The sequence below is a fragment of the Gobius niger genome, assembly GCF_951799975.1.
Source record: "Gobius niger genome assembly, chromosome: 1".
Lineage (NCBI taxonomy): Eukaryota > Metazoa > Chordata > Actinopteri > Gobiiformes > Gobiidae > Gobius > Gobius niger.
This window is the reverse complement of record NC_136852.1, coordinates 26,213,796-26,274,743: the sequence shown is the minus strand read 5'-3', so window position 1 is coordinate 26,274,743 and position 60,948 is coordinate 26,213,796. Positions and strand designations below refer to the sequence as shown.

The following is a 60,948-nucleotide window of genomic DNA, read 5'->3' as shown; positions in this document are numbered from 1 at the left end:
TGTTGCATTTTTATCCTTTGTTTTCATCTGTTGTTTTGTGCTCTTTTGACTTTCAGATTTGGGTAAAGCCAAACTGGAGAAAATGTGCTCGGCTCAGGTGGGGGTTAAGAGAGGTTTCAGGACTGCCAAAAACAAACTGTAGAGTTTGGGAACCCCTGGTCACAGATTGCCTCACAAATCTTACCCAGCTTTCCAACTTTCTAACAACTCCACACACCACTGGCCGTGTTCCCCACCCACTAACAGGTGCCACGACGAACAGAGAAAAGCCCTTGTGGGCATAATGTTCTGGCTGATTGCTGAAAGCGTTTGTACACAGTGTTATAAATACTTTTGTACAGAATGTGAAAAGTCTTGTACAGTGCAGAGTCTATCAGATGTTATGGGTGTACAGTGATTCCAATGAGATGCATGTTCTCCTGACGTTGCCGCACACTTTTCTCTCACTCTCACACGCTGCTCTGTCCTCGCCGTTGGTCAGTGGATAATGTCACAAATAAATACAACAGATCACTGTGTCCACTTGCTTTGACTTTAATTTAGCATTAATTTTAAACTGTGTTAATCCTGGTTAGTGCTTTAAGAAAGGCGGTCAAGGGACAGGTTTTAATACTTCTGAAAATATGACTTATTTAGAAGGAGAACATCAGTTCCAAGTTCATCAGTTGCATAATTATCATTTATTTCAGTGAAGCAATAATTTTAGTGAAGAATGTTGGGCAGAAAAGTGTTTTTTATTTGAATGAGCTGAATTAAGCTGCTGACAGGAAGTGACATAGATAAAGGTAGTAATAATAGCAGTAATAATAAAAATGCATTGGTTTTATATAGCACTTTTCTAGACACTCAAAGATGCTTTACATTGCACTATTCATTCACTCCATACTCTAAGGTGGTAAGCTACTATTGTAGCCACAGCTGCCCTGGGGTAGACTGACGGAAGCGAGGCAACCAGTCGCGCCATCGGCCCCTCCGACCACCACCAACCACTCACTCACTCCATTCACCAGGCTTCCTGATGTTCCCACACGGTCTCCCATCCAAGTACCGATCAGGCCCTTCCCTGCTTAGCTTCTAAGGTCTGACAGGGTCGGGCATAGTAAAGGTGGCATAGCCAGTTTGACTCATTTCCCATTGACTTAACATGGTCGGCATGACAACTGTTTAAAATTGTTTATGTCACTTCCTGTCGGTGTCCAATAAGGAAGTGAAACTGTAAACATCACAAACTAAAGTAAGCTGGGAACAATCTTTGGCAAAATCTTTCAAATAATTGCGTTAACAATGTTTTAGCAAAACTTGTGTCTAATGTGTCAAATGCACTTTAATTCCCTTAAATCTACACTATCCCGGGTTCATCCCACTGCTCTGTTGAATTCAAACAGTCAGACTGTGTTTTTGTAGCAGCTCTTTCAGTGCATTTAAACCCACACAAAACCCCTTGGAATAAGACTTGCTTTTATTTTCATCCGAGTGTTGCATTAGAATTGTAATAGTTTCTCCAAATGGTATAGAATTGACAGGAAACCCATGAGCGACCTGTCCTGTACCTACCTGTCACTATCCTTCCTTCCCAATGACTCTCCAACACAAGATCAGATTAAATCAGAGACAAAAAATACACATATCGAAACATCTTTTTGCTCATGTGTTGGACAACCTTCAACAAACTTTTTAACAAACTTCTCCTTGATCGCTCTCCTGGCCTGTCCTCGTGGAATAAGCACACAAACATTTTCATAAACACATAATGAACTTTTATAATGAACTTGTCACTGTTTATTAATTCCAAAACTTGTTCAGAGCAAATACAAAAAAACAACAACAACACAACAATAACAGCCCCATAAGCCTGTTTACTGTTGCAGAACCGGACTGGATTCAGAGCATCAGCATTTACAATAGACTTGAAAGTTACTTAACAGCCCACAGTGTCCTTTGTTTCCTGAATCATCAAAAAAAAAAAACATCAAGCCAGTCAGTAATTTACACAATTTATTTACTCAAGCATTATTTTTTTTACTTCCAGCTCTCTCACAATGCCAAGTTCACCGCTTATAGAGCAGGCCGTGCGTCTGTGCATTAAAACGTCGGGCTGTGTTTGTACAAAAGCCAGATCATTTAAAAACTTGGCCCGCGGCTGGGAAGAAGCTGCCGTCTCCTTTTGGCTCAGACTTTGCAGGGAAATTGTTTATGAAGTAAAACACAGCTCCGTACTCCGCAATATTCAAGCATATTCAAATTTATTCAAGCACAAGCCTGAGCTCAAAACACACACACACAGTATTTTTGATGACAGGCTGTGGAAGTACATTTCCGGTGGCTGTGTGGGAATAAAATAAAGCAAGCCTTCTTCTACTTATGCATTTATTTCTATTTATATCCCACAGATTAAATCCCCCCATAACTAACCAAAATGACAGCCTAATTATAATTTCCCTGTTGCTTATTTTCATTGTGTTTATGTGGAGCTGTCATGGCGTGTCCGAAACCTGTCGCTTTCACGCCCTCTGGTGGCCGGTGCCTGCAGCGCTTAGCTTTCACTTTCAGTTTTGCTGAAGTGAAAAACAAAGTGTCAGGGTCCGCATCCACGCCTGCTTTAAAGTTCACACTCGCAGACTAGAGTTAAAAGACCCAAACAACTCCTCGATGGGGGACGAGGAGGAGACGCGCGTCTGCGGTCGCTGGTAAGGACAATTTGTGTTGAAATGAAGAATATCTTTGAAGTGAAGTCGCGTGATTTAAAAGGCACAGTGATAGTGAAACTGAGTCACTTAAGTTTAGATGATACCCGAGAACGAGCAAATCTACTTTTGTTTTTAATCAGGCCAAGTTTTAGTGGGAAAGTTTGGAAGCAAGTGGGACGGGGTGTTGTAGGTTTGAGGCGACAGGATCAAGTTACTGTTACACTCAGGGACATTCATATTTTCTGACACTATAGAAAATATTATAGGGGGGCAGTAGGCAAAAAAACAACAACCAAACAAACAAACAAACAAACAAAACAAAATGCGATTAGGAATATGTCCAAACCAGAAAGCAACAAAACAAAAACAAAACACATTTAACCTGAGTGCATTACACAAGAAAATCACCCAGTGCCTGAAGGAGCGCAAGTTGTATCACCAGCGGAACGAGTTTGAGAAGCTCTGATATGGAAATCCTGCGTTTCTGTGTTAAGACAACTCCAGTGTTTGATTTGATAATAATAAGCACTGTCAACAACCTGACATAAGGGAGTGCAGTCAAAACATGTTCAGGTTTTGGGCCAATATGTTTCTATTAACAGTAACACTTTATTTTACAGTATCTTGATACATTGAACCTTATTGAACCCATTGAACTTAATAGGTAGCGACATCACGACATTCTAAAGAGCCTATAATACTTTAACATTGAGGTGGAGGGCAACTGACGGTAACTATGGTAACTGTGGTAACTGACAAAATGCATATTCTTATGTCTTTGTTTTTTGGCTCATATCTCACTCATTACTGGAGGAATCCACATGAAACAAAAACTGTCACAAAGTTCATCGTCTCCTCTGTCGGCACATATGAACTAATGTCCAATTATTATTAACATCAAAAAGTGGTGACAATATGCGAAAAGATGAGTGTGATGTTGTCCAAAAGACAGGACTTTCATAAAAATAATATCACAGGTTTGTGGATCCAATAACGATCAAAAACTGATGAGGAAAAACATTTGTAATTTTTTGTTTTGGAGAAGTTTTCTTACAAAATCTGCATTTCTCCCATAGAGTTGCATTGGCCCTGCCCTCCATCTAACATTATGACAACATCACATTCTAAATTGTGAACGCCACCTATTTAGCACAAATGTAATGTGCTCTGTAACAGTGTGTAATAACTTGTACCTATGGGTTAGATACACATTGGAATAATATGTATTAGTACTTTGTAGGTACATAATGTAAAAAAGACATAACTCACCCTAACCATAAGCCCTAATCCTAAGGGTCTTGTGCCCTATTACATTATATACCTAAGTAAGTATAAGTACAAGTTATTACAGATTGTTGCAGAGCACATTACATTGTACTGAATTTAGTTAGGTACAATGTATCAAGGTAGTGTAAAATAAAGTGATACTCTCTCACACATGAACTTTCTTGTCATGATACGTCTTTTGTTCACCTGTTTTTGTATGTGTTCATGTTTTTGGTTTAGTCCTGTGTTTTATTTTGACATGTGTTCTGTCCTTGTGATTTAGCTTTACCTCCCTGTTACTTGCCTGCCCCGCCCTGATGTGTTTCACCTGTGCCCCGTTTCCTCTTGTATTTATACCCCTGTGTTTCCCTTGTCCTTTGTCATTGTCAGCCCCGTTTTTTGGTTTTCTCTGGACTTTGTTAGTTTGGTTTTCGTCCTTCGTTAAACATCACCAGTTTTGTTGCAGTCCTGCATTTTGGGTTTTTCTTTTCTTCACACCACCTCCAACCGTGACATTTCTCCTGGAACGAAATACCTAATGTTGACAATAACGCGTTTAATTATAGCACTGACTCAAAGTTTCTCCATAGGTTCACTTCTGAAAATGCATTTTTTTCACATTGTGCCGACAGTATTTCCACATTCGCTCCAGCAGAATTAAAACTTTCCAGTCTTGGACTTACTATTTTTTGAGAGGAATTTTCTAATATCTAATTCCTATGCTGATTTATTGAGTTTTGAATTTTTACAGATTATTCCACCAAAAGCAGCTTATTTTAAAACTAAGCAAGATCCAAAATCCTTCTGAAAAAGGGGGGACAAATATATCATAAAACATTTATTTGTCCATTGTTCCCTTCTGGAACCGCCACCTTAATGTTGTGGAGGGTTTGAGCACCTGAAGGATCCTGGGGGCTCTGTTGTCGGGGGCTTCGAGCCCCTGGTAGGGTCTCCCATGGCAAACAGGTCCTAGGTGACGGGTCAGACAAAGAGCGGTTCAGGAGCCCCTTATGAGAGACCAACAGGCCCGGTTAGAACCATGAGGCCGTCCTTCTGTGGACCCACCACCTGCAAGAGGAACCATAGGGGCTGTTTACTATATGAATTAGGAAGATTGACTGACTAACCCTTTCACTTCTGTGTAGGGCTAGACTTGCAGTTATTTATATTTTCTACTTGTACTCCAGCAAAAAGGAGGTCGCAGAGGCCAACTTTGCCCTTCACGAGTCCCACTGCAGGCGCTTCCTGGTGCTCTGCCCCGACTGTGACGAGAACGTGCCCCGCTCTGAGCTGGAGACGCACAGGGAGGAGCAGCACGCACGGGTAAGCTGCCTGAAAACACCAAAGAACGAAAAAAGAAGAATCAACGTTATCTCCAAAATATTACAAATGTGTTGCAGGTGAGATGCCCCAAGTGTCAGAAAAAGATGGAAAAACGCCTCCTCGCTGAGCATGAGGTAAGACACTTCCTTATGAGTCCTTACAAGGCCCTACCAGTTTAAAACCTCTTGTGTTTCTCAGGAGGAGCAGTGCCCGGCCCGCGTGGAGGCGTGTACGTACTGTGACCTGGAGATGCCGTGGAGCGAGCTGCAGGCGCACACCGTGGTCTGCGGCAGTCGCACAGAGCGGTGCGTAGACTGCGGACGATATGTGAAACTCTCCGACAGAGCTGAGCACGACAAAACCTGCTCGGACCAGGACCTGTACAGCGACGAGCCCAGTCCCACACGACGAGGGGCGCATGGGCCAGTGAAGACAGCCACACGTAAGGAGAACTGTCGCGCGGGACTCGTATCTTAAACATGATCTTTTTTTATGTATGTATTTGTTTGTATTTTCCTCCCAGGAAACATTGAAGTGCTGTGTAAAACCTGCATGATCATGTTTCCTGCCGAAGAGATCAAGAAACATGAGGTATGAACGACCAGTGAAGTCAGCCCTGTGTTTGAGAATAGTGTTTAGGATGTTCCTCTCCACAAGATGCATATACTAGAACCTGCACCCCCAGAGAGGGGCAGTACGGGGTGAAAGACCAGGTCTATTCAAGATATTAAGCCAGAGGGTTATGGTAGACTTTATAGTTCTTATAATTCTTTTATTATGATCAAATTAGAAATGTCTTGAGAATGTTTTACTTAACGTCATGGATGTACACTTTATTGTGCTTAGATCGATGACATCTAAAGCCTGTTGGGAGAAGACAGCAGTAGCTCAGTGTGTAGAGAGTCGGGGTAAATGTGTGTTGTCGTCCATTCAAAGATCACAAGTCCCCACTTTCTCACAGGAATTGAATTGAAAGTAGTTTTAAACTTAAATGTGTTTTACTAAAAAAACTAAATTGAAATTGAAATTGCAATTGCAGAGAGCACTGCTGCCGACAGAAGACTGACACAGCTCAGGGATTTAGCTGTAAAGAGGACTAACTCATTCACTCATCCCTTTGCTCATTTTTCTTTCCATCCCATGGGCCTCATCTAAAAGGCCTGTTTGAAGGGGCACTACGAGCCACCTTTTAGCCCCACTCAGCCTTAAAGCTCCTTACATACGAGACTGTTTGCTTTGTGAAATCTGTCTTTTTCAGTTTTACTGGCACGGTGCGTCCTCCGCTATTTATATTTCTGTCTTCTTAAAGATGAGGTGCACTGCTGCCCCCAGGTGGAATTATGAGGATTCATCATCGGATGATGATGAAAATGTCAGCGGAGCAAATTTTCTCAGCCCTCGCCTCAGAAACCTCCTCCTGGACCAGCCCCAGACTAACAAGCCAAATGGAGGAGCGTCCTGGCACCAAACAAAGGACCCCTATGAACTTGGCACCTGCCCCCACTGTCAGCTACTCCTGCCCCAAACCACGCTGCACTGGCATGAGGTAATCCATACTACACACAACAGAAGCCACCATCACAATTCAACACAACTTCTAAATAAACTGTTGTGTAATTTCAGGGGAAGTGTAAACTGTACAAAAACCTGAAACACAGAGAAGACGCTGCTGCAAATGTCGTCTGATAATCACAAATGAAACAAACTGGCCTGTGGCCACGCAATTGATCAAAAACAGTTAAAAGTTGTTGCAGAATGTTGAATTTGTTTGATCAGTTTACATAATTTTACATAAGCTCAGAGACTATAGTATATATAGTGTGTATATGTACATTTTTCTTGCTCTGTAAAAGATAAAAGTGGAGAGAAATAAACCAAACACATGACTTAAATTTGTATTTATTTTTGCAAATACAGCAACTGCATTAGCTTTGTGATAAATAAGGTGACTCTTAAAAACAGAACGGAAACAGAGCAATAATGTACTTCTTTTTGCAAAGCTGGTTAACACAGCTTTGCAAAAAGAAGTACATTATTGCTCTGTACCTTTTACAGATAATGCATTAGATCAATAATGTGACTCTGAGCAACATTTGCCGAGCATCTTAAATATGAAGAACATGGACTTTAACTGTTGCTTCATAGAAAAGGTACTGTGTTACAAACTGCACACATTTTGATTAACATACGGCACATGTATTCAGGTGCATATTAATAAATGAGAAAGGGTTTTTATGTCTTGTCGTCCAAGTCGAAAAGTTAAATCAAATTTATTACAACGGAACATTTTCAATGACATCTAAAAAATATATTAATCTTTTCTGTGTGTAAGGGAACATAAGAGCCAATGCATCCTGTCAATGTCGGAATAAAACACATTTGATAAAATCTTCAATATTTCACTGTCCTGAATCTTTAGTATCGACATGCACCAGAGCGCAGTATAAAGCCATGTTCAAGGCACTTCTCAACCTGTTTTCAAATTTGTCAGAGTCACATACTGTATATCTAGAAACTCCTTTACAATATATATTTTTAACAAACACTTTGTATTACAGTGGTTTGGTCCAGAAGCGTCCAGTAGCTGCAGTTGGTTTCTGTTTTCGGGCCGTCTTGAGAAATAACAAAGGATTCACTCATTGCACTAAAACAGTGATATCTAAATGCATTACCACTCAAGGTCAAAGCAGGGTATACCAGGCAAAAAAAGCCCTAAACAAATATGAAGTGCTCTCAAAAAACAACCTACACCTGTAAATTAGGTTATATAAAATCCGACAATACAAACAAGTTGATCCAGCAACAACAAACTGGGTGAATGTGTGGTGTTTTCCAGAAGAGAAATTCATACAAACAAAAAATAAACTCATTTGTTTTTTAACTTAAAATGTAGCAATTATGGAAGTTAGTGGGGCAACTGCAAATCCTGTCAAAGAACGGACAAGTGCATTGGTATTGTAGTCCACTCCATATTCAGAATGATGAATGCACATTTTAGCCACTTCTGAATGGTAACAATAGCACTGTAAGACTTGGATCCGGGATAGTAAATACAAGAGTCCATGTGATCGAGGAAACTGGACCTTATTTGACAAAGACGGTATTTGGAAATGTTGAAATTTCGAAATACCCGAGTGTATTGTATTGTCACTCAGGTATGGTTATTAAAGTAACCAATAAACTCAATTTCCCTTTTCCTATTTTATGATTTGTAGCAGCTCATATATTTCACAGGGCAAATGGATGTGTTTAGGTCACCCAGATACAACCAACAGTACTTTTACTGTACAGTACTTTTCTTTCCAGCAATTCAAATATGACAGTAACTACATATTTAAATATTAATATATATTTTAAAAAGGGCCTCCATTGTCACAACATTCTGTAACATTCTTCACTTTCAGAGTAATTCAGTCATGTCCTACTTCACACATATGGAGCTCCCAGGTCAGTCAAAACTCCAAAGCTTCATAACCTTTGTCTTCAGTGTGATCTCCTCTTCTGGTCTCACGGGTCACTTCCAAAACTCATCAGACACAATTTGATCGAGTCCATTGAGTTTTTCAGGCATCAGTCCCTCCTCTAAAGCCACTTTAGATTCATAAACCTACATGACAGAAGAATATGGCCATTAACAGACACAACAGCTTACATTACAGTTTACATCTGAGCTACTGCACAGACTGCAGAGCGTCTGAATCAATTCATGTTGACAATCAGGATGTGGGGGAGGGATTGTGAGTGAGTTTAACATCCAGTGCCTCCTCCGTTTATTGTAAAAACGCTTTGAAGTGTGAGTTTTGTTGCACCTTATTTTTCATAAAACACTTGCATCGATTACAAAGTACTTAACTCATTAACTGCCAATGACGTCTATAGACGTCAATTAGGTTTTTCAATGGGAACAGCTGCAGCAAAGCCTTGAGCATGTCTGGTGTTAAAATCTTAGTTGTAGTTTTTTATTGAGTCACTAGGTGGCATTGCTCTTTGGATGCGATCAGTCACTGTTTTGCTTGATTAAAAAAAAAATGTTTTCTCAGCTTTTTGGTCAGAAACCAGCATTTTGGGTGATTTCACCTATTTTCTATGGACGATCACTAAAGAATGGAAAGAGGTACAAACAAACTTTATTTTTAGATGAAAGAAGAGAGTCTAATCTTTCTTTTGGTGGGTTTCATGTTGACATAGACCTACATTTTCTGTGAGTCTTGAAAAAACAGTCAAAATCCTGGCAGTCAATGAGTTAAAGGCCCTGTACCTGTTTTTTTTTTTCTTGTTGTGGAATCAAATAGGTTTTAGCCTTATGTACAAGAAAAGCTGACATTTAAGGAAATAAGACCTTTGCACCTGTGCATTTAATCAGTGCCTTTCCCGTGATAGTGTTGTGCCCCGAAAGTTGTGAAAATCTTCTTAACTTATTTCTCTGAAGAACTGGGATGTTAAAAATGCATAAAGAAAGTTAGGGATGAGTTTGGATCACAAGTAACACATTTAAACTTACATTTATTTTGTTTTTAAAGTGATATTTTACCAATAACTACCATTTTTACTTTCACTTTGGTATTTGGTTCACTAAATGGCACATAATCTACCAGATTAAAATTACTTTAAAACATTTCTTGTACTTGAGAAAATATTGTGACGGCTACACCCATCTCAAATATTTACCCCCCTCTTCAGCTTTGGACCACACATCATGATCATAAATAATTAACCATTATGTCAAAAGTTGAATCTCACATCAACATAAACAACTCCTCACCTTGAATGGTTCACTGATCCCTATAATGCTCTGTAATGCACTGGAGTAATAACAGAGCACACAGTCCCCTCCGCGGACTGGGATCTCCTCTTTACTGATGAACACCTTACACACAAAATATATTGAGTCAATATGTGAATACAGCTGCATGATATGAGGAAAAAATTACAATAACTGATAAATGTATATAGCAATAACAATAACCATTTCAACACAGTGTTATATTCCAATTATAGAAAGCCTTTTTTTTTTTAAATCAAAAATCAAAAATATGAAATGTGAACCAAAACAAGGCTGAAATTGAAATAAATAAAACTATGGCTTGGTTTCTTGTGATATGGAATATAATATAATATGCGTATGCTAATATTGTGGTAATGACAATTTGGCGATATACTGAGATAAATGGTTAATTTCTTTCTTCATTTTGTAATGTTTATGGGGTCTAGAAGCCTAAGTGTCTCTACCTGCATGAGCTCATCGTTGAAAGCCGCTTCGTTGTCTTTGACCCACGTGTAAGTGATGTAGTCGCTTACGCTGCTAAAGCCAACCTGTGAAACACAACAATAAATCCCACTTGAAAATGTGTTTTTACTTCGTCATTGCAGTTTAGTTTAGGTTGTTTATCTTTGTAAACATAGTGGCAGAGCATCATTGATGGGAAACAGGAAGTGCAATGGTCATGTAGTGATAAGCTTCAGACACGTGACCCTCTCTGTCATCTGCTTATATTTGACCGTTTTTCTTACCCTCTTTTTGCGCTAAGGCATCGTCTGTAAGTATTTATCATTGTGTATCATTAGTTTATCACTTAATTTTGATTTGTGTAACATTATTGAGACATATAACAAGCTGATGGGTTTGTGCCTTTGGCTCGTTTGTGTTTTATCATATAAGCTGCATTATATGTTTAGATACTGGATTTTCTATGTTTGATTAACCTCTTAACCCCCACCTGAACCGCCCACATTATCTCCGGTTTGGCTTTAACCAAATCTAAAAGCTTCTTGAAAAACGCATCAAAAACAGTGACAAAAACGCAGCAAAAAAAAAGTGATGCAAAAAAAGTGGCAAAAAAGTGACAAAAAATGTGACAAAAAAGCCACAAAAGACCAACAAAAAAGCGCCAAAAAAACGATGACAAAAAAAGTGAGGAAAAAAAGAGGAAAAAGATATGTTTAAATCAATTTTGTCGTTTTCAAATGAGGTGTTACTCTGGCCTATGGGCTGTAAACTCCAATCGAGACGTTTTTAGATTTGGGTGAAACTGAACTGGAGAAAAGGCACTCAGTGAAGTCGTTGGCTACGAGGTTATTAATATAAACATTGTGTGTACTGTGTTACAGTTTTACAAGATTCCCAGAAAAACTTTATGGAATTAAATCTGCTGTGTCCTGGAGTTTCTCGGGAGTGGTTAAGCTGAATGAACACAGTCTTGACAATAAATGACGTATTCAAATGTTTTAAGACTTTCTATTGATTGACTGTTATTTGAGCCTTCTGGTTTGGATCTTGAATGGAGAAATATTGAAATACCTACATGCTTCAGTTCACTGATTATTTATCTAACTTGGAGAAGTGCACTGTAATAAATAGAGTACACATTTAGACATGCAGGTGTAAAGGAAGTACACAGATACAAAATAAAGATCCATTGCTAGCCCACTGCGAGCCCACCTTGTAGAGGCCTATCCAGTCCCAGGAGCTGGAGGGGAAGGGCTGCTGTGGGCTGTAGAGGACTATGGAATCGATGTCAGCGCTCCAATCTCCTTCTGGCTGCAAACGCACCAGCGGCGTTTCGTACATTTTCCTCAACTGCAATGATGCCGAAACAAATGACAGGCGAGTAGCAGCAAATGAATGCTTCTCTATGTATTTAATCTTAACATTCATATCCATTCCTTTAAACAGAGGAAAGATGGAAAATGGCTGGTGCAAAGTCAAACAATGTCGATTTAACCCAGGACCTGAGCGTGTCTCACCTCCAGACTGAAGACCCCAATGACGGGTTTGTGGTCGCTGATGCCGTACTCCATGTGGCTGGTGTAGAGCTCCTGCGTGATCTTCAGCGGGAACTCCGTCAACTTTTCCAGCTCCTTCAGAAGCGCAGAGCCCAGTTTGACCCCATTATCGCTGCCCTCGTCCTCGGGAGGAGAGGGTTTGGGACGCATCCGCCACAGAATCCGGTCCGTCCAGGCTGGCTTCCTCTTCTTACCGCTGAATGACAAAGGAGTCGCCGTTATATTGATGCTAAAGATCAGAATGCTGTTGATTTAGTGGCATAACATTTACAGACGGTAAATACATGAGCATGGATCTTTTCTGAAAGGGGTGAGCATATGTAAAGTAAATTGCCTAGGTTAATTTTGGTTAAGTCAGAAAAACTCCTAATACTGTACAATAAAGGTGACCAGAGGAGACACAAATGTTAGTGCATGAATACTTTTGTTTTCTATCTAAGTCTATGAGGTCTGTAATGCTATTTTTTTCAAGCACTAACGTTTTTGCCTGGAAACCACCAAACGGAAAATCCAAATTCTTTTTGTTTACATACCCTGGCCGAATGATTGGACTATTTTTCGGAGAACATGAACGATAACACAAAAAGGTTTTTTTCACTCATAAATAGTTGTTTTGCGAAGCCATTTATGGTGAAACAACTGAGTTCACTCTTTTTAAATCATAATGACAAAAGAAAAAAATGACCCTGATCAAACGTTTACATGCCTTGGTGAAAATAGTTGACACAAACGGGTTCGAATGGCTACTAAAGGTTATAAGGAGGCACTTGCCACAAAGTATCCCCTTACAATATGCCAAACAGCACAGAGACAAGCCCCGAAATTTCTGAAACAATGTCATTTGGAATTATGGAACTTTTTAGCCATAACCATAAACGTTACATTTGGAGGAGTCAACAAGGCCTGTGATGAACAGTGCACCATTCCTGCAGTGAAACACGGAGGTGGATCACTGATGTTTTGGGAATGCATGAGCTACAGGGGACCTGGTCAATATTGATTACAGGATGAATGCAGCATGTTATTAAAGAATACTGGAGGAAAAGTGTCACTCATCAGTCTGGGAGCTGCATATGGGACGTATTTGGATGTTCCAACATGACAACGATCCAAAGCACAAGGCCATGTCGACCTCTCATTGGCTACAGCAGAATAAAGTGAAGGTTCTGGACTGGCCATGTCACTCTCCTGACCTCAGTATCATTGAGACACCCAGGGGTGATCTGTTCATGCAAGACAGCCCAGGAATTTACAGGAACTGGAGGCTTTTTGCAAAAAAAAAAAAGGCCAGTTTTACCATCTGAGTAAATAAAGAGGCCCATCCACAACAACCACAAAATAATCCAAGCTGTCATTGATGTTAAAGGAGCAATACACGGTATTAAGAACTCGGGAATGTAAACTTGTGATCAGGGTCATTTTGATTGTTTCTTTTGTCAGTATGATTTAAAAAAAAAAAAAAAAGTAAACTCAGTTGTTTCACCATAAATGGATTCACAAGTTCAGTGAGAGTGTGTAAACCTTTGAGCACAACTGTATTGGTACTTGGGCTTCTTCAGATGGTACTCATGTCATTTATGCTTTAGTAATGTAGTATGCTTTAGTTAAGTCAGATGTTTATCGTGTTTACTTTTCAGAAGGTCAAATCTTGTCTGAGACTAATGGCTGTGCACTTTTGAACTTATTTTCTCAACACAGTCTGTGATAACTGTACAGCAACTATGTTTTAAATCCATTTTGGTGGAAAAAGGCGAAAAGATCCATCACATCAGGCTTCAAATAAATACCTATGTGCAGGCAGTATTAATTACAGTGTTACTGACAAACGTTAGTGATATTAAGTTAGTTTGACTTGTCTTTCTTACTTAAAGAAAAACCATGTCCTGTCGCTCCTGTGAAAGTCAAATAAAGCAGTACGTTTTGTTTTATTTACTTGAGGAATAATTGAAAGCGCTGAAATGTGTGAAATGAGATGCATAAGAGAAGTTACCTGCTGTCGTAAGTATCAGAGTTGAGGTCAAATTTGTACGTGGGCTGGAAGTCTAGAGGCCCTTCTTCGAACTCCTGCAGTGCTTCAACTTTCTTCTTCATCATCATCAACTATAATAAAAATTATAGAAGTGAATTTGAGGCACAGCTGGAGATGTTGAGTTTATCTTTGCATGGATATGGATAGAATTAGACTTGAGAGTGTTGGATGTGTTCAGACTGTGATGACCAGAGAGGAGGCTAAAGGTAGAAAGAGATGGGCCCATACACTTGACAAAACAAAATGGAGAGAAAAAAAGTGCACTTTATAACCTGATCGTTGCTCCAGAGTAAGTTGTACGTCTGACTATTGATGCAGGAGCGGACAAAGTGCATGCCGTGGTCCTGAATGCGGAAGTTGAGGTCACCAAACCAAAAGACTAACCTGCAACAAAAAGAGAAAGTGATGTAAGAGTGTGTTTTATAGAAACCACTTCTTATTATTTGTTATTGGAAGTCGGAACCTCTGTGTACCTCACGATTCACGATACATGGCTCACGATAACAATAACCTCACTATACGCCAATACTGCGATAATCAATATATTGGGTAACACTTTAGATTACAGCCTGCGTGTTCCAAGTGTAAGTACAAGTAACTGGAAGGTAATTACACATGTAAGTACTGGTAATTACACATTAAAGTGCAAGGTTTAAAAACTATATTCAAAGAGTAATAAAGGTCTACAACATAAAGCCGTCCGTGCAACAAAGGGGTGCAAGGTGTAATAAAGAGGTACATAGGGTCTCACTTTGGATTATGGCCCGCGCTCATATGAAGTTTCATTGAAAAGCATTAAATTGTGTCAAAATTAAGGCCTTGCATGTCTTCAAGCATTAAATTGGATTCAAACTGGCATGAAATCTAAATTGCTCGGAAAATGATTTGACTCAACTACCGTATAAATTCAAAAAACAAAAACTATGGGTTAAAACATACCCGGCTACAGTTTTGGCTGACATTGACATTTTCTTTTTGTTAAATTTTCTTGTCTCTATTTGATTAAATGTTTGCAAATCTTAAGAAGCTAAATATGCGCCGATTTTTTTGTGTTGTTAAAATGTATTGTTTGGGCATTAAAAAGCCACGTACACCTTTGTTACACCTTGTATACAGTTGTTACACTTTGGACACCTTTATTAAACCTACTAACATGTGCAATTACTTTCATGTTCCCTGTACCTACACATGGAACTCGCGGCTTGTAATCTAAAGTGTTACCATAAAGTATTGCACAAAACTGCACAACGATATATTGTGATTATAAAAAAACATATGCATTTTTTAACATTGTTACTTGTAACAACTACATGCCCCTACATTATTTATATGATTAAGATGTTTTTGAGCTTTAATGATGCCAAATGAAAAGGATGAACTGTTAAGCGTTTGTTTACCGGTGGTCGAGGACACTGGGGTCCTTCTCACATTCGAACGTCTGCGTATCCATGATGTACTCGAACTCGTTGACTCGCGCTGTGGCGTACTTCATGTGCGCCGCCAAATGGCAGTTGAGGAAACACAGTGTGTGGCCATAGAAGGACAGACGAACCGACACGGCACCTTTGTTACCCTGAAACAGAGAACAATCATTTTAGCCTTGATTCAGGCTTTTGCAACTACGTCATACACCCCAGCGTCGATAGTTTCCTTCTTTTGTACACGGAAAGCTAAAATTACAACGTGCAAAGGAAACAAAGCACCACTTTAGGGAGGTTTTTGATAAGGGTTTAACATTATAACTTCAAACAGGGTGATCTTGTGACACTGACCTAGTATACAGACGACATTGCATTGAAATAACACACTCTGCCAGCCTTACCCAGTAACCAAACATGCCCGTCCTTGTGTATGTGGTGCGGACGTCTCGGATGAACGGGACGTGCCGCAGTTTGGAGAAGAACAGCAGCAAAAGGCCCTGCATCCGGACAGAGGCGACCTGCAACACACAACAACTGTTTGTAAGTGATGTTTCCCTGTTTTCCCATTGACCTCTTAACTCCCCACCTGAACCGAGCACACTATCTTCAATTTGGCTTTACTCAAATCTAAAAGCTTCTTGGAAAAAAAGTGTCCTAATGGCACCAAAAAAATGATACGAAAACGAGGGTGAAAATGCAAGAAAGAACGCATCAAAAAAGCAACCGAAGAAAAACAGAAAAGTGACAAAAAATGATGAGAAATGTGACAAAAAAGTGACCAAAAAAAACAGAAAATTGACAAAAAACGATGAAAAAACTATGAAAAAACAATGAAAAAATGACAAAAAATGATGAGAAAGTGACAAAAAATTATAAAAAAGTGACAAAAAAATAACACAAATACCAAACGACGCATACGAAATGCAACCAAAATGTCACAAAAGAGCAACAAAAAAGTGACCAAAAAGCAGGGAAAAAGTAACAGGAAAGTGACCAATAAACAACTAAAAAGCTGCAAATTGGCAACAAAAGAGTGACAGAAATGCAATAGAAAAGAAATGTCAAAAAAGTGACGGCAACTATGCGAGGAAAAAGATCTGTTTAGATGCGTTTTGTAGGTCTTAACTTTCAAAAGAGTTGTTACACTGGCCTATAGGAAGTAACCTTTCAGATTTCTGCAAAGCTAAAATGGAGAAAATGCACTTGGTTAAGGCAGGGGTTAAAGGTCATACATAAACAACATGGAATAAGCAAACATATACTGCATATGTGGGGCAGTACCTTGACATATTCTCGCGAGGCCAGCGTGGACATGAGGAGGTGGCTCCATGGATCGTCAAACACAGAGTCGGACATGAATCGGAGCGGGCCAGAGTACACCTCCTGCAGACTGACACATCGTGCATTATTAACCAGCTGCTACTGAATCCAATTACTCAGCGCTAATTACATAACAGTGTTTTCTGTTTGCAAGAGGTGTCGCTTTCAAGGCCATTATCTGGTAATCGCTTCTTCATAAAGGGAAAAAAAGAAAAGGGGTTTTGGATGGGCCTTAATTGTTATGGCAAAGAGACAAAAACAGCACAATTCTCTCACATAACAGCATGTAATAACTTTGTAACAAATGCATTACAGCCCAACCCAAGCCAAACTGTGCACACTACCCTGCAGGAAAATCCTCCACATATACACCATTGACTAAGATTCTGGTTGGATATCGCGGGGAAGGGCTTTCAGTGCCGACTGCTCCGGACAGGTTGCCCTGAAGCAGTGGGGGGAGGAGAGAGCAAAAGCAGAGCACACATTTCCTAGCAAGGCACAACGAAATGTTTTTTTAGAGATGTATAATGTCCAAAAAAAAAATTCCAGTTCAACGGGAGCACTTTTGGGCCACCAGATTTCTTTTTCTTTTTATTAATGACAGACTCGCACAATTGGGATATTAAAGGCCTATAGGCATTTCACTGGGCTGCAGAAGTAGTCTGGGCTGATGTTTATGATAGCTGAGACAAAAGTTTCTTCTTCCCACTCCCTTTTTAGGCAGAATTGTTATGTTTACAAGTGGACTGTTGTCTGCCTTGTATTCTTTGTGCCGCTGCCTAAAACTATTGAACTATTGGTTTGCTGCAGGGGGGATAGATTTGACGTTTTGTCACCCCTCAGAAACAGCTCAAAGTGGTCAAAACGGACAAGGAGGGGCTGAAAAAGAAAGGTGTAAAAAAGTGGGAAAAGAATTTACATTTAACTTGTATAACGGTCTGATGAGAAGATAAAGGTTGCGATCTTACAGAGCCTGAAGCAAAGGTGCAAGTAAGCTAAACCTCTGACTATTAAATGCGCCTGTCCATAGTATAAAATTATTCAAAATGTACTGGTGAAAATGACAATGCAATATCGTTGTGGTATAACAGCAAACCATCTGTCTTTGCCTGGTCATTCTCTATATTCAAACATTGCAGCAAACGCATCATCGTTACTCTCCGTAGAAGTCATGATGGCCTACCCAATAACATAGAGGTCTGGGCTCTTTGGGGAATTCAAATGGAGAAGTGAAGACACATCGTCGGGGGGGTCGGCTGTGGCCACGTTCCACGTCACCATGTGAAGCCTGCAGGCACAACGACACACAAACGCACTCAATGTTAGATTAGCAAGCGTGACTCCTGGAGACACACCGGAGGCAGTTTAGCCAACAGAACTCTTGGTATTCACAAACAACACGAAAGCCATTCCCTTTACACTAAAACGAATCGCATTAATCATTGGAGGCTTGTGAAATAATACAACTTTTGACGTGAAATAACAGGCTCTTTCACGAAGAGCAATAAAGCCCATTACGCCGTGACAAAGCAGCAAAATCATCCTTCACAGCCCAAGAAAAGCAGTCAGTTAAGGATGAAGGCATCAATTGTGTGCCTCACAACGGACAGAGAAACATTTTGTGACCAATTACGAGAAACATTTGCACATTTGGTCAACAGCAGAGTAAAACAAAACACTGCTAACTCACCCAATTTCCAAATTTAAGATGAATGCCAACTACAGCTGCACGATATGAGAAAAAACAGCGATATTAAAGAACAATAATTGCACTATATTATTAAAACCATCCAGTCAAATGCTAAATGACGTTGTTGGAATCTCTCCTACCGCATCAGAACCAAAACAATTCCTACCACCACTTAGCGCTACCTGAAGCTGGCCTTTTTGGGCTTGTTGGCTCTTTTGCCGCAGACCAAAAAGGCGTTATCCAAAGTCTTGGCCACCTTCTCGTGGAGCTCGTCTCTGGGGCTGAGGTCCTCCACGCAGGTGAGGAGCTGGTTCAGCCTCTGCCTCAGCACCAGCCTGCTGCCGGTCGACTGCGTGGCATCGCTGGCCATGCTGTCGGACCGAACGCGCCCCATATTTCCCAAAAGGCGATTAATTTCATCCATTGTTAAAGGCCGTCGCTTCTTTCCAGTACAACCAAAACTAACTCTTTGTGGAAAAAAATTAAAAAGCTGGGGTGCAGAAGGACAACAGACTGATGTTTCGGAGCCCGAGAAGAAATCGACTCAAAGCAAAGCCGTGCAGTACGAGTGGGATTTGTAATTAGCCAACCCAGTGAGTTAGAGAATTGGTTAATGTGTCTCTATGTGTGAAACAATCCCCTAATCCTATTGTTAAAATGTCTCAACAGAAAGAAAGAAAGAAAACAAAAAAAAAAAACATTGAGAAATCGCGGTGCCCGGGGTCCGGTCCACGCAAAAGAAAAACCCAGTGGCACAATATCATTTCAATCCGTATAAGGAGGTCTTTGTTGAGAAATCTAATCCTGCCGCCAGAATAGAGACTGCTTTGGAGACTGGCAAACGATGATGAAGATGTCACAATCGCCAGTTATGCCCCTAATATTATGTAAAATGTGCCGAATGGAGTTGGGCACACAGTTTGTTAGATTGCATAGATCTGGGATACATGCACAATCTAATCAATTGAATCTTTGTTATTAAAATGTTAGGCACATTTAATTACACCTCGCCCACCAGTCACCAAGTAAAATACGGCACCTCCATATTCACCTGCTCAGCTCTGTCGCTTTGAGGATCTTACTGCTACACAAGGCACATTAGTCATTAAAATTCCCACCATTCATGAATCAAAAGGGACCAACGAGGAGATGGTGATAGACTGTGGAGGGAGCTGTGCAGGAGGAAGAGGAAGGACGAGGTGGAGCTGACCAGTGCAGGACACCACGCTCTGAGACGGGGACAAGCCCAGGAGGCGGTGCACCGTTTCAGATGATCAGAGGAGACAGAGGGCAGCTCCAGTTTCTCCATCCTCCAAGGTCATGCGGGTGGAGTGGCTGAAGGACAACGAGATCATCGAAACGGCCGAGGACAGGAACTTCTACATCACCGTGGACCACAACCTGATCATCAAGCAGGCGCGTCTGTCCGACACGGCCAACCACCGCCGGATTTCGGATTTCCCATCAACCAGTGCTCCTCCTGTGACCAAAACAGTGAAGATGGCGGCCGCGACACAACGATCTTTCACCAAAGAAAAAAAAGAGTGGAAAAAGAGTGGTGCGCACTGAATGGGTGCTGCTGCCGGATGCTCTCTCATCGAATGCAATTTCTCCATCTGTGAGATCAATAAAGTATCATCTTATCTTATCAGCAGCAGGAACAACAGTGGACTTCCATGTAACTAGTCACTGTAATGGCAGCAATAATAACAACAACAACAGTAGGAGCTGTAATAAAAGGAGTCGCAAAATAATAGACCAAAAAAAAAAAAAAAAAAATGCAAATGAAGTCTAACCTGAACGTGTCAGCTCCATGATTCTCCTTTGCTGAAGTGTCATCTGCCTGTTCCTCTGTCTCCTCCATCATGGCACCTGGAAAATACAACCATCCTGTAAAAAAGGGGAAGTCTTTGCTACCACATAAATTCCACGGGTGGGGAAAAAAATCAGCTATTTTACGCTGTTTGGCTGTTTTTACAAGGCGACCGTAGCAGGAAATAATTCAAAGCGTGGACAAGCCTGACAATACGGAACTATTGAAACAAGTGGACATTACCAAACGGTGATGATGTCCATGCGAAAATACACGTTCTTCCAGTTCACGCATAGGGCGACTGTAATAACGACATTTTTACTTTGGTCATCGAATAATTGTTTTATGTTTTAGACAGATCTTTAAACATATTAGCTCATCACCAGGTAACATTATCTCACTGAACTTTTCTGATGTTTACAGTTCATCTCATGCGGCTAACTCAACCATAAAGCTTGAATCTGCGAGCCCCAGTGCTGTCGTAATTGTACCTTGTAACAGGTGTGATCGTGGATGTGCAGCTCGTTTGATCGATCCCTTTTTGTGGTAAACAAATGTATAATAAAAACACAGGCTGCAGATGCGTAGGCGGAGCGGGCGGAGCTCCTCTCTCAAGAGACGGATGTTGTTCTTCCCCCGGAAACAGGGGATGTTTCAAAATAAAAGCACCACTTTCAAATTAAAGGTCAGGACCCATCAAAACAAAACACACACACACGGAACATGCTTTATAAGGTGAAGTAGTCTACATAAGAAGCTATAATTTAACCCCTTAAACCCCGCCTTAACCGAGCGCATTTGCACCAGTTCGGCTTTACCCAAATCTAAAAGTATCTGGACTAGAACTTACAGCCTATAGCCTAGGGTATCGCCTCATGTCAAAACTAAGACAAAACTGATCTAAGCTATTTTCTCGTTTTTGTTACTTTTTTGTTATGTTTTTTTTTTACATGTGTTGGTCACATTATGTGGCTTCATCGCTGTTACATTACACCTACTCTAAAAACGAAATGCGGCCAAATCTCAACAAGAGAAGCAAATGAATATGCGACAAAAACGCAACAAAACCATCACAAAAGTAAAAAAAAAATCTGGCAAAAACGCAACAAAAATGACTAGAGCTGAAAAAAAAAAAAAAGGAAAAGGCTTGGATGAGTTTTGTTGGTTTTAGCTTTCAAACGAGGCATAGGCCAGGATACAATGTTAGTTTGACAAATTCTGCAGCCCCATGCAAGCAGTTTTCCATCAAAACAAAACACATTCTTCGTATAATAAAAGCACTTAGGGTTTTATTTTTCAAGGCTAACATTGTGTTGACAATGACAAATTGTTCGAACACAGAGTTTGTGAGACACAGTTCACTGGCTCAAACACAACCATTTCATTTAGAGAGGTATGCATACTCACACACAACATTACATGAATACATTACACATTATTGCAACTGTGCACAATCAGACCATCAGAATGCAATCAAATACAAACAAAAGTACAAAGTCTTTGAAGTGTTTGCATTTTTCTACAATTATCACCTCTCGATCTTACAAGACAAACTCTTAGTTGTTGTTAAATAATTGGTGTCAATCAAAATGCCTCATAGTTACAAGTATCATTCTTACAGACACTGCCCCGTGTTGTAAACTTAGAACATCAGAAATAAACTCGAGAAAAAGACAATAAAAAACTAAATATAATTTTTAGATTTAAACTGACATGGACTCCCTGATCTCAAATGCCAAAGACCACGGCCAGTACACGGATAATGACAGCAACTTGATCAACTGTATTTGTATGTTGTGCAAAAATACACCACTATGTTCAAAGGCCAACTTTTCTTTAAAATAAAAGTGGCAGTGTGGTATGGAGAGCAGTGCATATCGGTTGACTGGTCCGATGACGGTTGAGAGGAGAGCGGGTGGGGGGAGGGGTCTGAAAAGTAAAGAAAAAGAAAAGAAAAGACGAGACAAAGTCTTAATAAACATAATACATTATAAAAATTCTGTAAACAAACTTGGTAATGAATATTTACTTATTTGTCATCTTTTGTGCCTTTGGCTTCTCCTTTTGTCCTCATCTGTAAGGTTATAATAGTTAAAAGGTGGTTAAACAGCTTTTTATTAGAAAAGTATTTAGGCTTAATACTACCAGTTTTACATAAGAGAAAACTAAGCCTAATCGAGAACTGACCTCATCAAGCTCCTTCTGGGTCTCTGCCTCCATCTTTCTGATGTCTTCCATGGTCATGTCACACCACTCGTCCATAGAGCAGAAGAGCTTTCTATGGAAGTTAGTGAACAGCCTCTTCTCCGCCTGAAATGGCAAACAAGCACATAATGAGACCACAAAAAAACATCAATCATAACGGAAAAAACGTAACATCAAAAACCATGATGAGACTTTAATCAAGCTTTGCAATTTCTGCATTTACATTTTATAATTGATGATGGTGATGAAGCGGGTATGGGAACACTATGTGAGCGCTAATGCGAAGACAGCTGGGTTTGTGTCTGTCGCCCTCTCGTGGAAGCTTTAGGAGGCGCAAAGAACAGAAGCAGAGCTATTTTGCATTGCTGGTTGATCACTTCATAATGAAGGCAATTTTAGAGCCGACATGATCGGAATCCACGATGCAAATAACAATTAGTATTGCTCTGCTTTTAATCAAAAGATTAATACAGTGAAATAAAGAGTAATAATTCACAGTGCAATAACCACCTGTTGCTCCATTGGGGTTCAAAAATATTACATTTAATAAATAACTTTGTCTATAATTTTACTTTAAATGTGTATATACACTCGCACGCACGTCTCTGCTGAGACTGCTGGCCCCACGACCGGGCCCGGATAAAGCCGAAGAAAATGGATGGATGGATGTGTATATACAAATATACACATATAAAATTTGAGCATACTTATATAGTATATATCTTAATGTTACTCCATTTGCTTTTAACTCAGTAAAGTAAAAAAAAAAAAGTTCAAAGATTTTATTTATTATTGACGTGACTAAGCATTTTTTCTACTGGATCAACTTAGTTTGTCTAAGTCTAAGACATTTCAAATCAAGAAAAGGCACCTCTTGAATGTAGTTCTCGACTTTCCCTTGAATCATCTTCCACTTGAACTCGGCCCTCACTAGTTTGTAGCAGCACATGTGGGGTGTCTTCGTGTCAGTCATCAGTTTTTCCTGCCAGCCCTTTTCCAGCGGGCCTCTGCCTGTTTTCTTTGACTTAAACTTTGCTGGATCTTCATCTTCTTTGTAGTCCTGAAAAAAAAAAAAGAAATCGGATGATAAATGTTTCAAGATCTCAAAAATAATAAGAATGTTCAAACATCAAAGTTAATTTTACCTTTGGTTCGACTAAAACTTCAATGTCAATATCAACGACTTTACGTTTTTGTTTTTCTGCCTCCTCTAAACAGTGAACCTGTAAAAAGAAATCCAGTGCAGTTGTTTGTTTGTTTGTTTGTTTGTCAAAATCACTGCTGATTAGAGGTATTTTATAATAAAAAATTTGAACCGTTGGTGACTCACGTTATCCTCTGTGCCAAAGTCAGGCTTGTGCCATGTGATGATTTCAATAGTGAATTTGTCCTTCATGTATGCATTCTGAAACGAGGAAAAGGACAAGTTAAATTGGCAACAAACTACCAGTAGATGGATGGATAGATGATTTTTGCATCTCTGACTCTAACCTGCCTACTTAAGAAGTACTTACCGTGAGGACTGAAATGGTTTACAAGAGCAAGGGTGGTCGCATAAAAAGAAATGGGGAAAATAAACATAATAAGCGTATGTTTTAATAATGTAGAATGCGTAAAAAGTATGTTGTGTGTCTCACCTGTTTTACAATAAGGATACGCATTCCAGGCCTTTTCGTGGATCTCTAAAGATCCTTTTGGTGCAAATGTCCTTATCCAACCAGGGACCTTACTGCAAATAAAAAGATAGTTAGAAAATGATATTCACTTGCAGAAGCAACGCTGATTGTGGTCAAATGGCACTGTGTTACATAGAGAACATACTGATATCCTCAGGTTTTTTATACTTTTGGAGAGCTTTGTATTTAAAACAAAGTGTTGTAGGCATCTAGTGGAGCATTATGGTTGTAAACATGGATGTGTGCCTGTGTGTGACCTCTGCTGGCCAGTGTGGGAAGTGAACCATGTTGAAAAGGCAAAGAGGAGCTAGTTTTCTCAACAAAACACAAGCAACAATGTTTCATTTGTCACTTGGTTTATGGAATCTTGTGCACTGCAGGCTTTTGGTTCCTTTATCCAGTAATATGTATGAAACTCACTTCGCAACAAATAAAGTTACATGACTCTAATGTTTAATGCCATTATTTCACACACTAAAATTACATGAACAATAACACACAATACATATGTTACCAACTGAACATAAGAGAGTATTTAATAAAATACAACCATTTGACTCTCACAGCATGTCTACAAAGAAAGAACCTTACACTACCAAACTTGAAATCTACGTCTGTAGTGAACGATGTGCAAACCTTTTCTCCTACTCTTACAGCGAGTGCACATCGTATCATTTCACTGCCGGGCTCTGACCTGGGCGCCGTTACCTCTGTAGGTGGTAGATCTTGTGGGTGTACTGTCCCTTCTCTTCTCCGTTCTCGTAGGGCTCATTGACCAGGACCTCCACTCCATCTCCACCCCCTGTCTCTCCTTTACTGGCCTCTGCTACAGCATACAGCTGCGCTACCTGGTACTGTAGGAACAAACAAACATTTAGAACATTATATCACGTGGAAGACGGCAGCATGCTATTGTAATGACTCATTTGGTTGTTGATTAAATTGTCCAGAATACAAATCTACTACTTGTACTGCACATGTGGATAAAAATGTAGATAATTCCTGACTGACCAACGGGCACAGTCCACTCTAGCAGTGGCTGAGTCAGCGCTTCTGGGAGGGTTTCCTTTTTTCCTCTGACACCGGAAAAAGTGACTTGAAAAAGTCCAGAAGTGTGTCATACTAATAACGTTGCTCTCAAGTTTAGTTTTAACAGAAGTTATACAAGTAAACACCACACTAGAAGTTTTAGTGATATAAAAGGGGCACACAAGGCTTTGAAATGTGTTTCTTCAATACCTTAAAGCTTTATTTATCTTTCAATACAGACGTGTTGTTGAACCCAATCCTTGAGAAGGTGACAGTCACCAGTAAACCTGCTCTTATTTGTAAAGGCTCAGTTTTGAGAGTGAGCTTGAACCCAGGAATGTGGCTCTCCAGGTTTGTCCTGTGCATCCTGTCAAAGTCTGTCGAGGTACAAGTGGCTTTGAACAACAAGCAAAAACAGAGGAAATACAGGCCGAGTTGGCCACTGATTATGGACATAACATGTTGAGGCAAACTGCTCGTTCACTCAAGAGAAAAAGGCATGTCAAGGTGTGGTATGGACGAGACGAAGAACTGACATTCCCAAAGTAGGGAGCGTCGTGTCCCTCTCAAGGTTTCAAAGATTCCCTTGTGACACCCTAACAATGAGACACTCTTATTGAACAATATGTCATGTTCAGACATTTATACCATACACACAAACGTATGATATTTGCTAAAACACAAATTAAGCCAATTAGGACTAAATGCTATATATTTGAGGCTCCACAGGCGGCACCTGCACTTCGAGAGGGAGGGATCAGAACACCTAACCCTTCAGACCGGTCTTCTCAGCTCTGGTAAAAATATTTAGCAAAAAACTCCCATTGTGCCTTTGCTTTTTCAGACAAGCCTAACCCATCGTTAACTCATAATTGTCTTAGTCCATGTCAGCATCACTGAGTACAAAAATAAAAGGGCTGGGTTCATAAGACACGCCTATTATAGTTTCAGTTATTTTCCTCCCAAATGACGTGCATTGAAATTGCTCCACGTCTGAAGGGATCACAGGAAAAGCCGGTCACACAGCTAACGGTTTAGCGGGGTTTAGAGAATGGTTTAGCAATGGCCTGGACAAAGGGGCCAGTGTAGCACACGAGACTAACTAAAGCTGCAGAAATTAATCAGGAAGTAAAGCATGTTGTTGGGGACCAGTGGGAGAAATCAGGGGAAAGGGCAGAGAGCGGGACCCATTCTGTATATTGCGATTTGGCAAACAGCGTTATATTCAGATAAGCTCAGAGCCAAAGCAAGGTCATCTGAAGGAGGACTCAGCAGAGGGTATTGTAGTTCAATGGCATCTACATGGTCATTAGGAGCATGTTTTGTATTGTTGGCAACAGTATAAGCCAAAATGTTACCCAGTGTGCCTTTAACCTCTTACCCCCACCTTAAGCAAACTGTACATTTTCTCCAGTTCCGCTCAACACAAATCTAAACGCTTCTTGACTGGAGCTCACAGCATACAGGCCATTGTAGCTCCTCATTTGAAAGCTAAGACCTACAAAGCAGAGCTAATTTTTACCCTTGCGTTGTTGTCACTTTTTTTGTCGCTTGCTTTGGTCACATTTTAGTTGCGTTCCGGTGGCCAAAATTGCCTATATTTTCAGAGACCCAGTCTAAATAATGGAAAGACCCAGATTTAAATGTATAGTTTTATCTTATTGACATATGAATGACAAAGATTTTTTCAGAGGGATCTTGTTTTGTCCTTGTGAGACACAGTTCACTGGCTCAAACACAACCATTTCATTTAGAGAGGTATGCATACTCACACACAACATTACATGAATACATTACACATTATTGCAACTGTGCACAATCAGACCATCAGAATGCAATCAAATACAAACAAAAGTACAAAGTCTTTGAAGTGTTTGCATTTTTCTACAATTATCACCTCTCGAAAGATTTTTTCAGAGGGATCTTGTTTTGTCCTTGTGTTATTTCAGCACAAGGATTCTTTGTTTGAGAGCAATTGATTGACGGAGGGTGACTCTGCGTGAAAATGGCAATAGATCTCAGTGATGTTCATCCAAAACGAGCTAAAATAATATATTAGCGGGAGAGTCATTGTAGTTTTGCATATGGCTCATCATTTTTGGAGTGTGTCATGACAACATGCTGGGAAAGGTCTTACCTCCTCCACTGAAATGGGCAGGACGATCCGGCTGGACGAAAAAAAGAGAAAACAATTTTAGCAAAAAGGAAACACAAGCAGCTGACCGCCAGGAAGGGGAAGTGTGTGTTAGTTCCCCCAGAGACGAGAGCAGCTTCAAAATCCTGAAAATATAACATTAGTACACGGAGAAAGATTACAAAGTCTATAATAACTTCAGATAATAACCGTTTTTTGATTTGAGGTTCATGGTTTGGCCCCAGTTAAATCTAGTTGTGGTCTGCATTGGTTAGTGGTTTCAACTCTTTGTGCATCTTTATCTCAATAGATCACTTTCTGTTGAACGTTGTAGAGAAAACCCTTGTGGCTCACATATACTTTTCATACGTGTTCATGTATTCAGATATTGACATTAGACATATTGAACCTTTTATTTTTAGATGTTCCTTTTCGTTCAAAAGGATCTCCGAGTACTAGCACGTTAATTGATTACGACAAATGTAATGTTTGCTTATTGCTTACTAATACAAACTGTTCGGCCAAGTATGACACTAGACGCTCTGAAAAGTGGTTCGGTAATTTGAACATTTGAGACTTGCAGTCGGTGAATCCACATTAACCTGCTTTTAAAATATAATATCCTGTTACAATCTGCAACAATGGCTTTGGGGATGCCCATCTTGAATAACTAAGTAGTCTATATTACTGCCTATACGACTCTGAGCGTATAGTCTGGACACATTATTAAACATTTTGTGTGTGTGTGCGTGTGTGCGTGTGCGTGTGCATGTGTGTGTTCTGTGTGACATTTTACAATAGCCAATTAATTGCCACCTGTCGCCAGCGCAGCCAGACCTAAATATTTAATAAGAACTGGCTGGAAGAAGAGACAACCAAGAACTTTAACCAATACAGAAATCATGCCATTATCAGGTTTACTTTGGATTCAATAAAGCTGCACAATGAATTATTATATTGAAACATGATTGAAAGTAACTGAATTATCCTCTTAGCCTTAACAGGGGCCACTCTGGTAAGCATGTGTACTTTGGCCTGTGGTCAGGTGACACTGATGCTGGAGAGGCAGAGATGTGCATATGACAGCTAACTTGTAAAAGGAGCTTTTGTGGGAAAACTGGTAACAAAATAAGGCTACTTTTAGGAGCCAAGTCACCAGCATTGCAGATGATCGCTGATGCGTTTGAATTTCTCATTAATTAAATCAGTGGTTTGTTGTGTAAAGAAAAAGTTTGCCTTGTTTCTGTTTTGGTTTCTGTTGTATTCTATGGCCTCATTCAGTATTCATTCATCACAATACACATGAATATAAACAATGTAAAAACGTTTAAAGCCGAGTTCAACTCCTAGGGGTCATATGTGCTCTTTTAGGAGGACACTCACCCATTCAAAACTTCAAAGTTCAACAACAGTGAACTTTTGCGCTGAGCTAATTTAAGTTTCTAAAAGATGTAAGAGTGAGTAGATAAAGTTAGGACTCAGGCTCTTCGCTTCGGTTCACAAGGGAAGCTATTTTCACCCTTTTTTTTTCCTGTGCGCTCGGTGTTGCGGTTTGAAGTTACCATGACGCGATCTTTCCATTCAAAACTTGCCCAATGCATCGTTTATCACTACATGTACGGTACTTACAATTCATGAATGAGCATATCGACTGCGGATCCGTCCAAAAAAGCAGCATAAAACGGAAGAAAAGTCCGTGAAAGCGGGTCTAAAGAAGTACGATGTAGTGCGTCCGCCGCCTGACACCGCTCCTTTGAGGCTCGTCTTCCTGGAAGATGCAGGGGGCGGGACTTACGGAGGGAAGGGGCGGAGACTGACACCTTTACGTTGCAGGTAGCGTCAGGTGACTTTCAATAAGAGCAAGTTTAGCAAACCACACTGTAGTTTTGAATCTTCTCAGGAAGACTGACTTTGGACAGTTAAAAGTGAGTACATTACCCCGCGGGCCTGGTCAATCCCTGCGGCTGTCTGACGTCACAGTGGCTTTTTTGTCACGCTATTTTCTTTCATAGGTTGTTCCCTCCTGTGTCATCATGGTGTCATGCAAATCCTGAAAGACTTGAAATTTTGAGACTACTTTTTAGACAAGCAAATTATATAAGCCTGCAACAAACACGTTTTTTTCATTGGAACTCATAATGATGATAATGCCACTAGGCTACTTACTATTACGAATGATGATGATGATGATGATGATGATGATGATGATGATGATGATGATGATGATGATGATGATGATAATAATAATAATAATAATAATAATAATAATAATAATAATAATAATACCTAAAAATAATATCGAAAAAAGATTTCAACATGCTTACCGACCACAGACTAAGATGTTTTTTTTTGTCTCTGAAATAGAACAACCATCACTCTTTTGCTGTCCCGGGACACCAAATAGAAAACACAAGCATTTTAAAGAAAATCCATCCATCTTCTTCCACTTGTCTGTTTCCAGGTCGTGAAAATCACAATGCACCAAATCACAATTGCACCAGCCCCTTATGGCTCCTCCTGCAGGTGGTGGGTCCACGGGCGGATGGCCTCACGATTTAGCGGGCCTGTTGGTCTCTCATAAGGGGCTTCTGAACCGCTCTTTGTCTGACCCGTCACTTCGGACCTGTTTGCCATGGGAGATCCTACCAGGGGCACAAAGCCCCCGACAACAGAGCTCCTAAGATCATTCGGGCGCTCAATCCCCTCCACCACGTTATGGTGGCGGTTCCAGGAGGGGTTTTAAAGAAAAATAATAATAATAGCAATTATAGTAATAGTAGTAATAGTAATGACAATGATAATGATTATGATAATGATAATGATAATGATAATAATAAATAAATAATAATGCAAATGATGATGATGGCCTCAAAGTGCAGTGAATCACATAATAGTTTATTCTTCCAGCCTATAAATATACTTTCAAAGGAGAATATACAAAACTGTTGGCCCAAAATTGCTTGCTACTGCACCCACTTTGACCACTGCTCTGTCACATATTTTAGAAGTGCATCCTTCACTTTTATCCCGCGTCAGTTACAGGAAAGGTCTTTCTTTACAAGTCAAAAGCTTTGAGGAGGGAGAGACGTGGAGGTTGTTTTTATTTCGTCTCGGAGAGGCCTTAGGGAGGGTGTGGCAGGACTCTCTTCTCTGATCTAGACCCGGTCTGGCTGGTCTCGGGAGAAGCCTTCAGCTCTCGTTCAACTTGTTTGTGAGACAAAAGATAAGACACTGAAGTTGCAACATGTCTCGCTCTCAAAACACCCGTGGCTAAGTTTGAGTGTTTGCAACGAGTGTAGGGTCCCCTTTTGACATAGTGTGCATTTTTTTGTGTCATTTGATGTTACTAGCAGTCGCACTGCAGTAGTAGAAGAAAGTAATTGTGGATAGTGGTTGTAATAGCAGTGGTTATTATCATGGTGGTTGTCAGCTTTGTTTTTGTTTTACTCTATGGTGACCCAAATTATTACCCTCATTCCCATGGCCCAAAAAGTTGTGTCATTGATGACTCACTAGACTAGACACACAAACACAACTGGTTGGACTGGTTGTATATCCTTATAATAGTCCCTATATAAAGTAGTCCACTTGTTACTTCACACTCATTACTGGCTCACTCAAAGTAGCAAAGTAGAAACATGCACATACTCACGTACTTTGAAAGCCAGAAACACCCAAAGTACAATCAATCATACAAATCATCAAGTTTATTTTTTTTTCTTCCAAATATCGATCTTTTTTTTTTTTCAACAAAGCAAAACATCAATGACTATATCGTGGTACGAGACAATACAAAAACACAATAAAAGTACAATAAAAAAAAAAATATTCCAAAAGTAACAGCTTCAAATAGAGACGAAAGTGTAACACAGTAAAAAAAAAAAAAAAAAAAAAAAAGCCAACGCCTCCAACACATTTCTTTCCTTAAAACAATTGCCTATAAAATAGTCACTCAATATGAAGTCTATATGTGAATGTTTATATCGCAGGAGGCGCAATCAGGCCATGGGAGCGTAAGTGTAAGGTTCACCAGTGAAGGAAAGTGCTGCTTTAACTGTTCATAGTAAATCATTCATTCGGATCTTTGTGATAAGATGAGAGAAGTCTGTGGTTTGGAGAAGAAAAGCAGTAATTGTGTTTTTTTTTAATAAAAGACAAGGATTAGTTATTTTACAAACCACCCTGTATCAAATGACGAGACTAAGACAAGTAGTATTTCAAATTCAGAAGTAATATTTGGTATCGATTTGGAGTACTCCTTTCGCTGGCAAAAATACATAATATATCGAAAGTCTTTGCTCATATTAAAACTGAAACACAATTACTGCATGCACTTCAGTCAACTTCTTACACTGAGAGACAGGCCTGTACGGTTTACTCTATACATAAAGGCCATACAGTGAACACGTGGAGCGTCTGTCGATATATATATATATAAAAATAACTGCGTTTTCCTAACAAAGCTCAAATATAGTTTTACTTAACATTCTTTGCAACATGCACCACTTGGAGAAAGCAGCCATGCACACCGCGTCTGTGACATACATGACGGAGGTCCTTATAACAGTGGGCTAAAGTGCGTTTTGTGCCATTCGTTTCTCACTAACTCGTACGTCGGCTGCTGGTAGAGGCCTGTCTCTCGGGTGTAAGGCAAAAAATCAAGTCACGGTCGAGCAAAAAATCAGAGCCACTGTCGAGCAAAAAATGGGATAGCGATAACAAAAGTAGTAGTAGTTGTAGTGGGATGAGTGGAGAGACTGGGGGTCACTGTATGTCAGAGGTCGTGGGTGGTAGCACTTTTTAATACTTGGGGAGCAGTTATCCTCTCGGCTGTTAAGTTCAATACACAAAGGCTATCGCTGTATATCTCACTGAAAAAAATCTTTGACATGGAAAGTAAAAGGTTTAAGGGGCTACTTCCAAGCCGAGTCGGGCAGTAATCAGTCGTATGTTTACTTGATTCACATTTTAAAGTAACTGTACTCCGCAGAGTAGATTTACAACAGTACTTTTTACTTTTGCTTGAAGCCACACCATGTAACATTTCACCCAATGAACAAAATAAAATACAAGCATTTATTTGATTACATATATTGTTTAAATACCTAAAATGAATAAACAATTCTGTTGTTGCCGCTGTGGCTCAGCTCTCCTCAGACCTGACTTTAACTTGACTTGGAGCGGGTACGTCTCCAGCTCGTCTCCATGGAGATGTTGACTAAAAGCAGCCGATTCTGCTTTTAAAATAAGCTATGTCCTCATCCAAATCCAATCTTTGAATACCCACTGCGAACAACAGACTTTTCTGTGTCTAGCTGCTCATTTCTCATTTGGGGCATGTTTTGTATAGGCAACAGTAGAATCCAAAATGTTACGCAGTGTGCCTTTAAGAAACAAACCATATTGGAGTAAATAGCTTGCCAACTGCACTCTCCTCTCTGCTTCGGAGCAATAAATATGATTGATGAAGTTTTGAGGCAGCAGTTTGTAGTTTCCACATTTTCTTTGTACTAATGTAAATTCCCCTCTTTTAGGAATACACTATAGTAAATGTAGCCGTAAAAAAAAGTGTTTTCATCCCACAGCCTCTGAGCGCCCACCAGCCGTTCTCGTCGAAATGTGATTGTGTATCTTTGAAATGAAACTAAAATGAAGACCCACGCTTAAAAAAAAACCTAATAAGCAGCGGTCTGCCTTTTGAACTAAATATTATGTCTGTCACTCAAGTAGCACCTTTGTCGTAGAAAAAAAAACACTTATTGCTACAACGGGTTTTCAAATCAATCCAGCTACAATAGATCTCGCTCCGCCTACTCAGTCCATAATGAAAAAGAAAACGAAATACATACGAGAAAGTATCGCAAGTACAACACAAAGTAAGAAATATTTCCTGGCGAGGTGAGCATTAGTCGTTTGGCTAGCTTTTGTCTGGCGTCATGCATTGTACTACTTGCAAGCACACATGCAGATATAAGCTGCAGTGTCCAATTTCTGAGTTTGAAATGCCTGAGAGGGAAACTAATGCCGTACTGTTTGTGCGTGCTTTCTGCAGTCTGTTGTGTGTCCAGTGTGAAAATAGCTGGTAAAAAATTGTGCACGATATTGAGCACTGGAGGTGGAATTCAGGGAAACGACTCTGCGTCCACACTAATGTCTTTGAATTCGGTAAAAAGAGGCGAGATGTTGATTGTGCTCACGAACTAGGGCAATGTCAAAGCTAGGGAAAGACATTGCTTTGAATATTTTTCGTACAGCCGCAGCAAAGCAAATGGATCTAAAACGTATCAATATAGCACCTCTTGCTGGACTAACAAGTTCACTACAACGAACACCATTATTTTTGTCTGCATTTGTCAGACTAGTTCTTATCAAAGTGATTTAGTTTGCAAAAAAAACTAGACGATTAAGTTGGATATTAGTGTGAACGCAGTAGCACCTTTCCATAGTGAAATCAATCAACCATTAACAGAATCAAACATTTAAAAAAAAAGAGGAGTGAAACGAAAACCGTCTTGTTTGGGAGTTTTTTTCCTCCTCAAAAGCAATAATATTCTGGTACTGCTCCTGACTTGGGAACGTAGGCAGAGCGTCACAGTGTCGTCAGTATCTGGGACCGTGAAACAAGAATCCTGCAGTGCTGTGGTGAGGACTGGACGGGAAATCGCAAAGGGCTGTTTGACACTTGTGGGTGACGACGGGCAGTTCAAAAGTTTGTGTCATTTTTTTGTTGTTGTTGAGAAGAGTGGATCCCGGTTCTCGATTCACCGTCTCTTGTCAACAGTGTCTTTCGACGTGAGCTCTCTCCGTGCAGCCGTCAGTCATTGTCTTTGTCCCGAGTGTGATTTAAATGAAGGCCTCGGGTTTTTCCCCGTTCATCTTGACGTAGATTTTGGGGTCGGCGTCTTGTTCGTCGCGGAGGCGCTGCAGGTAACGGCTGTGGCAGAGCAGGTACACGGGCAGACAGAAACCCAGCATGGTCACAGCCAACAGGCCCACGTTCACCTAAACAAGGGACACTCATGTTATTCAATGGCCCATTACAGCAGCGCTTTTATCGTTGGTGGACATTTGTAAGCTCTGCATTCAACAGACAGGCGTGCACAGGATCAGTCACCCTTTAGAACTAATAAGACACTGATATAAACAATCATATCTTCTTACCCATAGGGGGTCTCCATCCAGGGGACCAACCATGGCCAAGAAAAGGGGCTGCTGGAGAAGTGCAAACAGTGCGCTGATCAGAGACTGCATCCCAGTCAGACTGCCGAACTGAGAGGACGGGTACCTGCAAGGGACAACATATAATTAATAGAAAGAATATGATGTTTCACAAAAATATTACCCAAAAAGGTTTAACCTCCTAAACCCCACCTGAACCCAGCACATTTTCTCCAGTTATTATCCAGGTAACCAGGAATTACCCAAATCTAAAGGCGCAATTTACGGCCAAAAAAGCGATGAAAACGGAACAAAAATGTGACAAAAAAAGCAACAAAAAAGTTATGGCACCATGGCAACAACGCAAGGAAAAAGATCTGTTTAGATACACTGGCCCATAGGCAAGCAGCTTTTAGATTTGGGTAAAACTGGAGAAAATGTGCTCGGGTAATGGGTCTCAGACTACATTATTATTTGTATCTGTACCAGGTAATATTGTCAATTTATTTATTTATTGTACTTACACAGCAGCATAAAGTCCTCCAACAGCAGAGTGAATGAAGCCTCTGACAATCGTGTGCAAAATGAATGACAGAATCTGCAACAACAACAAAAAAAACATTTTTTTTAATAAAAGGTCTGAGTGAACAGAACTGCTAGCCTGGCCCACCATACTATTCTCTGTTTATTATAAACTGGAGATTATTCACTTTCTTTCCAATGAACTGTATTTCAAATCTAAAGAGAATTTGACGTCATTCCACTTCTGTCCAGTAGGTGTCAGCACAGCACCAGAGAAAACAGCTAAAGATCTGCAGTGCCATGTGAATGCTGTGCCTGCCTCTCTGCAGAGAACTTTATCTGGCCACAGCGGCACATGTCTGAGCCTGCAGCCCCGTGTGATATTTTAGCCCTGTGTTTACATCCGTAGAGACACGTCATGAAGGGTTTTTGTAAGATCATATTTTATTACCTGGAGAGGGAGATTGGGGACGAGGCAGGTGACCCCGAAGCCGACCAGCAGCAGGTTTGTGAAGATGAAGGCTCTCGTGGCGTTTACAATCTTCTGGATCTTTTTGCCCGGACGGCGTGGCTCTCCAGGCACCCTTTTATAAACACAGTGGAAATAATGAGTTCAATGATTTGGCACAAATCAACCACATACATCAAGCGGACATTTATTTAAGCAGCAAAACACGAAACTAGGACAAAAAAAGGCGGGGGCAAGAGATTAAGGCCATTAAATAAGTTGAAATCTGGCATTTATAGAGCTCTTGTTGGTGAAAGAATCAATGGTAGAAGAAAAACTGACCTCTTTGCGAGTTTGTCGTTCTCGTCTTCGCAGTCTTTGAGCTTCCAGTCCATCACGTACCCGATCACCGGCGACGTGATCAGACACAGGAGCTGCAGCACGCCAAAGATGGACGTGTACACGCTCACTGCCAACAAGAAGAGGAAAGAACACTTTAGGTTAGATTTTAAATGAGCACAAATAAAATCTTGGCCCATGTGATTGTGTTGTAGATACATGTGTGGGGGAAACGCCTGATACATTTAACAACAAATGTTATCAAGACACAGACAAAGATGGCAGGGCACGGGAGGAAGATGAAAGTTAAGTCCTAAAATCTCTTACCCACTTCCATCTTCTCGACTGAAACCGCAGCAGGAAGCAGCGTGAGAGGAAACAGAAGAGAAGGAAGGAATAGAGATGTAGCACGGTTAGAAACAAGCAATACAGGCGTTTTGTTTGGAACTGGAGCTGACAGACAGACAGTTAGCACATAGCAAAAAGCTCAAGGAAGAATTGTTATGCCGTACCGTGAAATTGCAAAGTTTACCAAAGAAAATATTTATTGTCCCCATCAGTAACTTTAATGGACTCTATTTATTTATGTTGGTTAAGTGTGTTCTATGTGTGCCGATATAGTGATCGTGGTAGCAGTGACATCACGGTCCACACCTGTGCTGAGGTCCCCGTCGGTGAGGTACTCCAGGATGGTGTTCATGGCCCCCATGTAGAAGATGAGGCGGAGCTGCGTCACACACATCGTGATGAGGCTGAGCAGGAAGATGGGGCTCAAGACGCTGCGCATGAACGACTGGTCTGTGGATAAAAGGAGAGAGACATTACCATCAGGTTTACAACACTTTGTTTATCCGCTTTACATGTTTTGGCAACTTAAACACCTAGAGCGAGTGAAGAAATAGATTTCAGCCTAAAACGAATTTTGGGAACCTGTTTGAAGAAAGAGGAAAACATTAACTTAAATAAAAAGTTCAGGTTAGTCCTAAAGGAGTTGAATATGATAAAACAGGCGGAGGTAAATCTCAGGATAAATAAAACGCATTTGAATCATAATCAATTCACCTATTCGTAAACAAAATAAAAACAGACACAACATAGACCAATGAGCTAACTTTAGAACTAAACACCAAAGCCTCTCCTTGACCCTGTTACATTTCCCTGGCAAAGAGACACAGTTTTTTTTTTTAAGGGGAATAACAACCTGACACCACCAAAACAAACAAGGATCCTAATACAAAGTAGCGATGCAAAACTGCAACTTCAGCTGAGCTGTTCGCTTGACGCTCCAAAATGGATTCACTTCATCCTTTTGTTTTCCTCTCGGCCTCTACAGTTGCCCAAAGGTACTGAAACATTTATCACCACTTACATAACTCCGAACATACATCTGCAGTTTGCACTTCGTCGTGATATTTTGCACTATGTTGTTTCCATATTTCTCCATACATTTTCCCCTGTGTGATGTTCATATTTTACAGAGGCCTGTTGTATTTGCACCGTTATGTAAGTTGTAGCGTATTTTACAGCAGTGCATGAAAAGAAATGGCTGCGCAAATGTGTTGAAATATGGCATGCCTAAAAGATGCACAATAGACAAATCCTGCGGCTAGATAGTCTGATATGTCAACACACAACAGTTTTCTAATCTTTCTTCATCTTAGTTCGGTTTCACAGTAACGCTAAAATGGAAAACTCTCCCCGCCATCTCTCTCCGAGCTAAGCGACGACCCACCCAAATATTCTCGATGGCTTTCGGCTGCTAAGGAAGCACGTCTTGAGCTTGTGGACAAAACCAAAGCAAGCGGAAGAAGTCAAAGAGAGGCAGAAGCAAACGAAAGTTGATGATTAATGGGGCTAATTTTATAAACGGAAAGTGGACACAGATGGCATTGCGAGGGGGGGTGAGGGGGATTTAACAAATGGTTTATGGCCATGACAACCAAGTGACTAAGGCTCTGTGTGAGTGACAGAAGTGGGAAGAGACACTTGTCATAACTGTTTTAAAGATGGATGCTCTGATGCTCTTGTAAGCCCAATTTTACATGGACTTTAACCTCTTGATTCATTAAAGGGACTATACGGAGTTTAAAAATGTTAAAATTATGTATTTTCCTCCCCCTACATGTTCCAGCCATGTCCTAATGTGTAGAATGAGCCTAGACCTATTAGCCAGAACTGCCTCCAAAATCCTGCACAGTCACTCAAAAAGGTGTTAATTCGGGTCCGATGTGACGTCATGCACGAGCTTAATATAGAAGTTGCAGTTACACATAAGGCCTGAGATGGCAGTAGTGAGTATAAAATCACGAACTTGCATCTAGCCCCTTTAACTAAGTGCATTTTCTCAGCGTTACCCAAATCTAGAAGGTTACAGCCTCTAGGCCAGTGTAACGCCTCATTTGAAAGCTGAGACAAACAAACCTGATCTGAACCGATCTTTTTCCTTGCATTGTTGCAGCGTTGTCGTCACTTTTTAAAACTTTTTTTTTCATTGCTTTTTGTTGCATTTTCGTCACATTTTTACCGCTTTTGTTTTTGTTGCTCTTTTCTTGTTCCATTTGTGTCGCTTTTTTCGCCACTTTCCCATCACTTTTTTGTCACTTTTCTGTTACTCTCTTGTGGCGTTTTTGTTGCGTTTTCATCCTGCTTTTTTGTCACATTTCCGTCGCTCTTATGTTACGTTTTCATCCTTGTCTATGTCTCATTTTTGTTGTTATTTTGACACTTTTTTCAAGAAGCTTTTAGATTTGGGTAAGGTTCAGATTTGGTGACAAACAGACGGCGTTTCGTTGTCGGGCACATACCAAACTGGAACACCAAGTCTCTGTCAAATGTTTGGATCTTACTGTAGAGATGTGTGCTGTGCTCAAAGACTTTAAGAGATACTACTGGACGTCCTGCCAAGTCCTGTGTATAACTTTGCAGTCATACTGTATTAGTCATATTGAGTGACAGGATCACATTCATTCACAAATGAGTTCATTCCACGTCCCAAATGCCATCAGCTCATGGCCGAACTCAGGAGTGGACAGATGTGTGACGCTGGGCCAGACCAGGACAGTGCCCCCTGCAGTCTGCCGCCGTCCTGCTGGGAGGATTTTCCAAGAAAGAGGTCCGGATCTGCAGCACGCTTCATTTGATGCCAAAAAGAGAGTGAAGAGGGACGGACAGACCCCCGACTGTAAGTCAGTGGGTTATTATGAAGAACCCAGGAGTAAGAGAGGTTTGGGGGTGACAGGTCATTGTAGCGTGGAATATAGGACAAAGGTAACCAGGTTTTTCAGTTGAAACATGGGCAGTTTTGGATTTAATTTCATCTCGTTTGATCATTTTAGTATTGCTAATGTCGTTACTGCAATATGTGTAAATGCAATGTCCTTGATTTTTAACCATTAGACAAATAGTGTTTTTTTTTTTTTTTTGCTCTCGTTTAACCTCTTACATTTCCTCCAGTTCAGCCTGACCCAAATATAAAAAGCTCACAGCCTATAGGCCAGTCTAACGCCTCATTTGAAAGCCAAGACCTACTAAACTGATCTAAATGGACACCTTTTTGTCACATTTCTGCCACTTTTTCATTGTTTGTTTTGTCACTTTTTTGTTGCTTTTTCATAGTTTTCTCTGTCACTTTTTGTTGTGTTTTCGTCACTTTTTTGTCACTTTTTTAATCACATTTTTGTCACTTTTTCATAGTTTGTTTTGTCACTTTTTGTGGCTCTCTACTGCATTTTTTTTGGTCACATTTTTGTCACTTTTTCTCTGCTTTTCTGTCACTTTTTTGTGGCTTCTTTGTTGCTTTTTCATCCTCGTTTTCCTTTTGTTTCTTTTTGTGAAGAATCTTTTAGATTTGGGTAAAGCCAAACTGGAGAAAATGTGCTGAGTTCAGGCGGTGGTTAAGAGGTGAACCAGTATTTAGTATAACACTTTTTTCTAGAGCTGTGGAGACTTGGAGCACAATATCATCCACACGCACACTCTGTTTAAGGGCAAAACATAAAACCAAAAACAGCTGAAACTAAATGATCTTATCAGACTAAGCAAAGCTCGCAGATGTACACAAAACACTTGCTATCTTTCTTCCTTGAGAGTGTGTTGAGAATGTACACAGTATAAAGTAATAACTGGGAATGCTGCCGGAAAACAACACATCATTTTAGGAATTCAAAGTACAAAGCAAAACAAATACGTCCATCAGAATTCCTCACCGTTTACACGTTTTACTATTGATTCAAAGACACCTCTCGATCTTTGTCCAGCTTTATCCCGTTCACTGACATTATCCCCTCGGGTCTGGAGTCATTAATAGTGATCATTTTTGGTCACACGGAGCCCTTTTGAACCCTGCTCTCCCGGAGACGAAGACAGTGGAGACATTATCTTCTGCGCTGTGTGATTGAAATTCCTGCTTTGACTATCAGATGGATAAATCAGCCAGAACAACAGCACCTATTGACTTTCCAGATACCACAACTGACGAGCTCACGGCAGCATTATAGTGCCGTGATTGTTTGTCCTGACCTTTTTCCCCTCTTGCCTTATTACAGAGACATTTTAATTAAAGAAACAACAAATCTAAAGTGACCTAAATCGTTTGTGTTTTTTTGGTCCATATGCAGCCTGTCTTAACTCAGATACTCTTCTTGCTATTCTACTATGTTCTCCTCATCATTCAGAATCATGAATGAAATCATGTGTGTGTCACTCATCCACTTATCACAAAAGTCGCTCAAATACACAGAAATGAAACATCCTCTAATGTAAAGTGGGACTGTTGCACGCCTCGTACTCACTCTCATTTGCAGTGTTGCTCTTGACCTCCAGGTCCACGGTGGACAGGCACAGCTTGTTGGCCTCCTGAGTGGCCAGCTCTTGGGGCGCAGGCTGCAGCGTGTTCCCCACGCTGAGGCGGCGGCCCACCGTCGTCACCTGCCGATAGAACTGCTTCCCGGTGATTTTGTGGTCGAAGCCCAGCCAGCTGAACTTAATCTTCACCCTGGAAGGTATGGTACGGTTTGGTAAATATTAGAGCAGTCAAAATGAATGCTTTCACGATTAGTCGGAAAAATTATTCATCATGGTTTTTTGACCAAACACACTCCTGTATCAGAGCTCACACATGACCCGAAAGAAAAAGCACTTAACTACATCTTGTAAGCCAGGGGTCTCCAACCTTTTTACATGATGAACTACTTTTAAGTAATACATGCGACAGAAAGCTACTAATGCATCAACAAGACTTGTCTAATGATGCTATTTCAACAAAAAATACTTTCATTTTGTCCTTAAACTCTACTTTATGAACCTAAAAGTTTGCAGATTTTGTTCACAATCTTTAGCACCAAAGAAAATGTATCTAAAATGTGATTCTGAAGCGCATGTTGAAATGTAGAAAGCCTTAGGCAACTTTGGTTAATATTTCAGTCTTTTGCAAAAAAACCAAAACAAATAACAAGCAAAATTAATCACAATTGCATTACTTGGCCGTGGTAAGGGAATCCGAAAAATCTGCCGTCATGCATTTCCCACATGATGTTTATTTTGTGTAACAATATGTTTCTAGCAACACCAGTTCTTGTTACTGTGATGTTGCTACTGGACTTATGAACGCCCTTGATGTTCCCAGATACTGTATCAAAGCAATTTCGTCCGTGTAATTTCCTGCTGATTCACTGTGTCTGTGTTTCCGATAAAAGGTGCAAACTTTCAGCAACAAACTCAACAAGGGCTGTGAGATTAACTGCAAAATGTGAGTCAACGTTTCAAGTCGATGTTATTAAAAAAATGTGCACTACATGAACTGAAAAATACAAGATCAAATCAGAAATGCAATATTTGTCGGGAAACAGAATGGAATTAGATATTTCTACAAAAGATTAAGACAAAACTGGAAAAAACAAGGAAACTCCATAAGAATAAGAGGGAATCCGCACTGACTTTAAGGACTTGGGGTATTTCCTGTTTCCAATTTCTGGTTTACGATGCATTACAGGGGGATTTATTAGCCTAACGTCTTCCATGCTATCCTCATGTGCCTGTGCGATCTCTGTGTAGTACATGCTGCGCTCGATGACAGATGTTTTGGCTCGACTTGATTCCGCAGCAGGTAAAACCTCATATCATTATAATAGATGTTTGGAAACGGCACCTCGGGCTATGGAAATGTCTTGCCTCGCCTGTTTCGTTTTTTTCGTTTCATTGTTTTGATGGCCTTACGTGAAATCCATGTCCTCCGGGCCGGGGAAGGGCTCCAGGGGCCAGTTGATGAAGCAGTTGAAGAAGACGAGGCAAGCGCAGCCGGCCCAGACCAGCAAGATGGAGATGAAGGGGGCGCCAAGGTCGTAAATCACCTATAAAAAGAAAACACATTTTCTTGCGGCGCTGGATTTAGAAAAGAAATTTTAAAAAAGGATGAGTTTTCGTGAGTTTACCTTGATGCCGGGGAAAGTGACGGCGGAGGAGGCGTAAGAGCCGATCATAAGAGCAATGAACGTGGACCTCAAATCTCCGAACATGTTTGGCAGCTTTAGGGAAAGACAAAGCATAACTTTAGCCGCAGGAAACTGGTATATAATTTAGCCATGGCCTTCATGATCTCATACCCAAGTAAAGCAGATATTAATTAGGAAGCACCATGAAGGTTGTAAAAGGGATATATTTTTGAATCATCAACATATAGCTTAGTTTCAGCCACAATAGCTAAAAAAAAAAGTCCTCTTTGTGCCAGTCCCAAGCATATGAATTCAGATGGTTGTTTTAGGAAGACAGTGTACAATAAGCTGTTTACCACAATGATGCACTACTATCATTAAAGCCAACCCCATGTGAACTGTTAGCGCACCAATATGCAACAACAACGGCTGTGCAAAAGCGGAAGATTGGCCTGCCGCTGAACAACAGTTGCTTTTTTTCCCTTGCGTTTGATGTGGAGCAGCGTGTTGCACAATGACTCGAGACATCGGCACAGTCTGTTCCAAACCCAGAGTTCAAATATTGTAAACAAGATACTTCCACAGCAGCAGAGGCAGCGCAGGCAAGCACCATCGGCGCGGGAGATCTCCTTTCTGCTGCGACTGCACTTGTAATATATATATAGTGTATGAAGGTGTTTTTTGCCAGCACTGGGTTGGTTGTATCTTGTGTTGTATTGTGTTCAGGCCTGGGTAGTGGGATCTATTTCTTTGTCTAGTAATTTGTTTTCTATTATCACTAGAACTAGATCCTTGGCGCAACTCCAAGCGTCACCTTCCTCACCTCAGCTCAACACAATGTCACAGATGTTGCAAAAATGAGGCTGTTTCTAATTAGCAAAGAGAAAACATATGGAGCATGAAAATCCAGGCTTTGCTGAGAACTGCCCTCGAGTAACTTTGGGTCTCTGTGGGGAGGCAGCTTGTTAGGAGCTGGCGAACCCTCTCACCTCCGCAAAAACGTCACTCTTTGACTAATTGGAGCAAAGGTAAACCCCGAAAATGACTCCGACCCCGCCAAGAGCTGTCAAAACAACAAGGGTTTGCAGTAGTGGCACCGGAGCGGAAGAATACAGGTTATGACCATTTACGGCAGGGGGACCACAGTGGGGTCAAATTAGCAAAAAAAAAACATTGGTCGACTATCACTTTTGGCAAAGGCACCGTGGCCTTCGGGAAACGATCCCTCGAAGCTGAAGAGTTGAGTCAGGACCCGGGTTATCACACACACACACAACCTTTAGCCCAGTGTGTGACTCAGAACATGGAAGGAGGACTGGTCTAATCTAGTCCGGCTTGTTCTGCAGATTTGATGTGGTCAGCGCGACACGTCAGAGCCGACTCTGTGCACTGTCAACAGGTTCAGATTTAAGCACGAGCTCCCCTCACTTCCACCGTGTTTCCGCCGGGCTGTCCAAGTGCGTGGGGACAGAATGATCGAGACAACAGTGGCAGGCGAAATCAGAGATGAACAGAACATTTACGATTTGTTTTTGTCCGATTTAGGGATGGCTTGCTTCTCGGTTTACTTTATTTACTTATCACATTATTTACAACTGTGATATGAACGGCTTGTAGCTCTATAAACTAAAGAACAATGCATATACCCCCAAATCTGGACACATATCACTCAGTGCGAGATGTAGAGACAGAGCCTTTGCAAAGACTGTACACCTGTGTCGTTCGAAACAGTAGAAATCACTCTAAGGCAAAGACATTCTGTGCTAGTTTTGTCAGCAAAGGTTTCTGGAGGTCAGACATGAGTAAGCTGTCATCTGTGGACCACTGCTTTCCACACAAAAAAACACACATGCTTTGAACCGGTTTGGTGAGTTCCTCCTGATGAAAGCAGAAGTGTGCGTATGTTACAAGGGGGGGGGGAGTTGAGCCGCAGATAACAGAGAGGCTGCAGTCAATAACACGTCGGTCAAACGGATGAGACACAAACAGTTACCGCTCTGGGCTGTCACAGGCCTAGGGAAGCGAACAGCATGAGGAGAAATACAAAAGATGACTTGTTTGTAATTAGGGCTACACAATATATCGCAAAAAATACTGTGTCGCGATATTCGGTGAGGCAATATCAGTATCGCAAGAAGCCACAATATATCGCAAAAAATACTGTATCGCGATATTCGGTGAGGCAATATCAGTATCGCAGGAAGCCACAATATATCGCAAAAAATACTGTATTCAGCGATATTCGGTGAGGCAATATCAGTATCGCAAGAAGCCACAATATATCGCAAAAAATACTGTGTCACGATATTCGGTGAGGCAATATCGGTATCGCAAGAAGCCACAATATATCGCAAAAAATACTGTGTCGCGATATTCGGTGAGGCATGATCAGTATCGCAGGAAGCCATAATATATCGCAAAAAATACTGTGTCGCGAAATTTGGTGAGGCAATATCAGTATCGCAGGAAGCCACTATATATCGCAAAAAATACTGTATTGCGATATTCGGTGAGGCAATATCAGTATCACAAGAAGCCACAATATATCGCAAAAAATACTGTGTCGCGATATTCGGTGAGGCAATATCAGTATCGCAGGAAGCCACAATATATCGCAAAAAATACTGTGTCGCGATATTCGGTGAGGCAATATCAGTATCGCAAGAAGCCACAACATATCGCAAAAAATACTGTGTCGCGATATTCGGTGAGGCAATATCAGTATCACAAGAAGCCACAATATATCGCAAAAAATACTGTGTTGCGATATTCGGTGAGGCAATATCAGTATCGCAGGAAGCCACAATATATCGCAAAAAATACTGTATCGCGATATTCGGTGAGGCAATATCAGTATCGCAGGAAGCCACAATATATCGCAAAAAATAATGCATCGCGATATTCGGTGAGGCAATATCAGTATCGCAAGAAGCCACAATATATCGCAAAAAATACTGTGTTGCGATATTCGGTGAGGCAATATCAGTATCGCAAGAAGCCACTATATATCGTAAAAAATACTGTATCGCGATATTCGGTGATGCAATATCAGTATCGCAAGAAGCCACTATATATCGTAAAAAATACTGTATCGCGATATTCGGTGATGCAATATCAGTATCGCAAGAAGCCACAATATATATCGCAACATCTCTAAAGTCTTCATCTGACTGAGATCGACACATTATTTTGCACTGAACTTATAAATGTGTAAAAGCAAGTGAAAGTGAAATATCGCAATAATATCGTTATATCGCGATATTGCACAGCCGTATCGCATTTCGAAAGCTAGACCAATATCATCCAGCCCTATTTGTAATGTCTGTCAAAAGAAAGGTAAGGGTGCAGTGTTTTGAGTCATGTTATGTTCTGACTGTCACTCATAGATCTGTCCTTACTAGCGACTAATAGCCAATGAAAACATCAAAACAGCTCACAATCCCCCGGAGCAGCAGGTGTTATTGAAGGTTTAATCCAAAGACTTTACATAAGGCTGTTGTCAGAGTGAAGTCGTACCTTTTTTTTTGAGGGGGGGATTTTTAATCATGGCAGGAATGTGTTTTTCATGTTCAGCCTTCGCGAAGGATTTTAGGTTTTAGCGAGTGGTGGAGTAAACACAAGCTTTCCAAATCCCATTACTGGAAATGTAAGCTGCAGTGTGAACAATTAAGGGCTTCCCATGTATTTCAAAAGCTAATTGCAGCTAATCGTAAGCTTATTCACTCCCATAGATCAAAATGCATCAATATACCTCTTCAAGCGTCGACTCTGCGATTATTAGCAGTCGTCTCTTGAGTCTATTTCATAACAATCAAGATTTCCAACTAACCCCTGCATCTCTGCAGTTGATTCTTACCGCCTCTGTGCATCCGCTCTGGCCACTGTAATCTTTCATCTTTCGGTGACTGCGCTCTATCTGTCTAAAATTAGCTTAAAACCAAACAGCGCCTCTGCCTAGATACAGGGCCAACAAAGAGGCTATTCACCCAAGCAACAATAACAAGGATGATGGGGACATTTATTACCGAAGGTGCCTGGGCTCTACAGATGCATTGCTCTGTTATAGACACAGGCCCCTGTTAATTGAAGTGTCAAAAGGAATGGGCCAGGAGCTTTGAGTCATTTGCTACTGATTGTGTACAAGCCTGGTGTCTGGTCTCAAGTATTAACAAGACACGTCCATAGTTTTGAAAAGTTTGGACAGGGCTGGGTTTTGCTAAAAATGAAGGTATCGAAAGCAGGTACCGAAGAAGATTGTATATCTTTACATCCAAGTTTTGATGCTGTTGGTCCAGAGACAGCAATAAAGTTACTTTGTTGTTTCAGCTCAAAAAAAAAATCCTCCCAAACATTTATGTATTTTTATCCCCTATTTTATTTTTTATTTTTGCCCCACTTTTTTCTCATTTTCCCAATGTTTTGCCCACATTATAAGGGCCACTATTTTCCTTATTTTCCCCCAATTTAGTCACATTTTTTTCCTATTTTTGCCACACACAAAAAAAAATGTGCATGTTTATTATCATCTTCCTTTTACAACTGTAAAATGATGTTCTTAGGATAATATTTACACAGGGTCCAGGTTACTGTTTGTTCTAACTGGGTTAACATTTAACCTGAGGCTTGTTCAAACCTGCCGCCGTGTCATTTGGGTGTTAAGTGTTATCCATGGAATGAAACTGAGAATCGTACCATGTGATCTCTGCACCCCATATGACTCACCTGCTTTTGTCCTGGGCCACACTGTCAGACTTGTCACATGTCTTATGAGCACAACGGCTAAGCAGAGTGGGTCGTGTTTGAGAAAATACCGTTGGGAAGGAAAGGCGTCTGTAAATCTGGGACAGGTGGACTTTTTCCATAACTTCTTACTGAGCACATTTTGAAAGCTAAGACCTGCAAAGCTGATCGAAACTGATCTTTTTCCTTGCGTTTTCCACGTTATTTTTGTGACATTTATGATACACTTTCATCAGTTCATTTTGACGCTTTTGTGTTATGTTTTTTATCCTTGTTTTCATCCCTATTTTGAGGCTTTTTTCCAGAAGCTTTTAGATTTGGGTAAAGCCAAACTGTGCTTGGTTCAGGTGGGGGTTAAGACTTATTTACAAATTATCATGCCAAACATTTAAAAATAATAACTATAAAATACTAAGAGAAGCCAACCGAAACGTGATTTCAGTAGTAAAGGTTACCGCCGGTCTTTTCAGTTGATTTTTGGGGGACATGTTTGAACAGGCCGTGCACGTGAGTCGAGTGAGCAGAAGAGAAACCTGCTGAGCGAAACCGGTTCAAAGGGGAAATCTGACATTGCAGATTCAGGCTGAAAACTGGAAAAAGGGAAGCAGTCTGTCAGTCGATGGTGATGATGCTTTTGAAAACCAGCTCAGGCCGGTCCCGTCCCGACATGGGAGGGACGGCTCATCCGTCATAAAGAGCGAGAGGGGAGTAATGGGATTAGCAAACAGCGGAGCACATACTGTATACACATACAGCCTGCAGACCTCCTCTGCCATGACGTCGTGACTATGCATTCCTGGAAATCTGCCCAGATGTGAAGCTCACACTATAGCAGGAAGAGACTTAGGGCAAACTGAGTAAGGGAGGAGTCGAGGAAGCAGGACTACTGTATGTAAGAAATGCAGCTCCAGAGGAAAAAATATATATCTCATTTTTATACTTTTGAGGACAAAGATACATTTTACAGTATGGGAAATGTTTGTGGCCAAATATAGAAGGTTTCTGCAGATATAAAGCAAGCTAAAGATACAGTACTTGATCTTTTGATAGCTTAGATTTTGAGCTTTTCCAACAGGGCACTAATGCAGCATGTCAAAAGCAGATTTGTAGTAAACAGTGAGAGCCATGAGAGCCTTTTCTGAGCTCAGATCTAACATCTCACTCTATGTTTAGACCCTTGCTGTGAACTCATCCTGTTCTTTACCCGGGAGCTGCACGTATGACGCTCAAAGAAACGGCGCACTTCCTATATTTCAAGCTGACACCTCAGCCATGGGAAGAAATAACTCAGACAGGCTGATCCAGCAGAATTAAAGCTGTGTTGTAACTTACCAAGCAAATAGTTCCTAAGTTGCTAAAGATGACAAAAGGTTTCTACACTCATCCCTCGGATCTCCATATAAGCTGGAGAACACAGCTCGTAATCGTATATAGCCAAGGGATGAGTGTAGCAACGGCATTTGTGAACCACAGTGTGCCGTTTTTCCCTCTGCCAAGTGTTTAAGTCGCAGCGCGTGCCAAAAACGATGGTAATTGCGCAGTAAAAATGTATATGCAAGCGCTGGAGTCTGTTCCGGTGTTTGTTCAGTGCGGAGCAGGTGTGTTGAGGATTTGTTGTTTACGCCAAATGAATGCAACATACGCTCTGACTTAGTGTGCAGTGTTTAGGCCTGTATTTGCCCTTTTGTTTACTTTGAATAAATGCTTTTCGAAGGGGTGTTGTGACTACGGAATTGAATCTATTTTGTTTTTGGTATGGCATGTGCTATTGCTGTTTGATTACAATGACAAACGGAAGACCACAAGCTGAAGCACAAAGGTATGCACTGTAGATTCAACAACTTTCAAACTGGACGCCCGTGCCGATCCTCTCCTGGCTTTAAACGGGAGCATTAGGCGCTTAAGCCTGTGAACCCTGGCGACTAGATTCGAGAGATTCGGTCTTATCTTTGGGTAAAGCTGTCCCGGATGAAGTTGGACCAAACCCAAATTTTGAGGCTCCTCAACATGTGCCCCTACGAAGAGAGGGCGGAGCTTGCGGTCAAGGGGGGGGGGTCCCGGTATTGAGAACATTCAAATGGCAAAAACACTCCAAGATGTTGTTTACTCAAACCAGGAGAGACGAGGAAGGAAGGAGGGCGCTTTTCCTCTTCTTTTCCTCTGCCTCCTCACGCGCACTGGGACACTTTTTGTCCTTTTTTTTGGGGCACATATTAACAAAAGGGAAACCTAAAACGGGGGACGAGACAGAGAAGCGCTGTCTGTAGGCGACAAAGGGAAGCAACAAACAAAAAAAAGCCTTGTCTAGACATTTTAAAACCGGTAAACTGTATCTCATAAAATGGTTTTCTGTGGGTGATTAGGATTTGATCATTTATCATTTTAATACTTTATGCATGTTTTTTTGTTCTTCATTTCATGAGTATTCAATGCATTATTTCCTTCTTTGATCCCATTTATAAATAAAAACATTTGAATAGTTTTAACAAGTGATGTATTTACGTGTTCTATTTAGTTAACAAACCTGATTTTATCCATTCATTCATTCAAGCACTTTTTTGGATGACGACAAACAACTTTTACTCTAGTGTTTAACTCTACTCTTATTTATTTTACTCCAAGTACTACTCTTCCCGCCTGTGTTTGCTTGCAGCATATTTCCCTCCCCTCAAAAACAAGCCTTGAGTAAAACAAGGCAGGAGCAGTTTGCCCGAGAGCCGAGAGGGACACACCTCAAAAGCTAAGGAAACATTTGCGAAAGCCTGGGGTGGCTTGTAACTCTGTCTGCTGCCCGGTTTAAAGCAGCTAAAACAACTCTTGACATGAGGCAGACTCACTGTAGCTCACTGTACACAGGGGCTGAAAGCACGAGGAGCTGAAACTGGAGAAGACAAAAACAAGGCGGTAGACTCCAGTGGCTGCGGGAGGTGTGGAGGGGGGTCTAGACAAGGGCAGAGGTGGAAACTAAGCAAATACTTTGACTTCATCTCTTAACCCTCACCTGAACCGAGTAGATTTCCCCCACTTTGGCTTTACTCAAGTCTAAAAGCTTCATGAAAAAAGTGGCAGAATAGTGGTGGAAGTGAGGATGAAAGCGCAACAACAAATTGACAAAAAAGCGACAAAAGAGCGAGAAAAAAAGTGCAGGAAAAGCAACAATAGCACAATTTTAAAAAGGGACAAAAACACAACTAAAAGGTGACCGTGTTGTTGACTTTTACCACTCTACTACTCTAAGTAATACAGTAATGTAACATTGTGACCTATAAAGAAAAAGCAGTCAGCTTTGTGTTCAGGATCCCATTTGGGGCGTGGGGGGGAAACACAAAGACACACTTCAGCGCCTCTGTCTGTGCTTCCTGTTTATGACTTGAGAGCTGACGTCTAAAACCGAGGCTAAGGGCGAAACATGACCACACATTATGAATTAAATATCGCAATGACTGGAGTGTTTGTGTCTGTGGCTAAATACATGAGAGGAAATACGGATGGGACAAACTGTACAATAGAAAAATGTATTCATTGTCTTGTAGCCAGCCATAAATAAAGCAAGATCAGTACACTTTAGTAGTGAGAGGCACTTAACCTCTCAACCCCCGCCTTCACACAGTGCATTTTCTCCAGTTTGGCTTTACTCAAATCTAAAGCTTCTTGAAAAAAAGCGTCAAAACAGCGACAAAAACAAGAAGAAAACGAGGATGAAAACACAACAAAAAAGAGGCAAAAATGTGACGAAAAATAAACAAAAATGTGACAAAAAAGTGATGAAAAGCGATGAAAAAGTGGCAGAAAAGTGATAAAAAAGAATGTCTAATAAGCAACGACAACACGGCAACAACACAAGGACAAAGGTCCATTTACATCAGTCTTGTAGGTCTCGGCTTACAAATAAGGCGTTACACAGGCCTCCAGTCGAAAAGCTAGCTTAGATTTGGGGAAAACTGGAGAAAATCTGCTTGGGTAATAGCATGGCTAAAATATTAACCTTAACACTGTCTTTTTATCATCTCAAGGCTTGCATTTTTGGCTGTTATGCAACGGCCGCACGTGTCGCCTCCTTAGAAAACACTCTCCTCGTGTACTGGCCCTTAGATATGCAATAGTGATGAGTCTTTCCTTAAGGCTCAGAGCAGAGCGCCCTGAAGACCAGTGAATAATAGATTACAAACATCCAGACTCCCCCACGGTACTCCTCTGTGTCTCTGGTCTTTCCAAGTGCTGCCTCACATGGGGCGCCCCGTGATTCAGCACTTTGGCCTGACAGAATGGATCATTGTCATCACCGCTGCTGTCGCGGTCATCTCTCTCCACCTTGTCAAGGCCAGACGTGTAAATGTTTTAACTCACTGGCGCCCTCGCTGTCGATGCGTGTGTGTTCATTCTCTGTTGCTCTGAGTCCGGTGCGTATCTCAGTTTGTATGAGCTTGGGGATGGCACAAAGGGCAGCGTTGGACTATTTGTGGCTAGATCTACTACGCCGCCTTCATTTGCTTAACAGTACATAGATCTGCAGGCCTACTGTTATGCAAATGAGGGCAGCTTAACAGTAGAAGCACAGGTCAGATTTGTATTTGTCAGAAATATACTAGACAATCCAGCGACTTACTGTCAGAGAAGTGAAGGTCATGCACATCCCTCCGAAACCGTTCATGGCCAGAGCGAAGAAGATGAGGATGGACAGACCTGGATTTTAAAAAAAGAGCAACAGATTAGCTATAAAGGATATGGCCCATTTACCGTATATATCTGTAGAAACTGCTGCATGGCCCAAGGAAAGAAATGAGATACGTACTGTTAGGGTCACTGGCTCCGTAGGCGATGAGGAGGCATGAGAAGGCAAAGCAGGCGCTGCAGGCACAAACATTTATGGAACATTTAGTTTTGTACTGGAGCTGAATGATTAGTTGAAATGAAGTTGCACATTTCAGTCGTAGCATTAATGTAGGGCATTATACATATCACATTTAACACAGAAAAACACATATTGCGTTCCAGTATCGGTTCTGTTCCAGTCTTGTTGGGCTCATCCTCACCTGCCAGCCAGCCTGAGTTTGCGCGGGCCGTACTTGTCCATGATGATGCCCATGGGCAGAGTGATGGCGGACAGCAGGAAGGAGCCGATGGTGAAGGCCAGATTCAGCATCTCGTCCTGCGCTTTGCAGATCTGCCAGCCGTTCAGCTCCAGGTACTCCTCCTCCTCCTCCACAGACGGATGCCCCGACGAGTTGGTCATGTTCACATTAGAGTCGTTTCCTGCGAAATATGTAGAATTCAGCACCGTAGAACTGAAGATGAGCAGCGAAAGGCCTTGACTTTGTAATCAACCCAGTACAGATGGCCCGTGACAACTTGGTCTCTCATTCTTTCTCTTCTTTACTCGGCTAACCTTTCTCTGACAAACTAGTTCGCATATTTGAAAGTCATCCAGATCTGATGACGCAGCATTTCAGGTTATAAACTGTTCCCAATGCTGGAGGCTGCGTCACGAAAGGTCAGACAAACACATAAACACTTTAGGGGGAACACTCAAGTGCCATAAATAGCGTCAACTGAAGCTGGGCGGCTTCTCTGTCGCAGTATTTAACCCCCGGGCTGGTGCTGCCAAACCTCTTGTAAACAGTACACAGTTCAAGCGAGGCCTATTTCTATCTACCTACTGTTTATCTGTGCCTCACACTTGTATTAAGTTAAACCTATTGGAAAAAACAAAGCCTGACTAAGCCATTTTTACAAGTGGAGGGGGGGAGACGAGGGAGTGGAGGGAGCGCAGGGGCAGTGAGTTACTTTCACCTTAGTCACACAGGGGCCAAACTTCCCCCGATGAACAACATGTACTTTTTTTTTTTCATTCAAGCACCACATTGAAGTTCTTTGATTGCGCTGAACTCGATTGCGCCTTTGTGCGAGGTTGGTTGAGGTTATAAAAGAGCGGGGAAGTTGAAGGGTAAGAGGAGGATGTCATTATGGCATAATAAAGGAAGCCCGCTGCAGAGAACTAGATTCAAGGACAGTATAGTGGGGAAAGGTGGCCTCGGGATGAGTTGTTTATGCTTTTGCGGCGAACAGGATCGGTCCGAGTCGCATTTGGTGTGAGGGATTTCTGAATAAAATGTGTTCAATTTAAAGAACTTTGAATTGCATCCACTCTACCACGGTCTAAAACCTAATCCGCGGTGTATGCGAGGTGTGTTGTGTCAAATAGATTAAGTGCTGACTATTATTGGACTAATACAAAAAGGCGGCAGCTCCCTCCCCTGCGCTTAGATCTGCTGAGCAATCACACGTGTGCTGAGTCAATACGGGAAGATTCCTGACACAAAACAGGAGAGAAAAAAAAACACGACGGGACTAAATAGCCTCTGGTCACGAACATGCCGTTTCCATCTGAACTAGTTCGACGTGGTAAAAACAGACCTTTGCGTGGCCTATTTCTTTTTATGTGACACAGCTGGTATTCTATGTGTCCTGTTTGTACATGTCGCTCTAATGGTTGGGAAGCGGTAAAGGTTAGAAAGATGTTTTTTTTTTCAGTAGTAATTTGATAATAGCACATCAATAACCGCATATCTCCAACAGCACACCGAGGCTGATACTGTTTACTTAAGGACATTGTGTAAAAGGCCAAACCGTGAACATGTCTTTGTTGAGCGGACCGGGCTTTGGGCAAACAGGTGCATGAACGTGACGCACTCGGCTCCTAAAGACGATAAAAAGGCAGCCAAACCACAACACATCTGCGACACAGGCGTAACTGTCATAAAGCAACAAGTGTGATGATTGTGAACTGCGGGGTCTAAAAAAATGCTTATGAATAAAGTCAGAAACAAGTTTGGACCACTAACAATTCAAAATTAAGGTACAGGGCCTTTACTTCTGTATAGTAGTTCTGTATAGTGACTGACATGATGATTGACATCTACTGCGTTTATACAACAGTAATCAGTGTCTAAAGTGAGTATTAATCAATAGGAGACAGACATTCTGGAGCCAAGCCTCACAACAACCTCTTTTTGGCAGCTGATCCCTGTGTCCATTTTTCTTCCCCGGTCAATTTAACTGACTTTTAGTAGCTGAATGTGACTATTATGTATTCACGCATTTAAAGGGGCTAGATGCAAGTTTGCCATTTTACACTCACTAATGCCACCTCAGGTCATACGTGTAACTGCACCTTCTATATTAAGCTCTTGCATGACGGCAAATCGGACCCGAATTAACACGTTTTTTGAGTGACAGTGCAGGATTTGGTGAATAGGTCTGGGCTCGTTCTTCACATTAGGACATTTCTGGAACATGTAGGGGGAGGAAAATACATCATTTTAACATTTTTAAACTCTGTATAGTCCCTTTAAGCAACAATATATCATGAAAGAAGTATTTTCAAATGAGTGCAAAGTCCTCCTAAAAGTAACTCCTGGTACTATCGGGGCTTCAGATGATAACACTGAGCTACTCACCTTATCTTAGGTAGTGGAAAACACACAGCAAAAATGTAAAGATCAAAAAGTAACCTATGCACGACATGGGACTGGTGCATCTGAGGAATGACTACAAAAGCAGATCTGAGCTGTTGTTTTTTGGCCCAAAAAACAAAGCCACGTAAGCTCATGTCTGCGCTTTGATCAGGGACAGATGAGGACAGGTAAAATATCGGTTTTGATCTGAGGAGCTTTGAACCTGCCCACGTTTCTGTCACTTGTTTGGACTCAGGAAACCCCGCAGTTACACCAGGATGCAGTTAATGCAGTGTTTACAGAAGCTAATTGCTGCAGCTACATTTCCCTGTTGTGTGCTTTATGTCCTTGAATCCCCTTTTGCTTAATTCCAACACAAACAGTTCAGTCCCACATGTGCAGAATTAGAAAGCGGCTTAGTTAAAAGCGCAGAACTTTGGGGTGAATACGTGCATAGGCAAAAGTAGGACAAACCACTATCTAAGGTAATCCGTGTTAATGCATTTCCAAAGTTAGAACTCACCTAGCCCACTGCAGAGGTAGGAGTAGAAGCCCTCGCACTTGAGCATGATGAGCAGGGAGGCCCAGCCCAGCAGCACGGCGGAGAAGAGCAGGTTCTCGATGACCGCGGTGACGGCCATCCACCAGCGGCGCGAGAAGGCAGTGGACAGGGTCGGGGCCATGTCTGCGGGGTAGAGGTAGAGCGGTGTAGGGCCTGGTTGGAGGAGGGCTGGGGGAGCCTGCTGGAGCCTACAAGAGAAAGACAAAGAAGTCAGTGTTTCAAGTATTGCTTTCTCCGCTGTTCACATGTGTCATGATGATGTGGTGCTTTTATTTTACTGGTCCCTATATAAATAAAGCACCATGTCCCAACTTTGGCAAAGGATCGGACAATTTACCTCCACAGAAAAATCTGATTCATAAAGTAATTCTCAAACTTAGATCAGTTTTGTTGGTCTTAGCTCAAACTTAGATCAGTTCTGTAGGTCTTAGCTTTCAAATGGGTCATTACTCTGGCCTATAGGCTGTGAGCTCCAGTTGAGAAGCTTTGAGATTTGTATAAAGCTGAACTGGAGGAACTGTGCCTGGTTAAGTTGGGGGTTAAGAGGTTACAGTTTGGTAAAGTTGCTTCTAAATTAAATTATTAATGGGGTGAATGAATGAATGAATGATTGATAATACATTATAAAATTAAACTTCTGACTAACATAACAAAACTGGCTTTTATTCTAAAAACCTTTATTCTAGGCCAATAATCAACACATGTATTTCACGAGACAACTTTCAATACTAAGTCCACCTTTCTCTCAGGCTAATCCAATCTAACCCAGCTCTCGAGTGGCTCGTGTTTTTCATCCCGCTTCACACTCAAATCATTGCTGTTTCTTTGTTCTTTTGTGCAAATGATGATGGGCTTATAGGGGAAAGCCCTCACAAACAGAGAACAGCTGAGCAGTCCCGCCCCCACCCCCGCCCCCAGGCTCTTGCGATAGGCCGAAGGCATTTCCCCTCTCCGCTCCCATTGGCCGGCAGTGACATAGTGGGTACAGCCGCTGCACGTGAGTTCGTAGCTGCATTTATGGCCCATAGGGGAACACAGGGCCGTATATATGGTCTATATTAAAACCTGTCAGGAAACGAGAGGCGTAGTTTTGCACAGCACACTGCGCCTTTGTCAGCGCTCGACGCACACAAAAACACGTTGACATCCACAAAGGAATGACACAAAAGCTGTGAGAAATTCCAATGTTTGTTATTGATCTGTGCATGAAAACAAGTTTAAAGTGGGCCACGTTTGACTGAATAATCCTCCCAAAGTACATAAAGCACATGTATCTTTGTATCTGTGAAGGCACATGAGAGCAGCATCAGCATAAGCCAGTTTGAACCAGCGCCAGATTCAGGTGTCAATCAGGTATAGTGTTTTTTTTTCACCCATTATTCCTCTGCCTTTCCTAACTATTAGGTCTAATGTTATTCAAAACAAACAAAGCAAGAATGAATGAATGACTTGTCTTTTGCTGTGTATTAAAGTGCCTTGATTTCTATAGGGGGGAAATCAGCTTCATAACATGCCCAAACTTCGATCCTCTGAGATGTAGCCTATGCCACACCATCTCTATTCAGTGAACACATCATCTGCTTTGCAAAGCTGGAGCGCTCAGATTTGACGGCCAGTTTTCCAAGGACTGAAAAGGGGGGGGGGGGACTGCGGACAGAACAGCAACGTGTCCTGATTAGTTTTTAAAAGCATATCAAGAACAAAGAGGGTGTATTAGGAGCGCAGAGCTGAAAACTGGTCTGAACTGGACTGGAATCATCTGCACACCCCTCCCTCCCTCCTCCTCCTCCTCCTCCACCGCCTCCTCTTATCTGCATCTGACTCCAACCGTCTCCAGTGCTCAGCGGCTCGGTGAAAGCGAGCCACAGCCGGTATGGAGCTTTCACAATAAAAGACTAGGGGGGGGATAAGCGCATTAAAAGGATCAAAATAGCACAGTAACTGGGTTAATGGGTGATAAATGTATTTTGTTTCCATATTATTAGCTATAAAATACTCGCCGTGTTTCTCCCGTGTAATTTAATACTGACGCAACTTGATGCAACTGTACTAATGTGTACTTTTCCAAGAAGCAAAGGGTATTTTTAGAGAAAGAAAGAAAATCAAGTTGTGGGGGGCTCAGGGAATTCAATACAGCCTATGCAAAATGGTTATTATTATTAGTTAGTAACATAGTAGTTTAATGTATTTGTTATTACTATGTTTTAATGCACAAGCTCTATTGTGAAAAGCCCCTTTGCGCTTCCCCCACACTGCTGCACATTATTGTAACTTGACGCTGTTGTCGCTACAGAAGCGCTCAGCTGTTCAGTATCAACAACAGTAGGAGCTCAGGCTGGGGAAGAAACCAACGCTGCTGCTGCTGCTGCTGCTGTTACACTCACACAAAGACTGCAGCAACTTCAACAAAGAAACCAATGTCGTTCCACCGTTTATTAAAGAATATTGTCGGGGCGCGCACAAAAGGAAATTGCACGCGAAACTTTGGCGCAGCGTTGAATGAGTCCTGCCTTCATAAAGGAAACGGAAGAGCCGCAAGTTTCCATATGGCCGATTCTCTAAAAAACACTGGCTTTTTCGCAACAATGTTACACAATGACAGCGGTGGCGTCAACCAGAGAAGTCATTTCAAAGTCAATTTAACGACATAGGCTCGTGCAGTTGATTCATTCATAGGGGGAATGTAATAAAGAACACACTATAATAGATCATAATAAAAGGCGTGCAATCCTGAGAGCCTATTGTGCACACAGGTAAAGATGTCGTTCACAAAAAAAAAAAAAACTAATAAGGATTTGTCATGAGAATTCCCCCCCAAAGCAGCAGCTCTACAGCGAAGTCCGTTCACTCAGAGCATCCTTTTCTATGGACGGGCATACCTGACTCCTGATCCAGGGGACGAGAAGAGCCGCTGTGCCCGCTGTCACAACTCCCTCTGCGGATGTCCCGGTCCCTCGGCAGCGGCAAAGACAAAGGGAGATGTCAGAATCACATGTAAACTCTTTCTTTTGGGTCGCGTTTCGTCTAAATTTCTCTCCCATCCCGTCCGCTCGCCCCCTTTTTATACGAGCGCAGAGCAGAGGTAGACAAACAAGGCCGCGCGCTGATTGGCCGAGGCCTGAGCTAGAGACGAGCGTCGGCCAATCAGAACGCGGCTACGTCGACGACTTTTGTCTCCCCGAAAAGTCTCAAATTTTGTTTACTTTTTTTCGCGAAAAACCTTGGCTCTTGCTCCGCCCAGGACGACACGAACGGGCAGTTTTCGCGAATGAGAGTTCGGCTTTCCAGGAATCAGTGAACCCATTGAGAATATTGAAATGAATAACAACGTAGCACAGTTTTAGAAAGATGGACGGCTAGCAAAAGTATGCTAATGCGTAAATTGGCTAAACATATGGGTGGAAAGTGAGACAATTATTCAATAAGACAGAAGAAATCATGCAATGTGTAACTTTTATCTTTATCTTGACCAGGGAGGCATTTTTAAATCACTCGACGTCTTTGTTTGGGTGATGATGTCAAGATTTCGTGTGTTTACGTCACCTTGTTCAAGCTAATCTTCTATTTCTCAGACCTTGAAGTCCACACAGCGCAGAGAGAGTGAAGCACAGCAGCACATGGCACCAGGGCACAGTGCAAAACACTCAGCACTAGTGTTGAACTGCATCCAGAGCGCCATCCTGTGGTGAAAACCGGTACTACCTAAAGGAGAAATCCTACTCAAATAACACGGTCAGCTGGGAGCAATGTAAAGTAGTTACTTCATTGCATTATAGGCTCGATAGACTAGCCTACTTGAGTAGAGGAGAAGTGAAATTAGGTTTAAAAAAAAAAAGCATGTCATCAATAGGTATGTTAATAGAGTAAAAGGCACTATACCCGATATTTTATTTATTTATTCCTTTTTGTGAGGAATGGAACAAAATCCCTTTTTTTTTGCGTATTGTAGACGTTTGTGGGAAAGACATTATGCATCCAATTATATAGTGTCTTAATTGAATGGACTTGCATTCCATTTCTCTTGTATTTCTGTGAAAGTGACCCTGAAAAGTGACCCTGCAAGTTGTGAAATGCGCCTATAAACTTGCCCCAATGAAGAACTGGGATGTGAAACATGTTCAGAAGGTTAGGAATGACTCTGAACCACAACTCACATCTTAAGTTAGTCACATAGTTAAGTGAAAACATTTTAAAGGTGTATTATGCAACTTTTTCTGTGTGATATTTGACCTTGCACTGCCCCAGTGGCTGTGTGAGTGGTCAGCCTGGCACCTGTACTTTCCTTTACAGTGCTCTCTTGGACGCTCCAGGATCAATTGTTTGGAAGGTTTTTACTGATGAAGGACCCTCCCACCAGAAAACCTACAAAACAATTGATCCTTTAGCGTTGTAGAGGCCATCATTTTTCCTTTGCTCATAAAAAATGTGTAGACATTTTGACACACTTTTCCATCTACATTTTTTCACATTCATTCATAGCCTATTAATTTTAAATAGAGCATTAAAAAAACGTTCTGCTTTAAATTGTCATAAAACAGTTATGTGAAAAGTGACCTATTTTCAATGGCCATCAAAGTGAACTGAATACGGTGTCACCCCTTTCGTACAGAATGCAAACAGTCATAAAGTCAATCAAAATGTGCATTTTATCAGTAGTTTCAACAACAAAAAAGGAAGAAAGAAACAGGCATCCGTGTCAATAGTCTCAGATTTATTGTTCAGATTTTTAGTATTTCTTAGTGTGTTGGCTTAATGATACAGTAATGACAGAAGTGTGTTTGAGAGTTAGATTTTGTATAATAAGCTTATATTTACAGAGGAAGGAGGCGCCTGGAACAGTGAAGGAGGTATTTCTCTTATGATCCCATACAAACTATTCAAAAAGGCACATAGAGAGGTTAACATCAAACAATACTCAAAGCTTTTTTCTCACTCTAGATTTCTTTTTCTTTTCTTTTTTTTTTAAACATATTCAAACCTTACTTGGTTTGAGTCTCTCATTTATAACACAACTGTACATTTACAAATCCCTCCTGAAAAAAAGACATTCAACTAAAAAATAGCACAAATTATACAATACAGAATCAATAAGAATCATAATTGCTGCTTTGGCTAAAAGGCATTTTATTGCACCACCTTGTTACTTAAAGCATAAAGCAGGTAGGTTGTAACAAATCACTTGTTGTTTTTTGGTTTAGAAAAGCTGTATTTACTCAGAATTAACAGGGAAATGGAAAATCAGTGATTGGTCTCAACTCTTGGCATGAAAAAAAGCGATGATTAGCTTTAACGTTTGAAATTGTTATAAGCGATGGCAATAGAAGGATCATTTGGAGTGGTCACCCTGAAAGGCAAAAGCCAAAAGTTATGGCAACAAAGGACTTATCATTGTCAGAAAAATTAAAATTGGCGGTTTAGGTGGATTTCACCCCATAATAGTGGTCAGTTCGACTTGCAGCCCTTAGACATATTCAGTGATTTCAAATGGAAATTACCTGAAGCGATCAGATATGTCGACTCAACTTGTTTCGAAATGTCTGCTTCTCAGAGCAAACGTATTGCTAGCCATCACCTTATGGCAGTTTACACAACAACGCTCCATAATTATTGAGGCATTTGTCTTGAGGGTTGGCTTTTCATTTAAAAAAAAAAAAGAGAAAAAGGAAAGCGTACATTTTCCGTGAGGCAGGAGTAGAGCGCCAATAGGCCTCACCATATCCATACACTGGATCAAAATACGTCATTAAATGTACAGTACTGTGCAAAGATCTAGGCAAGTGTTGAGCAAATGTTAACCGATTGTCCTCACACAACTCTTTTGTTGTCATTATACATATAGTTTTTTAAAAGCCGACCATAGTATTTGTACAGCACTGTAGCATGGCTCGCTCATTGGCCACTGTTAGGAATAAATTAGCCGT

General features: G+C 41.1%; 5 protein-coding genes across 8 annotated transcripts in view; 1 reads left to right on the top strand and 4 right to left on the bottom strand.

The window, feature by feature from the left end:
- Positions 1–2,551: 2,551 nt before the first annotated feature.
- On the top strand, positions 2,552–7,011 carry xaf1 (XIAP associated factor 1). The gene is made up of 7 exons (XM_079560112.1): positions 2,552–2,687; positions 5,141–5,276; positions 5,354–5,410; positions 5,475–5,718; positions 5,800–5,867; positions 6,586–6,822; positions 6,900–7,011. The coding sequence occupies exons 1-7, from the start codon at positions 2,650–2,652 to the stop codon at positions 6,960–6,962; spliced, it is 843 nt and encodes a 280-aa protein (XP_079416238.1). The 5' UTR covers positions 2,552–2,649; the 3' UTR covers positions 6,963–7,011.
- Positions 7,012–7,819: 808 nt separating this feature from the next.
- LOC306969944 (inositol polyphosphate 5-phosphatase K-like) lies at positions 7,820–20,921 on the bottom strand. Of its 2 annotated transcripts, XM_079565737.1 has the most exons (14): positions 20,824–20,921; positions 20,316–20,409; positions 18,013–18,117; positions 16,791–16,899; positions 15,911–16,027; positions 15,486–15,661; positions 14,361–14,472; positions 14,050–14,159; positions 13,925–13,951; positions 12,021–12,255; positions 11,716–11,853; positions 10,506–10,589; positions 10,039–10,143; positions 7,820–8,883 (listed from the first exon to the last, which is right to left on the bottom strand). In XM_079565737.1, exons 2-14 carry the CDS (start codon positions 20,384–20,386, stop codon positions 8,791–8,793), a joined length of 1,482 nt encoding a protein of 493 aa, XP_079421863.1. In that variant the 5' UTR covers positions 20,387–20,409; positions 20,824–20,921; the 3' UTR covers positions 7,820–8,790. The 2 variants fall into 2 exon arrangements, with proteins under 2 accessions (XP_079421863.1, XP_079421864.1); XM_079565738.1 differs by lacking the exon at positions 13,925–13,951.
- Positions 20,922–21,623: 702 nt separating this feature from the next.
- On the bottom strand, positions 21,624–29,133 carry LOC306965771 (phosphatidylinositol transfer protein alpha isoform-like). Its single transcript, XM_079560320.1, has 11 exons — positions 29,006–29,133; positions 27,380–27,410; positions 24,922–25,067; positions 24,175–24,266; positions 24,052–24,059; positions 23,868–23,942; positions 23,683–23,760; positions 23,409–23,597; positions 22,520–22,642; positions 22,362–22,406; positions 21,624–22,261 (listed from the first exon to the last, which is right to left on the bottom strand). The coding sequence occupies exons 1-10, from the start codon at positions 29,020–29,022 to the stop codon at positions 22,362–22,364; spliced, it is 804 nt and encodes a 267-aa protein (XP_079416446.1). The 5' UTR covers positions 29,023–29,133; the 3' UTR covers positions 21,624–22,261.
- Positions 29,134–33,581: 4,448 nt separating this feature from the next.
- LOC306979014 (large neutral amino acids transporter small subunit 4-like) lies at positions 33,582–58,077 on the bottom strand. 2 transcript variants are annotated; one of them, XM_079577782.1, is made up of 15 exons: positions 57,907–58,077; positions 54,989–55,215; positions 52,045–52,264; positions 51,804–51,859; positions 51,618–51,694; positions 42,272–42,364; positions 42,057–42,190; positions 40,634–40,836; positions 36,498–36,641; positions 36,171–36,188; positions 35,847–35,973; positions 35,508–35,640; positions 35,059–35,132; positions 34,538–34,661; positions 33,582–34,378 (listed from the first exon to the last, which is right to left on the bottom strand). In XM_079577782.1, exons 2-15 carry the CDS (start codon positions 55,146–55,148, stop codon positions 34,220–34,222), a joined length of 1,722 nt encoding a protein of 573 aa, XP_079433908.1. In that variant the 5' UTR covers positions 55,149–55,215; positions 57,907–58,077; the 3' UTR covers positions 33,582–34,219. The 2 variants fall into 2 exon arrangements, with proteins under 2 accessions (XP_079433908.1, XP_079433909.1); XM_079577783.1 differs by lacking the exon at positions 36,171–36,188.
- A 1,647-nt stretch (positions 58,078–59,724) lies between these two features.
- Positions 59,725–60,948, bottom strand: part of LOC306964987 (unconventional myosin-Ic-like) — a 51,886-nt gene continuing 50,662 nt past the window's right edge. For both annotated transcript variants that reach the window (XM_079559174.1, XM_079559173.1), the window contains exon 31: positions 59,725–60,948. This exon is cut by the window's right edge and continues 721 nt beyond it. The gene's annotated coding sequence lies outside the window, so the exon portion shown is untranslated.

Excerpts from the sequence above, each read along its gene's own strand:
- xaf1 (XM_079560112.1), top strand. The coding sequence starts at position 2,650 with ATGGGGGACGAGGAGGAGACGCGCGTCTGCGGTCGCTG. Across the intron at positions 2,688-5,140 it reads ACGCGCGTCTGCGGTCGCTG|CAAAAAGGAGGTCGCAGAGG; the intron begins GTAAGGACAATT and ends CTTGTACTCCAG. Across the intron at positions 5,277-5,353 it reads GGGAGGAGCAGCACGCACGG|GTGAGATGCCCCAAGTGTCA; the intron begins GTAAGCTGCCTG and ends AATGTGTTGCAG.
- LOC306969944 (XM_079565737.1), bottom strand. The coding sequence starts at position 20,386 with ATGATGGAGGAGACAGAGGAACAGGCAGATGACACTTCAGCAAAGGAG. Across the intron at positions 18,118-20,315 it reads CATGGAGCTGACACGTTCAG|GCTTCACATGGTGACGTGGA; the intron begins GTTAGACTTCAT and ends TTGTGCCTGCAG. Across the intron at positions 16,028-16,790 it reads CCTCGCGAGAATATGTCAAG|GTCGCCTCTGTCCGGATGCA; the intron begins GTACTGCCCCAC and ends TGTGTGTTGCAG.
- LOC306965771 (XM_079560320.1), bottom strand. Across the intron at positions 25,068-27,379 it reads TGCCCATTTCAGTGGAGGAG|TACCAGGTAGCGCAGCTGTA; the intron begins GTAAGACCTTTC and ends TTGTTCCTACAG. Across the intron at positions 22,643-23,408 it reads TCGAGAACTACATTCAAGAG|GCGGAGAAGAGGCTGTTCAC; the intron begins GTGCCTTTTCTT and ends TTGCCATTTCAG.
- LOC306979014 (XM_079577782.1), bottom strand. The coding sequence starts at position 55,148 with ATGGCCCCGACCCTGTCCACTGCCTTCTCGCGCCGCTGGTGGATGGCC. Across the intron at positions 51,860-52,044 it reads AAACTCAGGCTGGCTGGCAG|CGCCTGCTTTGCCTTCTCAT; the intron begins GTGAGGATGAGC and ends TTGTGCCTGCAG. Across the intron at positions 40,837-42,056 it reads CCGGAGGACATGGATTTCAC|GGTGAAGATTAAGTTCAGCT; the intron begins GTAAGGCCATCA and ends CATACCTTCCAG.